Genomic DNA, 72,089 nt, shown 5'->3' with positions numbered 1-72,089 from the left:
GGGAAAAATTAGTGATAGCTTTTCTAATTTGATTTTTTTTTTCAAATGGAAAGTATTTCTTGAGAAATTCTCTCTGAAGATGATCCCAAGTTGAAATGGTTATAGAGTTTAAGGAGTTTAACCAATGCTTGGCTTTGTCCTTAAGTGAGAAAGAAAACAGTTTCAACCTAAGGGCATCATCGGAGAAGTTTTGGATTTTTACTGTGGAACAAATTTCAAGAAATTCATCCAAGTGTTTGTATGGGTCCTTGTTACTAAGTCCATAGAATGATGGAAATATTTGAATAATGCTAGAATTAATCTCATATTGGGTAGCTCTACTGGAGGTGCTTGAATGCTTGGAGAGTAGGTATACAAGGATGGAGTGAAATATTCTCTCAATGGGCATGGAGGATTAGCCTCACCAGGTGCATCCATGTTTCTAACTTGGATAGTCCTAAGAGTCTTTTTTAATTCTTCGTCTAATAGTTGCAAGTCGGATTTTAGTGATCGTCGACCTAACATGCAACTAAAAGGTCTATGTAGGACTATCCTAGTCTATTAAGGATTATTTTTTTTTTTTATTAAGAGGAGAAGAGAAGAGAGAAAAGAGTTCTAAAGAAGAGATCCTAAGAAGTCCTAAAACTAATAGAAGAATTAGTTGTGGTTAGATTTTAATTACAATCAAGTTAGCACGCAGTGGACTCTCTATCCTAAAATTATCCTAGTTCTAGATAGCTCCTAACTGTAGTTAGCCTTCAAGCCCTCCAAGTCGGAGCTTGACCAATCAACTGGCCAGATAAGTGTAAGGTTGGTGGGAGTCCCCCCGTTGCTTTCTTTAGACACCAATTAAATTGGCCAGGTCAGCGAACAGAACCAATTAAAAACCACCTTCCTTCGGGCCCAGTCGTCCTGCAAACCACTTGCCTAGACACCAGCTAGCTGACCAAGTCTAACCTGGTTCAACTCTCAGGGTCACTTATCTTAATGAGCTCGAAATCCTTAGGGGTCAACGTCTAATTAATTTTAGATTAAGGTCTAGGTTATGCAAATGCAAGGGAGTGATTTGTGGGCCAAGGAAGGGTGATCAAATCCTCACCTTATCTTAGTTAATGGGTTGCGCCCTTAAAGTTAATTATGGAGATGCAATGCAAAGAAACAGGGTGTCCAATCAAGTTAGAAATTTTTATATTAGAGGTTATGCTATTTTAGTTAAGTGTTATGAAATGTCAGTGGTTTTTTTTTTTTTAATTCAACTGTGCCAAGATCCTTGGCAACAGTGCCAAAATTTGATGCGTAGTCATTGATAGCACCAAAAATAACTCTACTCACTACGTAGGTAGGATGAGTTGAGATCCTATCCTCAGGGACCTTGGGCTAAGTTGAGATTGCAAAATAAAAGAAAGAAGTATTATTTTAATTTAGAAAATAAATTATCTTAAAATTGATGTAATTAGAAAATAAAGAGCTCGGAAGTTTTGAATTAATTTTGCACTAGTAGAGTTGTATCTCTTTTTTTTTTAATTAAATAGATGCGATTAATCTTAAGAAAAATATCTATCTTTCCTCGGCACACTCCGTACCCGTAGATCACGGTGTGTCTCCAGAAAGTACTAGATAAATAACTCTTCTTTCCTCGGCATGCCCCGTATCCATAGATCACGGTGCTCTCTGAAAAGTAAAAATTGTTCCTAATATTAATCTAATAGGAAAGCATAAATAAAAGCATATGAAAGAGAGCAAATAAAGAACTCATGATGATTTAAATAAAAAGCATAATCTTTATTGCATATAAAAAAATACAAGAAAGTTTAGAACAATAAACCCACTCTGTGTTATTACAAAATTTCTTCTTCACTCCCGAGACTGCTAGCCTAGCTGCTCATGGAGTAGTCCCTTTCTCTTCCTCTATGCAAGGCTCTAGAAGAATTTCTGGGCTCTCCTTCAAATGGGAGTACAAGAGCCTTTTTATAGGTGTTAGGGGGAGGAGTTTTACATGGTTTTCAGATGTGGGACTAAAGAAAATACTAAGGACTAAAAGATGGATGGATGAGATGGAAAGATCACAAGCAGATAAAGAAAATACAAATTCTTCCTCTTGAAGTATTTTCAAGTATATATTTTTTTTCTTTAATTTTTAGATCCATCTGCCCGTCTGTTTGCCACTGTGTCTGCCAACAAAATCTCCCCGCGAACCCGCCATGCCGCACGCTCGATGCCGCGCACCCGCTGCCGCGCGCCCACCCATTAGCTGTTTACGCTCCAAATTATAAAAAAAAACTTTTGTTTATTTACAATGACGTCTATATCCTTTTTGGGTTTCTTGCATAGTATCTTCATTTTCTATAATACCGTATGCGTCCTTCTTTTATTTAAATTTTATTTTAAGTTCAATTTTCTTCAAACTTGAGTCTTTTTGATCTACGAATCAGACTCTTTGTATCGGCGATCACCTTTCCTATAAAATATAAAAAGAAGCATCAAATTCTTTATAAATAAAATAAATTAACTATAATTTTCTACTTTAAATGACTTAAATTAAGTGTTTATCAGCTCACCTAACAGTTATTGACCATACTCCTTAGTTAAAGCTGATCTATTATTTACAAATAAGTGTAAAGCCATTATTGGGACTCTCACCCAATAGTTATTGGGTCTAACCCCATCCTTATCCTGGAGCAACTCTTTGCTAATAGAGTGGTTGCATATTTTCAGTATAATTAAACCACTGTGATCAATCGAGAACAATCAACACTAGTAACACTTTCATACATCTACAACGGTGGAAGACCTATGGACTAAATATTTATGGAGAGATTTAAGGTTTAGGTCTCATCTAATCAGTTATCAAATAACTAATCTAATTGGTATGGGCTAAACCAAACTGCCAAGCAACCATATTAAAGACTCAGTCTTCTAAATTGGTCAGATAAGTAGAGATTGATGGAGGTCCTCCTATTGCTTTTCTTAGATATCAATAAATTGATCAAAATAATGAACAAAATCAATTAAATAATCATCTCTTAATTACTTGCCTTACATACCAATAGGTCAATTGGTCCAAATAGGTTAGCTTAAGCGAATCAGGCTCAAACCATCGAGCCAAATTAGGTCCTTAGATTAATCGATTCTATATATGGGATGAAAGAATAATATCCTACAAGTCAATCGCATATGAGATGTGATAGGATGTTTATTATAATTTATCTTTTAAATTCATATAATTGATATTTATATTATTAATAAAATAGATATTTTTGATTCATTATATGCTGCATCTTATTAATTTTAAGATTATAATGAACCTCATAAGTCCGGATAATGATTTTAGGATCATGATGAGATCATGCCAGTGAGACCTAAATCTTAATAAGGAGAGCGAACATCCTATGTGATCTCATAGGATGGTGATTTTGGAAGTCTTTGGCCAAAGCAGGATGATAATTAGAAATTTTTTTTAATATATCATCAATTGAATCATCATCTTCAGATCGAGATACATAATGATAAGTAATTGGGTTTGACATATTTTTATGCCCACAGCTCATCTGGGATATTATTTGATTGAAGGATTGAATTACATGAGAACTTATCATTGAAGGATATTTTGATAATTTTTTATCAAAATTTTAAATCTTTCAGATAGTCATGACATATTGCTAGACATCAATATTGACTTATAGATTCATCAAAATTAAAAAAATTTAATTCTAAAATTAGTTTGAAAGAGTCTAAGTTAATTGGGACTCTTCGGGTGATCTAATCTCATCGGATTAAGGTTACGTCGAAAGTCTTGATCCACTGCTGGCTAGATTTAGAATCCAATGGATTATACACTTTGAGATTTGATCTTTATCTAATTTAATTAGAGTTTAATATAAATTTTATGAGTTAATTTGATATGCTAGCATATTGTATTAACCCAAGTTTCTAAATTGATTTGGTTCAAAGTGTTTGAGCTAACCTAGACCAGTTGCATTTGATCCAATGGGATTGGGTCAATTGAAATTGGAACCTTATCCAACTTGAATCAGTTTCAAGTGGAGAAAGACTCCTCTATATCCACCAAAAGTCACACAAAAAATAAATGCCACCCCATCTCAAATTAGCATGTGAAATGGAGAGTCCTTAAAGAAGGCTCTTAATTAAACGCATTACCTTAAAAGATAAGCCAGACATCCATTGATTTGTTGCCAATTTAATGTGAAACTTTTATGGCACATAGAGGAGGAAGAGTCCTTCTACTACAAATATTTAATGGACTAAAAATTCTACACAATAAATTTATTCACTGCATGAGAAGATGGAGCGACAATAGTTGGCACCCCTTCATCTCATGTGACGTCCCTTGGTCCCCTATTTATATGGGATGGCCCCCTTGATTTCTAGCTATGATTTTGGGTTGAAACTAGAGAGGAGAGATGTAGAAATCATAGAAAAAAAATTTGAAAAAAAATTAAGGAAAAGGCAAGGGAAAATTGAGTGGCAAAAGTTATAAGAAGGGTGATGAGATTTTTAGCAAGTGTTGCTAGTGTGCCCTAGGCTTTGGTTTTCTCATGTATTGAATCTAAAAATCAAATCCTAGATTGTATGACATCTAAAGATATCTTCTTGATGTCGTTCTGGTGGTAAAATTGAAAACAACTGGGCTTTGGCACGATCGTAACGTAAGTTTAAAGCCAGCAGTGTTCTTGAAAAGACAAGGCTGCGGCAGCGCATCGGTTGGGAAGGACCTTGGTCAACTTTCATGTAGATCACCATTGGAGGACTTCTATCTTGAGGTCTTGTGGAGAATACCAATGTGTTACTTTTTTATTTTGATGAAAGTATAAAATTCTATCTCTTTTGTCTACTTGTTTTTGTTTTATCGATATCGACAAGGTGATTCTTGGGTTTGGATTCTAGCTCGATAGTTTTATTTGATAAAGCTATTGATTTGTATGATTTTAAAATTTTTAAAAATTACTTTCTGCTGAATGGTCGGAACTCAATATGAGATTTAATCAATTTGATCAACAATAATTATATGATTTAATACTTAATTGATCTAATCTTAATCAACACTTGACTTAGTTTGATCAATTACTTAATCGAACTAAACCTATTATGTTCAAACTAAAAATTTTAGATGCAATCTAATTACATAACCTAATTTTTGATTTACCCATGACCAAAAGTCTCATGCACAAATATAAATTTTAGATTCTAAAATTAAATTTTAGATCTAAATTTTTTATATGAAAAATAAATTTTAAATCATAAAACTAATTTTCAGATTTAACATACAATAATATATCTCGTATATGTATGAAAAATTCAGATCTAAATAAAAATTCAGATCATAACATGATATCATATATCTCATATACAAATCATGAATCAAATTAAAACTAATTTTTAGTCCTAAATATACAATCATACATCTCATATATGAATCATAAATCAGATCAAGATAATTTTCAGGTTTATGCATGCATCTATATATTACATATACATGAACCAGAAACTGATCTAGAATAAATTTCAAATCTATGCAGGCCTTCCATATCGAGTATTTGAACTGAAAATTAAATTTATAATAAATTTTAGATTCAAATTAAACATCTATACATCTTATGTGTCAAGTAAAATTAGATTTTAAATTTTTTTTCAAAAATATGTATATCAATTTTATGCATATAAAATCCATGGCTCTAATACCACTGTTGGAATTTCATGTCGGGAGCATACATGTGTGTTTCAAAATTTTTTTCTAAGTAATATAATAAAATTAAAGTTAAAATATTTTTTAATCTGAATCATGCATGCATAAAATAAAGAACACATGGATCTACTTCATATGCTGAAATTGAGCACATACTGAATTTTATGCTGAAATTAAATATGTGATCGAATCATATACCTATTTTATAATTTTTTTCTTCAAATCTAAATCTGAAAGAGAGTAGGTTTTTACATAGCTGTGCAAGTATTTGACCTTTATGAGTATCCACTTAGGATCAATCTAGAACTACCCTTTATGGTCTTGATCTTTCTTCTCTAAGAACGATCACCCCGCGAATCTGACGAAGTCTGGATCACGATCAACTCTTTGATCCTTTTCTTGATCTTTTTCTTCTTTTATTTTTTTACTCTCCTTTTCTTGGTTACGAAGCACCAAGCTCTATAAATCAACCACCAAGAGGGATGCCCAAATACCTTTTGGGCATGGAGATGGAGGATGCCCAACAAGCTTGTGGAACTAGAAGGGAGAAGAGAGGGAGGTGTGGGGAGCTTATAGGAGGCATGGAGACCACTGAAAATCTTATCTAAGACCCTTAGAGAAGGATCCTTTAAATAGGCAAAAGAATTAAATCTTATTCAAAATGAAATAGCTCTTTAATGCAAGTCCTACTCGATTGGGACTCCTTGTAGTCCTAGATCTTTGACCATGCCTAGGAGACCAAAGGAGGCGCCAACCCTTGGCACCCTCTAGGAATCTTTTTTACATACCAACTAGGGCTCAAGGGATGCCCTATCTGATCCTTCATGCCCTCATCTAAGTGGGCATGCCCAAATTTAGCAAATCAAGTGGCGTCCCATGCAAACAATCAAGGAAATACTTCAGGGTTTGAACCCTTAATGCATATGATCTAAGACCCTAGGCAACCAAAAATTGAAGACCAATAAATCTAATTTATTTAGATTATTAGTAGATAATTAATTTAAATTAATCTTATCAAATAAATAATTCGAGTATAAAGAAAAAATTAGATTCAACCATGTGCTAGCAAATTTATCTTGAACCTAATAAGATTTCTCTAAACCCAATTGATGAAGGAAAACCAGCAGTTCAAAGCATGCATTTTTAAAATTTTTTAGTGAAATAGTCTAAATTAAATATTTTAATCTCTTATGTATACTTTAGATCAGATCTAAACTACCTATTAAAGATTTTTGACATGAATTTACATATAATAAATCTGATATAGTGAAGAATCTGCATCGATCACATTGATGCCTTAGATCAGATCTAACCATTAGATCTAATCAGATGAGTTCAAAACTCATTATCTTTGCATGGGTTGCTGATCTCCATAACTGATAGATATAGTATGAGGTTCTTCTTGATGTCGAGCAATCGCACAGCACGTCCGGCCTCCACAGGTTATCCACTCAAAGCCCTGATCGGATCATCCTTCCTTGGGAGTGCTAGCTTGCACGAAAGGCACTAGATGGCTGATATTAGCTCCTTCCTTTGGATCACCTAGACTCTTCTAGATCAGATGATGGAGTTACATGAGGAGGTGGTGGTGTGAGAGATTTAAAACAAGACACTCTTGTTTTTCTTCTCACACAAAAATAGAACCAAAACCCTAGAACCCACACTGGAACTCATGCCCAAAGAGGAAGGACTCTGCCTCTGTTTCTCACACATAGAAGCCCGCCCCCTCTCTATTTCATGCCCCCTTTCTCTCAGAGGAGATTTTTCATGATAAAATTCAAGCATTTTGTTGCACAAAATGAGAAGGGTTTAAGAATGGCATGGAGATGGGATGGGATAAGGATAAGGTGGTTCGAATTAGTTCAAATTCAAACCATTTTGAATTCAAACAAAAACCACTTCATCCTTATCCAAGTGGGGTATCAGAAGGGCTAAGATATGAGATATTTCTCACACCATTCCCTTCTCAAATTGTCATACAAAATTCAGCCTTCCAAAGGTGATAGTGCCAAGGTAAGGATAAGGATAAGTTTTAGTTTGTTTTCAAGTCAAATTCAAACCCTTTGAATTTGAATGATTAATCAAATTTATCCTCATCCAAATGAAACCAAAAAAGGGGTGACAAAACCTTCTAGGTATGAGAAAAAAATTTGTATAAGAATTTTTCTTGCATGAAGAAAAGGTGGGCACAGAGAAGAGGTGGCGTATGGGTTGGTTCAATTCAAATTCAAATTCAAATTTTTATCCAATTAGATTCTTAATTCAACTAAATTAGGTTAGACCTAATTAGATCATTAAACCTAATCTAATTAAGTAATAAATAATCTCGATTAAATTTTAATCAAATCAAAAATTAATCAAGCTCAAGTTTCAATCAAATTAAGAATCGAACACCTTTAATGATTAGGTTATCTCATAACCTAATCGGGTCAAACCAAATTGAATCTAATTCAATTAGATTTTATCCAAACCTCAATGCTCAATCAAATTGAGCTAATTAGCAATCTAATTGCTAATCAATTCTTCTATAATTCACTAACTATTAACAAATTAAATTTATTATAACTTTTACACAAAGTTAATCATCAATCGAATTGATGATATACTGTGGAACGATTTTTATCGTTGATCAGCCATATGATCAATTAGAAATTTTTTTTGAGTGTGACCCCATAGGTTTGAACTTAAACCAGTAGTGCAGGAATAATCTTTCTATACCAATCAAAGTGACCATCTAGTAATGATACCCAATATTCGGATAGATCAAAAGAGAGCAAAGTAACATTCAAGAATCTATTAGCATGTGGTATTAAAAAATATGTCCTAAAATCAATCATTTGATGATTGTGCTAATTATAATTGTATATGAATTGATAAATAATAAAAGTTATTTGATCTTTTTCATCACAAGATTACATCTTCTAACGAATTCCTATGTTGTGATGAAGTCCTTAGGACTACTTTGATTGATAAAGGAGAATTTATCACATAGTCCTTAAATTAGTTCGCAACCAAACGATACGTTATTACTAGGATGATAGCGATATCAAGTGTAGGTCATTGTGTCCCATATACATTGGTTGTCCTCGTAACAAAATGGTATGGAGACACTGGTATGGCATGCAGATGAGATATAAGAGTACACCATCATTGAACGTGACCAACTATGGAGCACTCTACTGTCAAGGATAGCTTGTGAAGGGTATGGGTATAAGTATCCCTCCGACCTAAGATTATCACGGTGACTTACAAGCAACTCATTGTACTTTGATGTTGGACTATCTGTGTTTTTAATTCAGTGACGGATGGTTTTTGAGTGCAATCAAGTACTTGTCAAGTCGATGCATGAGTCAAGATGGGATTGATCCCTCCAAATTAGTAGGAGATATGTATCAGTGTATTTCAATTGAGCAAAATCTGGATCCAAAATCCATATGATGAATTTGAAAGGTTGAAATACAATATGGATGACTTATCTAGAATTAACAGTTAAATCCTAGATCATCCTCGAGCATTAGGGTCAAAAGAATGAATTATACGATAACCATACACCAATAGATTCTTGAATATTGCTTCACCTTCATTCGACTTATGCAGACGTTGGGTCACCATTGCTAGATGGTTACATCGATTGGTTCAAAAATTTATTTCTATGTTACTGACTTAGGTTCGAATCTATAGAGTCACACTCAAAAGAAGTTTCTGATTGATCATGTGGCTGATCAATGATTTAGAATCGTTCAAGGACTTAATTATCAATTCGATTGATGATTAACCTGTGCAAAAGTTACAATAAATTTATTCACCAAGTGTTAGTGAATTAATGAAAGATTAATTAGTAATTAGATTATTGATTAGCTTAATTTGATTAAGAAAAAAAAGATTAAATAAAATTTAATTGAATTAGATTCAATTAGGTTTGATTCGATTAGGTTAGGAGATGATCTAATCGCTAAGGGAGAAATATCTCTGATTTTATCAGGACTTTGATTCAATCAATTTTTAATTTGATTAAAAATTTATAAACCTAATTAAACTAAATTTTATATATTTTATTTAGGCTAAACCAGATGTGATTTAGTTTGGATTCAAATAAGGAAACCTAGAGTCCATATAGGATTGGACTCTTCCTCCCCATGTGCCTTCCACTTTAATGCCAACTTTCTCCATGCTCAAGAGGTTTTTGCATGAGATTTTTCCACTCTAAAGAGGACTTCTCCCTCCCTTTCTAACATCCAAATCTAATTTGGTTTTGATAAAAGAAAGATTTTGAAATTAAATTTCAAAAAATTCCTTATCAAGAGAATCTGTTCTTATCCAAATCACTCCACACGCCAACTTATTTTTTTCTCCTTATGTGTGCAACATTTTGAGGAGATTTTTATGAAAAATTATTTAGAGAATTGATTTACCATGGATAAATATGGAAAGGGATGTCTCATATTATTTTGGGCATGTTTTGATGTGGGATTTGAAAAGGTGCAACAACACATCAAGAGTCCAAGATCTCTTGGACTCTTCCCCCCTACTCCTTACATGCCATAATAAAAGGGTTCTATTTGTGTGTGTGTGTGTGTAAGAAAAAAACCAAAAGAAGAGTTCTACATGTGAAGGTGCTTGGGTCATGAGTTTATGGCATGGAAAAGGGAGAGAAGAGTTCTCTTCTCTTGGGTGAGTGCAAGATCAAAAACCCTAGGGTTTAGTCCTCAGGGTTTGGCAAGAGAGAAAAATAAAAGAGAAAATAGTTTCTTCTCCATTTTTCTTTTACCTCTTCATCTCCTTCAGAAGTCCATCTTCAATCTTTGAAAAGATTTTAAGATTTGAAAAAAAGATTCAGATCAGTCAAGAAAAAGATCTTCACATGAGCTAGCACTCCCGAGAAGATCGATCAGATCAAAGCTTCGAGTGGATTTTTCGTAAAGACCAGATGCATGTGCGATTGTGAGCAACTAGCAAGGATCATCCTTACCATGTCTCTCAGCAGCGACGATCATCGATCCATGCTCAGGTATCAAGTTCTGAACTCAGATTAGAAGTAGATGTGGTCTACTGCTTACATCCATGTATGCAGATTTTATCATGTGATTATTTCAGATTTTATATGCAACATATTATGTCATAGATCCTAGAGTAGGTTGATTTGATGATTAGATCATATGCATATTAGATTAATTTGATTAATCTAATTATTTTTTTATTATAATTTATTCAAAAAATTTTTGAAATATATGCATGAAATCGCCTACGTTCTCCAACATACGGTTACCATATAATTTATCCCTTTGATGCTAATACTCAAGGTGACCAAGAGTTTAACTGTCAATCCTGAAAAGGTCATCCATATTATATTTTAATTTTTTAAATCCATCATATGGATTATCTTAGTCGAGGTTTTACAAATTGAAACACACTGATGCATTAACTCCTAACTTTCAGAGGGATCAATTCCATCTTGACACACATACCAACTTCGCAAGTACTTGACCGTGCCCAAAAATCTTTAATCACTAAATTAGAAATCTAAGTAGTCTGACACTAAAGTACAGTGAGTTACTTGTAAGTCACCGTGGTGATCTTAGGTCAAAGGGATATTTATACCCATATCCTTCACGAGCTACTCTTGACAGCAGAGTGCTCAGTAGTTGATCACATTCAGTGAGATATATCCCTATGTCTCACTAACATGCCATGCCAATATCTCCACACTCCTTAGTTAAGAGGATAACCAATGCACATAGTGCACAATGACTTACACTTGATATAGCTATCATCATAATAATAGAATATCGTTTGGTCGTGAATTAGGTTTAAGGACTAAACGATATATCCTCCTATATCAATTCAAATAGTCCTAAGGACTTCATCACAACATTGGAGTTCAAAGAAGATGTACACAAAGTGATGAAAAAATTAAATAATATTTATTATTTAAATAATTTATATATAATTACAATAATAAACTCAACTGTCAACAAAGTGACGATTGACTTTGTGAAGAAAATATCGGTAGTGCTATGCATACAATTTTAAAATTTTTACGTAGTGGAAGAATAAGATTAAACTATTTAATATAAATTACATGCATAAGATCTAATCTAGACTACCATGCCATAAAGAAAATATGAAATATGATGCACTTTAGATTTGAAAATAAAAATATACATCGATCTCATCAATGCTAAAATTCTAGATCTAACTTTTAGATCTAACTATATGATCAAAATAAATTAATAACAATTACCAAATCAAGTTTATCTTGTTCTCCTCTAGTCCAACACTTGGAGATGATGTTCCTCAGGTCACTCACAGCTACACGAAGTCGTCTGGCCTCGATAAAAAAATCCATGCGAAGACTGACGCAGATCAGGGGCTCGGAGATGCTAGTCTGCGAATAGCTTCGATAGCTGATCTCTTCCTTCTTCTACAAGTACCTTGGATACTCCAAAGTGATAGAAGATTTGGAGGAGAAAGAGAGGAGGGGGAGAAGAGGCTCTGGAAATAAAAAAATTGTAAGAGAACTGATCATGGGATGTCAAGAGAGGGATCCCCTTTTATAGACCAGGAATTGGGACTTTCCAAGAGAGGGTGCCATAAATCAATGCCAAAACCCCTTATGGCATCTCTAAAAATTCCAAAAAAATAATTAAGACATGGAGAAAGAATCAGGAGTCTCACATACCAAAGGATTCCTTAAGAAAATAAGAAAAAAAATAATATAGCTCCAATAATATACCATATATAAAAAATTCCTTTCCTAATCTGTATCTTATTTCTAATTCGAATCGCATTCAAATTAGGTAAGAGATAATATTATGACTCATCAGCTATTGTTGCCCACCCTAATTGGATCCTTTCTTATGATGCCAAAAATTACAATCCAAATCCAATTAGGTATGGAGAAATTGGCATGGATCCAGATGTTATGCAAAAGATAAGGATAGAGTCCTAGTCTGACTTAGACTCTTTATTTCTAATTCAATTCTAATCCAAATCAAATTTGGATTGAAACTACTGATAGAAATAAATCTACTCCAATTAAGAATCTAAATATCTCATCAAATTTTTAATCCAATTAAAAATTAGTCGAGTCCAAACCCTGATCGAATCAGGATCAAATTTTTCTTGTAATCGGGTTTGATCATATCAATCCCAATTTGAGTCGAACTGAATCTAATTCAATTAGACTTGTTTCAAAGCTCTTTACTCAATTAAATTGAGTCAATTAATAATTTAATTACTAATTAATTCTTTATAAATGGTAGAATCTCAGTCTTAGTGGGACTTTCCCATAGAGTCTTAGTCCAAGTAGGAGTCTTCACCAGAGTCACAATCCAATTGGACTCTTCAGCCATCAGATTTGATCAAATCTTCTAATGCATGTGACCCCATAGGTTTGAACCTAAGCTGGTAGCATAGGAATAACTTTCAATACCAATCGATGTAACCATCTAGCAATGATGACTCGACGATGGATGGGTCGAAGTGTTGCAAAGCAACCTTCTAGAACCTACTAGTATATGGTTACCATATAATTCATCTCGTTGACCCAAATGCTCAAGATGACTTAAGATTTAACTGTCAACCCTAATTAAGTTGACCATATCATATTTTAACCTTTCAAATCTATCTTATGAATTACCTTGGCCAAGGTTTTGCTAAATTGAAATGCACTGATGCATATCTCCTACCAATTTAGAGGGATCAATTTCATCTTGACTCACACACCGACTTGATAAGTACTTGACTGCACCTAGTATCCTTCTGTCACTAAGTTAGAAACTCAGATAGTTTGATACTAAAGTATAATGAGTTACTTACAAGTCATCGTGGTGGTCTTAAGTCAGAGGGACACTTATACCCATACCCTTCACAAGTTACTCTTGACAGCAGAGTGCTCAGCACATGGTCACATTTGATGTGAATGTACTCCTACATTCCATCTGTATGCTATAATAGTGTCTTCATACTCTTTGGTTAATAGGACAACCAACTCATATAGCACACAATGACCTACACTTGATATCGCTATCGTCCTAGTAAGAGCATATCATTTGATTGTGAATAATTTTAAAGACTTAACGACAAATTTCCTTTATCGATTAATATATATAATACTAAGAACTTCATTACAACAAAAGAACTCAAAGATGGTTAATTTATAATAAAAATATCAAATAATTTTTATTAATAAAAATTTATATACAGTTTACAAGATGAGCACAATCGTTTAATGATTGACTTTGGGACACATTTCCCAACAACTCCCACTTGGACTAAAGCCAATTGGTACAGTATCGTATCTCCATTTTCGATTTGTGGTCATCAAACTTTTTGATTCTGAGAGCTTTAGTAAATGGGTCAGCCAGGTTCTCCCTTCCATCAATCTTCTGAAGGTCGACGTCACCTCGATCCACAATCTTTCGGATAAGGTGATAACGGTGCAGAATATGTTTGATGTGATGATGGGATCTTGGCTCCTTCGCTTGAGCAATGGCTCCAGTATTATCATAGTATAACAAAATAAGGCCATCAACGGAGGGTGCCACTTCGAGCTCACTGATGAACTTCTGCAACCATACAGCTTCCTTCGTAGTATCGGATATCACGATATACTCTGCTTCGTAAATAGAGTCTGTCACAGTATTCTGCTTGAAATTTTTTCATAGATTGCTCCACCATTTAGGATAAAAATATAACTTGACATACTCTTACTATCATCATGGTCTGATTGAAAGCTAGAGTCGGTGAATCCCACAAGATTCAAGTCAGTTTCACCATACACAAGCCACTGGTTCTTAGTATTTATCAAATACTTAAGAATAGTTTTTATGATCTTCCAGTGGTTTTCTCCTGAATCTGACTAGTATTTAATCACTATCTCTAATGAGTATGCCACGTCTGGTCTCATACATATCATGGCGTACATAATAGAAACCACTATCGAAGCATATAGAATACCTTCTCTCTCTTGAGGAGTTGTCGGACAATCTCCTTTTGAAAGAAAAATTTCTTAGCCTATTGGAAGATAGCCTTTTTTAAAATTTTTCATACTGAACCATTTTAGCATGGTATCTATGTACATGGATTGAAAATGTTGAGCAGCCTCTTAGATCTATCCCTATATATCTTCATCCCTAGGATGTAGGCTGCTTCTCTCAAATTCTTCATAGAGAATTGTGACGACAGCCATACTTTTATTCCCTATAATGCAGGACATCATTTTTGATTAAGAGAATGTCATCCACCTATAATACAAGAAATATAATTATTGAACCATTTACCCACTTATATATGCAGGATTCTTCTCCATTCCTAACGAAGCCATACATTTTGATCACCTTATCAAAATGTATGTTCCAACTCCGAGATGCTTGCTTCAATCCTAAAATAGATCTCTGAAGCTTGCACACCTTGATCTCATCTATGGATATGAACCCTTCAGGTTGTATCATATACACCTCTTCGTTCAGCTCTTTATTTAGGAAAGCTATCTTCACATCCATTTGCCAGACTTCATAGTCCAGATATGCTGCTATCGCAAGCATGATCTGAATAGATTTGAGTATTTGTTGGGAAATAAGTCATAAAGCCTATCATCTAAGTGGTAGATGATTGGAATTAGTATATGAATTATCTAATAATAATAGTTATTTGGCAGGTTCATCATAAAAGTTCTATCTTCCTTAAATAAACTCCTAAATTATGATGAAGTCCTTAGAACCACAATCAATCGATAAAGGAGGATTTATCGAATGGTTCTTAAATTATTCACGATCAAATGATAAGTTATTAACAAGGACGATAACTTATCAAGTGTAGGTCACTGTATGCCATATACGTTGGTTGTCCTCGTAACCAAGTGGTGTGGAGACACTGGTATGGCATCCAAGTGAGATGTAGGAGTACATCTACATTGAACATGACCAATGTAACACTCTACTGTCAAGAGTAGTTAACTAAGATCAATGGGTATAAGTGTCTCTCCGATCTGAGATCACCATGGTGACTTGCAAGCAACTCACTGTGCTTTGGTACCGGACTGTCTGTATTTTTAATATAGGTTCGAAAATTTTTGGGTACAGTCAAGTACTTGTGAAATCGATGTGTGAGTCAAGATGGGATTGACCACTCCTAATTAACTTCAAGAAGAGAATGTCTCGCTGTGTTTCAATTTAGCAAAACCTAGGCCTGGTTAATCCTCGTGAGGAGTCATAAGATTTGCAAAAATTTTGAGATACAATAGAGATGACTTACATGAGTGTTGACAGTATACTCGAAGTCATCTTGAGCATTATTGATCAAAAGGATGAATTATATGGTAACCATAGGTCAGGGTTCTTAGAATGTTGCTTTGCATACATTCGACCTATCTGGATGTCGGAAACCATTGCTAGATGGTTACTTCGACTGGTACAGAATTAGTTCCTATACTACCAGCTTAGGTTTGAACCTATAGGATCATATATATAAGAGGTTGTAACCTAATCAGATGGTTAATTGATGATTGAGAATCATTTTAAGGTTAAATAATCAATGTGATTGATGTTTGACCTAATGCAAGTGTTGCAGAAGGATCATTAGCAATTGGATTGCTAATTGGCTCAGTCTGATTGAACAATTGGGTTGAGATCAAGTCTAATTGAATATGATTCAATTAGAATTGGTTTGGATTTAATTGAATTAAGTTTAATTGGTTTATTAGATAAGCCAGTTGCAAGGGAGAACAAGTCTCAGTTTGACTAGGACTTGTATGCACCTAATTCTTAATTAAATTAAGATTTAAATTAAATATAATTTAATCTAATTAGACTTTTAGTTAGACTAAAATTATCATTAATTAGGTTATAATTAATTTAAATTAGGTTCAAAGTATTTGACCTAATCTAAATAAGAATCCTAGTTAGACTAGGATTCCATCTTCTCTTGCACCACCTAAGAAAATCAAAGCCCACGCCCACTAATTAATTCCAAATAATTTTTCTATAATTTTTACATCTAAGGAAAGTAATCTCACACTACTTATTTTAGATATTTGAATTAGATTTGATCTATTCAATATAAAAATTAATTTGATTCATTGTGGAAAGTGGTTTAGCCTATTTCTCTTTTTGAAAGAGTCCCTCTTCACAAGGACTCTTCCCTCCCTCTCTTGCACCAACTTCCCCCATGTTTATCCTCTTTTTTGTTGCCCCTTTTGTGGTTATTTTTATTCTATCCATGAAATAAATGAGATAGGGGGCGTCCAAGAGTTTGACGCCCCAAGGACTCCTTGTTAGACTAGGTCTTATGACCTAGTCTGCCATATAAAAGGAGGCCGCCCCATATGCCATGATATAGGAGTCAAAAATTTATGAAAAATTAAGAGAATTATCAGAGGAGAATGAGGAAGACTTAGGAGGTTTGAGGCATCAAAATCCATGGAGGAGAGTCCTCTAACAAGAGATCAAAAGTTGATGTCTTGTAGAGAAGAAAGGTAAGAGAGAAGATTGTCTTCTCTTATTGGTTTTCTTTCATATTTTTTTCTCTCTTTATTTTTGTGTTTTTATGTGATAAAAATATGAGATAGAAAGAAGGATTACATGGGTGGTTTGAGGTGCCAAAATCCTTGAGAAAATTCTTCAATCAAGAGATCAAAGGTTGATGTCTTGTAAAGAGAAAGGTAAGAGAGAAGACAATATCTCTTTGTTTTATATTTTTTATATGATAAAAAATCTGAAAGAAAAAGAGGGATGGCATGGTGAATTCATTCTCCAAAGAGTTGGAGCATGGTGATCTTATTTTGGACATGATATGATCATGTTCTGATGGAAGAAGAAGAAGAAAAGAAGGTCTTTTCTTAAGGTTTCTTTTAGACCCCTTCTTCTCCATAAATCATGAGATTTTTCTATAAAAAAAATCAGATATCATAAGATCTAGAAATTAAAAAAATATCAATATAAGAAGGTCTTCTCAAGTCCTAGCATAGAGATATATTCAGGATATCAATTGTTGATGTACTGAAGGAGAAGATCTGTCTTCTCTTAAGATCCTTTTCTATTAAATATTAATTTTGATTTTAGGGAGGTCAAAAAGCTTGACTTCTCCCTTATTCTTCCTCATATTCTTCATCTCTTGGAATATCCAAGAGATCCAAAGAATATTTTTTAGATTAACCATTCGGAAGGATCTGCAAGAAGCTAGCACTTCGAGCGGATCTTCGTTCGACGAATCTTCGATTTTGTTGCAGCCTCGTGTGGATCACCTGTAGAGGTCGGACGCATGTGCGGCTTCAAAGATAATAAAAAAAATCAATCATGGAGTTCTCAACCCGCATGAAGGTAAGAGATCTGATCTCTTCTTTTATCTAGATATGATCTAGGTTTTAGATCTGAAACTGTTTCAGATCTAGGGTATTGATTTGATCAATACCAAATCTTTTATTTTCTAATTTATAAATACAATATGATATGTTATAGGTCTTAATTGTAGGGTTTAGTAATTTGATTACATACATTTGTAGATTAAATTATTTAATTTACATGTTCCTCTGCATTATATTTCAAAAAAGTTTTGAAATTCATGCATGAAATCTTGCACCTTTTCCAACAGCATTACCACAGGAGAAAATATCTCATCATAGTTAATACCATAATGCTGACGATAATTATTGATAACCAAATAGACTTTATAGATCTCCACCTATCCGTCTGCACCTCTCTTTTTCTTGAAGACCCACTTACACCCTATGGGTTTAACCCCTTCGGTGGGTCAACTAATGTCCATACATCATTGACCTTCATGAATTTTATTTTGGATCTCATGGCTTTAAGCCATTTATCATAGTCGGATCTCTACATTGCATCCATATAGGTGATCGGATCCTCATCGTTCTCATCAAGTTCGACAGGATCCCCATCCCGGACCAAAAAATTTAAGTATTTATCTGATTGATGCAGTACTCTACCGGATCATCTTAAGGATGTTTGTCCATTGGGCTCTAGATTTGATCTCATCAAATCTGATTCAGATTCAATCATTGATGTCAGTTCTTCTACCTGTCAAACTTCATCAAGCTCGATTTTAGAGGCACTTAATCTTTCACTAAGAAATTCTTTTTCTAAAAAATATGCCTTACTGCTAACAAACATGTTTTGTTCAGCAGGTAGGTAAAAGTAATATCCTCTCAATTTCTTAGGGTACCCTACAAAATTATACTTATTAGACTTAGGATTGAGCTTATCAGTTTGTAATTGTTTAATATAAGCTGGACACCCCCAGACCCTAAAATAAGAGAGGTTCGGCCTACGTCCTAACCATATCTCATATGGTGTCTTATTAACTGACTTGCTCGAAATATTATTGAGTACAAGACAGGCCGTTTCAAGTGCATATCCCCACAAGGAGATCGATAGAGTTGCAAACCCCATCATGAATCGAACCATGTCCAACAAAGTTTGATTTCTTCTTTTTGAGATGCCATTATGCTGTGGTATCCCTGAAGGGATCCATTGGGAGAGAATCTCATTCTCTTCTAGATATGTCAAAAATTCACTGAAAAGGTATTCACCTCCTCGATCAGATCAAAGAATTTTAATGCTTTTTTCAGTTTGTTTCTCTACTTCATTACAGATCATTTGAATATTTCAAACGATTCAGACTTATATTTTATCAAGTAGATGTACCCATACCTATATAGGTCGTTTGTGAATATGATGAAGTAGCTATACCCTCTTTTGGCACATGTGCTCATGGGTCCACATACATCGGTATGTATCAGATCCAGCATATCACTAGCTCATTCACCTTTTTCAGTAAAAGATGACTTGGTCATCTTTTTAAGTAAACAAGACTCATAGATAGGTAATGATTCATAATCGTGTTTATCAAAATTTTTTTTTCAGCCAACCTATTCATCCTGTTCTTGTTTATATGACCTAGCCTACAATGCTAAAGGTAGGTATCTGTGGCATCATCTATTCTAGGATGTTTATTTGAAATGTACATTATATTAGGCCTAGATACAATATAGATACCATTGTTCAATTATCCACATAAAATTGTAACATCATTCAAAATGATATCACAAAAGTTTTTCTTTATTGATATTTCATAATTTGAATTGGCCAAAAGGCCTACAAAAATAATATTTAAAAAAAAACTAAGACAGTAATGACACTTATCAAGAATAATATATTGAGACTCAAATACAAGCTTGATGATTCCTAAAGCTAGAACTGAAAGTAATCTTCCATCTCCAACATTCAAGAATCTCTCGCCTTCTCCAAATCTCCTGGTGATCTGAAGATCCTGCAATAAATTGCAAATATTAATAGGGCTTCCAGTATCCAATATCCAGGTTATTGTATCTATAAAAAAGAAGTTACAAGGTGTTATCACATAAGTACCTTGTCCAGCAACTGATTGCCTCTACTTCTTTGGCCTGTTTAGATCAAGGGAAGTGATATACTGAGGATAATTTCTCTTTCAGTGACTTTGCTTCTTGCAAAAGAAGCACTCTGCTTGACTTTAATCAACCTTGAACTTGGGTTTCTGGGACTAACTCCCAGCACCAGGCACCTTCTTATTCTTCTTCTTTTTCTCTTTCTTAAAAGGATGATGACTACTCGAAGAAGATTCTCCCACTAGATTCACTGTCTCCTTGTGGAGTTAGTAATCTTTCTCAAAAGTCTATAGCAACTCCAGCAGACCGTGGTAGTTGACTACAAGCTTTATCATTCTGCAATGATTGAGGAATGGTAGGTAAGACTTGGGTAGAGAGTTCAGAATCGCATCCTTCCTCGGCTGTTCATGCAAAGAAAAGCCGAGTTTGCTCAATTTTTTAATCTGCTCGATCATGTACAATACATGATCGGTAATAGATACACCCTCCCTTATCTAAGCATTGAAAATAGTGCAACTGGTCTTATGCCACTCCACATCATCAGGAGTACAAAAAGAATTCCTCAACACTTGAAGCATTTCTTCTGGCTGAGCTTCTTCAAACTTTTAGCTGAACTCGTCATTCATGGAGGCCCGTATGATGCAACGAACTGTGGTGTGATCATTAAGTCACTTCAAATAAGTATTTCAGATCGCTCCTTAGGCATTAAGAGCAGGCTCCTCAGGTTTCAAATCCATTATCACATAAATGATCTGGCTCGTGCTCCAGGATAATCTTTAATTTTCTATACCAATTATCGAAATTTAGTTTGATAAATTTCTCATTGTCCAACAATGATCGGTGTGACAAGTTTGAGGCCATACCTGCACATACAAGGAAGAACACTAAACCTAATTAGTATGTGAATTTATTAATCCTAAAGATTTGAACTTTAGTCTAAAGATCCTTTCATTATTTTTATACGAATTGATAGCCACTACCTCCAATTCGAGAAATTATCTTAATTTCTTAGCGGGTACTAGAATCCACACAAACTACATATAGGCCCATGGATGGCTCGGTCAACCCATATACATCTATGGGCAGATTCTCAACCAATTATTTCTTCAAACAACTTTTAATATTTAATTTAGCCCAGATTTCATTTCAGTAGGTGATGGACCTTCACTGAAAGTTTCGGTTAGGTCAAACCATTAACATGAACCTACTTAGTGATTCTACCTAATGAGTGATCAGATCTGAGGATGGCTCGATCAACCAACCATCATCAAATAGTTCATCAGAGTCATCATATAATAAATGATAATTTCATCATTCAGAGAGAACATCAGACGGATGGTGCCTGCAATATCAATAAAAATAATGGACCCATTATCACTCACCTTAAAGAAAGGCTATGATCTAGTTATCATCATAACCAGCTCATTTTAAGGACCTAATAATTTAAATAATTTAATCGATTTAGAGAAGAGAGAAGAGAAGAAAAAATCAATCAGTAGACCATAATCCTCCCACTGACTTCATCAAGTCACTAAATCGGACTAGGTCATGCTGATTGAACTGGCACCTAGATCAGTCACACTGATCAATCTTAATAGCATGGGCTAAATTGAATAACTTAGAAATCTAATCAAAATCTAGTTCACCAAATTAGTCAGGTAAGTGAGATCGGTGGGAGGGTCTGCTAAGCTTGCCTTAGACACCATCGAAATGGCCAGATAAGCCACTCTCAATTAAAAATCACCGATCAAAATGTCAAACTTATCTTAGACACCAATTAGTTAATTAGTTTCAATTTGACCAACCTAATAATTCAAGTTCAACCACTAAGCCACAATCAAGGTCCATTTGGTCTAATTAAAGACATGGACTTGACCATCTACAACTATTGTACTAGAAAAATCTTGATTAATCTAATTCAATATTTGGTTAAACTTAATCAATTTCTCTACATGATCAATCAATTCTTTGATTCTAACCTTAGATCTAACCCAATTAAAGAGAAGGACCTGATTTGAGCTAACCCATGCCTCATGTTTTATGCAATGTCATTAGATTTAAATCAAAATTCTAGATCCAATCAGCTTGATACTTAATTCTCAATTAAGTTTTGCATCAACATGATTAAGGTTTCGAAAATAATTTTTCATGTAAACTTTTTACATGAAGTCATAAATTTTTTAGATCAAATCTAAATTTTTTATGATTTTAGATCAAAATAATTTTAACTAAACAAGATTAGTTGTAACTATCTTTACAACTTGCATCACATACAACAATACCTAAGGTTTCAAGATCTAGAATTTTGTAAGAAAGTAAGTTTTCTCTTTACACTTTCTTCTTCATGGGATCTTATAGTGGCACCCCTATACGTCATGAAGAGCATCCCATTGAATGGGAAGAGAGGGTCAAAAAATCCTACTTGCTCTTATGAGCGGACGGCCTAGTGATTACCCAATCCGAGTACTTTGCTACTCAAAATATCTAATCTAAATAAATAATAATCAGATCTAAAAATAAACTAATTTAGATCTAATCAAAATTATAAATAATCAGATCTAATAACAAAAAATTAGATCTAAAGTTATATTAATTCATATCAAAACAATCTGGTTCTGATACTAGTTGAAGAAAATATTGGTAGTGCTATGCATATAATTTCAAAATTTTTACGCAGTGAAAGAATAAGATTAAACTATTTAATATAAATCACATGCATAAGATCTAATCTAGACTATCATGCCATGAATAAAATATAAAATATAATGTACTTTAGATCTAAAAATAAAAACATACATCGATCTCATCGATGCTGAAATCCTAGATCTAACTTTTAGATCTAACTATATGATCAAAATAAATTAGTAACAATTACCAAATCAATTTTATCTTATTCTCCTCTACTCCAACACTTAGATATGATGTTCCTCAGATCACTCACAACCACACAAAATCATCTGGCCTCTATAGGAAAATCTACGTGAAGACTGGCACCGATCAGAGGCTCGGAGATGCTAGTTTGCGAATAGCTTCGACAGCTAATCTCTTCTTTCTTCTACAAGCACCTTGGACACCCCAAAGTGATAGAGAATTTGGAGGAGAAAGAGAGGAGGAGGAGAAGAGGCTTTGGAAAAAAAAATTACAAGAGAACTGATCATGGGACATCCAAGAGAGAGATCCCCTTTTATAGACCAGGAATTGGGACTTTCCAGGAAAGGATGCCATAAATCAACACCAAAACCCCCTTTTGGCATCCTCAAAAATTCCAAAAAAATCATTAAGATATGGAGAAAGAATCATGAGTCTCACATACTAAAAGATTCCTCAAGAAAAATAAGAAAAAAAAAATACGACTCCAATAATATACCATATATAATTTTTTTTTTCTAATCTGCATCTTATCTCTAATTCGGATCACATTCGAATTAGGTAAGAGATAATATTATGACTCATCAGCCATTCCCGCCCACCCTTATTGTATCCTTTCTTATGATGCCAAAAATCACAACCCAAATCCAATTAGGCATGGAGAAATTGGCATGAATCCAAATGTTGCGTAAAAGATAAGGATAGTCCTAGTCTGATTTAGACTCTTCATTTCTAATTCAATTCTAATTCAAATCAAATTTGGATTGAAACAACTGATAGAAATGAACCTAATCTAATTAGAAATCTAAATATCTCATTAAATTTCTAACACAATTAAGAATTAGCAAAGTCCAAATTTTAATCGGATCAGGATCAAATTTCTTTTGTAATCGATTTTGATCATATCAATCCCAATCTGAGTCGAACTGAATCTAATTCAATTAAACTTGTTCCAAAGCTCTTTACTCAATTAAATTGAGTCAATTAGTAATCTAATTACTAATTAATTCTCTATAAATGATAGAGTTTCAGTCCCAGTAGGACTCTCCCATAGTCCTAGCCTAAGTAGGACTCTTCACCAGAGTCACAATCCAATTGGACTATTCAGCCATCAGATCTGATCAAATTTTCTAATGAGTATGACCCCATAAGTTTGAACCTAAGCCGGTAGCATAAAAATAACTTTTTATACAAATCAATATAACCATCTAGCAATGATGACCCGATGATCGGATGGGTTGAAGTGTTGCAAAGCAACCTTCTAGAACCTACTGGCGTATGGTTACCGTATATTTCATCTTTTTGACCCAAATGCTCAAAGTGACTTAGAGTTTCACTATCAACCCTAGTTAAGTCGACCACATTGCATTTCAACCTTTCAAATCTATCTCATGGATTATCCTGGTCAAGATTTTGCTAAATTGAAATACACTGATGTATATCTCCTACCAATTCAGAGAGGTCAATTTCATCTTGACTCACACACTGACTTGATAAGTACTTGACTGAACAGTATCCTTCTATCACTAAGTTAGAAACTTGAATAGTCTGGTACTAAAGTATAGTGAGTTACTTACAAGTCACCATGGTGGTCTCAGATCGGAGGGACACTTATAACCATACCCTTCACAAGCTACTTTTGATAGCAGAGTGCTCGATATATGGTCACGTTCGATGTGAATGTACTCCTATATTTCATCTACATGCCATAATAATGTCTCCACACTCGTTGGTTAAGAGGACAACCAACTCATATGGCACACAGTGACCTACACTTGATATCGCTATCGTCCTAGTAATAGCATATCATTTGGTCGTGAATAATTTTAAGGACTTAATGATAAATCCTCCTTTGTCGATTAATATATATAGTCCTAAGAATTTTATTACAACACAGGAGTTCCAAGATGGTCAATTTGTAATAAAAATACCAAATAACTTTAATTAATGAAAATTCATATACAGTTTACAAGATGAGCACAATCATCTCACGATTGATTTTGGGACACATTTTTCAATACTTTAAGATAATTTTCAGTAACTCCTACTTGGACTAAAGTCAATTGGTACAGTATCGTATATCCATCTTCAATTTATAATCTTCAAACTCTTTGACACTAAGGGCTTTAGTAAATGGGTTGGCCAGATTTCTCCTTCCATTGGTCTTCTGAAGCTCGACGTCACCTCGATCCATGATCTCCTAGATCAGATAGTAACAGCACAAAATATGCTTGGTGCGCTAATATGACTTCGATTCCTTTGCTTGAGCAATGGCCCCAGTGCTATCACAGTACAACAAAATAGGGCCATCGAGGAAGGGTGCTACTCCATGCTCACCGATGAACTTTCGTAACCACACAGCTTCCTTCAGAATATCGAATGTCGTGATATATTCCACCTCACAAGTAGAGTCAACCATGGTGTGCTGCTTGAAACTCTTCTAGCAGACTACTCCACCGTTCAGGGTATAAATATATCCTGACACACTCTTGCTATCATCATGATCTGACTAAAAATTAAAATCTGTAAACCCCACAAGCTTTAAGTTAGATTATCCACAGATAAGTCACTGATCCTTAGTATTTCTCAAATACTTGAGGATGGTCTTTACGACCTTCCAGTGGTTCTCACCTGGATCGGATTGGTGTCTGCTTACCACCCCTAGTGAGTATGCTACGTCTGATCTTGTATATGTCATGACGTGCATAATAGATCTCATTGTGAAAGCATATGAAATTCTACTCATACGCATTATCTTTTAAGGAGTTGTTGGATAATCTCTCTTCGAGAGAAAAATTTTATAGCCTATCAAAAGATAGTCTTTCTTGAAATTCTCCATGCTGAACCATTTCAGCACAGTATCAATGTACGTGGACTAAGATAATCCAAGGAACCTCTTAAATCTATCTCTATAGATCTTCATCCTAAGGATGTAGGATGCTTCTTCCAAATTCTTCATGGAGAACTGTGATGACAGCCAAACTTTTATTCCCTGTAATGCAGAAATATTATTTTCGATTAAAAGAACGTCATCCACATACAAAATAAGAAATACTACCATAAAATTATTAACCCACTTGTATATGTAGGGTTCTTCTCCATTTTTAATGAAGCCATACGTTTTGATTACTTTATCAAGATGTATGTTCCAACTCCAAAATGCCTGCTTAAGTCTATAAATGGACCTCTGAAGCTTGCACACCTTAGACTCATCTATGGATATGAAACTTTCAGGCTATATCATATACATCTCTTCTTTCAACTCTCCATTTAGGAAGGCTGTTTTTACTTCTATTTGCTAGATTTCAATGTATAGGTATGCTGCTATTGCAAGTATGATCTGAATGGACTTGAGCATTGCCATAGGAGAAAACATCTTGTCATAGTCAATGCTATAATACTGACGGTAATCTTTGGCAATCAGACAGACTTTATAAGTCTTCACCTTCCCATCTGCACCTCTCTTTCTTTTGAAGATCCACTTACACCCTATTGGTTTTACCCTTTCAGATTGGGTCAACCAATATCCATACATCATTGACTTTCATGGACTCTATTTCAGACTTCATGGCTTCCAACCATTTATCGATGTCAGACCGCTACATTATATCTATGTAGGTGATCGGATCATCATTGTTTTTATTGAGTTCAACAGGATCACTGTTCCAGATCAAAAAATCATAATATCTGTTGGATATAAAATACCCCCCCAGCCGAAGTTCATGACAGGAGTGACCCCCCGGGGATCCAACCAACTTCTGACCTCCGACAACGTCTCTTCAAACCTCCTGGGCGGTCGAGCCTCCGCAACACTCCCAAGTTTTACTGACGGACAGGACCCTGCCAGTGTTGACCGGATTCTTCACGACGTCCGGACTCCTACGGGAGCCGGACCTCGTCCCCGACTCCGGCTGCAGGCAGACTTCGTCCGGACTCCTATGGGAGCCAGACTCCACCCACGACACCAATTGCAGGCAGACTTCGTTCGGACTCCTATGGGAGCCGGACTCCGCCCACGACTCCAATTGCAGACAGACTTCATCCGGACACCTATGGGAGCCGGACTCCGCCCACCACTCCAATTGTAGGTAGACTTCGTCCGGACTCCTATGGGAGCCGGACTCCGCCCACGACTCCAATTGCAGGCAGACTTCGTCCGGACTCCTACGGGAGCCGAACTCCGTCCACGACTCCAATTGTAGGCAGACTTCGTCCGGACTCCAATGGGAGCCGGACTCTGCTCACGACTCCAATTACAGGCAGACTTCGTCCGGACTCCTACGGGAGCTGGACTCCGCCCACGACTCCAATTGCAGGCAGACTTCATCCGGACTCCTACGGGAGCCAGACTCCGCCCACGACTCTAATTGCAGGCAGACTTCGTCCGGACTCCTACGGGAGCCGAACTCCGCTCACGACTCCAATTGCAGGTAGACTTTGTCCGGACTCCTACGGGAGCCGGACTTCACCCACAACTCCAATTGCAGGTAAACTTCGTCCGGACTCCCACGGGAACCGGACTTCACCCACAACTCTAATTGCAGATAGACTTCATCCGGACTCCTACGGGAGCCGGACTTCGCCCCCAACTCTAATTGCAGGAAGACTCAGCCCGGACTCCTATGGGAGCCGGATCTCATCTCCGACTCCGACCGCAAGAAGACTCCGCCCGAACTCCTACGGGAGCCAGATCTCGTCTTCGACTCTGGCTACGGGAAGACTCCGCCCAGACTCCTACGGGAGCCGGGCTTTATCCCCGACTTCGACTGCTGGTAAACTTCGTTCAGACTCCTACGAGAGCCGGACTCCACCCATGACTTCACCTGCAGACTTCGTCCGGACTTCTACGGGAGCCGGGCTCTGCCCACAACTTCACTTACAGGTAAACTTCGTCCGGACTCCTACAGGAGCCAGACTTCACCCACAACTCCAATTGCAGGTGACTTCGTTCGGACTCCTACGGGAGCCGGACTTCGCCCCCAACTCCAATTGCAGGAAGACTCAGCTCGGACTCCTACGGGAGCCGGATCTCATCTCCGACTCCGACCGTAGGAAGACTCCATCCGGACTTCGTCCCCGACCTCAACTGCTGGAAGGCTTTGCCCAGACTCCTACAGGAGCCGGGCTCCATCTCCATCCTCGATCTCCACTGCTGGTAAACTTCGTCCGGACTCCTAAGGGGGTCGGACTTCGCCCCTGACTTTGATTGCAGGTAGACTTCGCCCGGGCTCCTACGGGAGCTAGATCTCATCTCCGACTCCAGCTGCGGAAAGATTCCGTTCGGACTCCCACGAGAGCTGGACCTCATCCCCGACTTCGACTGAAGGAAGATTTCATCTGGACTCCTATGGGAGCCAGACTCCGAGCTCCTCTCAGACGGGTAGCTAACTACCTCTCTTCGCCAGACACTCCAGTCGAACTTCGACCGGCAGGCTTGGACCCCCTGGCGGGCCGTAGCAACGGCCACGACTCTGCTCCACTTCCTGCGACAGATTCTGCACGGCCCCATCACTCCCTGGCGGGCCGCAGTAATGGCCACGACTCTGCTCCACTTCCTGCGATGGATTCCGTGTGGCTCCATCACTCCCTGACAGACCGCAATAATGGCCACGATCCTGCTCCACTTTCTGCGATGGATATCGCATGATTCTTCTATCCTCTGGCAAGTCACGACAACGGACGCCGCTCTACTCCCCACGACAGACTCCACGTGGCATGTCCCGGTGATAGCCACGATTCCACTCCACTACTCTTTGCAACAAACTCCTCCTGACTCTGGGCAGCCCACTGCCAGACGATTACAGACATCGCTATCAGTCTGTTGCTCCCTCCACCTATAAAAGGGGAACCCCAGATACGTTATTCTCTAAGCTCTATTTTCTATCCCAAAACTCTGCTAAAATTTCTGTTCGAGCACTCCATTCTTATTGAGGCAGAGAACTGACTTGAGCATCAGAGGGTCTTGTCGGAGCAACCCCACCTCCGGTTTAGACTTCTTTTGCAGGTCCCGCGGCGACTGCGACTCCCTCGACTCCAGCTTCTCCGGCGCAGGTAGATTTTTGCACCAATAGGATTGGTGCTAGAGGAAGAGGCTGAACCTTCACAGTACCCTTGTTCTTAAAGGAGCGCTCAACGGGATCGCCTCTGGTCATCTTCTCCGACATCCACTCCTCCTTCCCCCACTTGATCTTCGCCCGATGCCTCCCCGCAAAGCATCCACATGGCGATCCACGGCCTCTGCGGCCAGATCTCAGGCTCCGACCTCACCTCCAGTCTCCCAGCCTCTACCCCCTCCTCCGGCAACGGTGGTTGGCACGGAGCAATTCGACCTACTGGTGCAGCAGGTCAGAGGCCTCACTGAAGCTGTGCAGGCCATGCAATAGTAGCAGCAGCTGCAGGCGTCAGTGCGATCAGAAAGAGCGTCGCCAGAACTCCAAAATCCGACGGTGGGACGGGCCACTTGGGCCAGCCGCCCAGTCTTTCTCGGAAAGATGAATCCAAGGATGGAAAGCCCCCAATCAGACCACGATTCCACCCTCGAAAGATCTCTACCTCCATCTTGCCAGAAGACCCTCGAAACCCGTAGTCGAGAGGATTTTCTGGACCGGAGACTTTAGGAGATGAATCGACGGATCGAAAAACTCTGCCACACACCCCCCGCTTATGGTGAGGACATTTGTACTGACCCTCCCTTTTCTCAAATGATCATGCAGGAGCCAATCCCGCCAAACTTCAAGCTCCCTCAATTCGAAAGCTACGACGGGACTTCGGACCCGATTGACCACCTGGAGGCCTTCCGGACAATGATGCTGCTTCATGGCGTGCCCGACGCCATTCTATGCCGAGCCTTCCCATCCACTTTGAAGGAAACGGCGAGAAATTGGTACTCGATGCTGAAGCCAGGTACCATCTTTTCCTTCGATCAGATGAGCCACCAATTTGTGGCTCATTTTGTCAGCAGTCGGTGCCCCCGAAAGGGTTCGGAGTCCCTCATCAACATCAAGCAGAGGAAGGGAGAGTCCATTCGGGCCTACATCAACCGCTTCAATGTCACCGTGCTGGAGGTCCGAAACTTGGACCAGTCGGTAGCAATGGCCGCTCTGAAGGGCAGCTTTCAGAAGAACGACCTTTTGTTCTCCCTGGAGAAGAAGTACCCCAGAGATTTTGCTAACCTGTTGGCTCGGGCCGAAGGGTATACCCGAGCGGAAGAAGCCTTCAAGATGAAGGATGAGGAGACCGCGAGAGAGCGGCAGGCGGGAGACTCGAGTAAGCCCGCAGTCAAAAAAGGGCGAGAGAAGCTCGGCCACATTCTCGAACTCCTCCTGGGCACAAGCACGTCAAGACTCCTCCTCGAGCACGCAGGCAAGGAAGCCCGAAGCGTCGAGCTCGATGGGGCTCTCCCCCAGGAAGGTTCCGCAACTATGCTCCCCTCAACGCATCAAAAACTCAGGTGCTGATGGAAGTCAGAGAGCAGCTCCCAAGGCCAGAGAGGATGCGCACGCACCCCGGGAAGCGTAACCCCAACAAGTTTTGCCTTTACCATCGTGACTACAGCCACGACACAGAGGAATGCATCCAGCTCTGAGACGAAATCGAGGAGCTCATCCGGCGAGGTCGACTCGATAGGTTCATTCGACGCCGGCCTGAGGGTAGAGAAGATCGGCCACGGCCCTGCCGCAGCTTGAGCCGTCGAGGAGGGAAGAGCAGCTCGGAGATCGGCCTCCAATCGGGATCATCAACTCCATCACTAGAGGACCTCAAGGAGGAGCAGACCTTCCACGACCATGGGACTCGAAAAGCCTGTAAATGTATTACTAACGACTTTGCTTTGAATCAAAATTTCTTTCGACTTTGCATGTCTTTCTCTTTCGACATGGGCTTGTTACGACTGGGGATAACCCCTTCAAATAATCAAAATAAAGTCATGTTAGGAACAGGAGGAGAACCTCATCCTAACATAAATAAAATAGAAGTCTGATTATTTTAAGATCGGATTGGGGGAGAGGCCCATATAACGGCCCTTAGGTGCCCCCAAGGTCATGTTAGGAACAGGAGGAGAACTTCATCCTAACATAAATAAAATGAAAGTCCGATTATTTTAAGATCGGATTGGGGGAGAGGCCCATATAACGGCCCTTAGGTGCCCCCAAGGTCATATTAGGAACAGGAGGAGAACCTCATCCTAACATGAATAAAATGGAAGTCCGATTATTTTAAGATCGGATTGGGGGAGAGGCCCATATAACGGCCCTTAGGTACCCCCAAGGTCATGTTAGGAACAGGAGGAGAACCTCATCCTAACATAAATAAAATGAAAGTTTGATTATTTTAAGATCGGATAGGGGGAGAGGCCCTACAACGTCCTAATGTGCCCCCACAGCCATGTTAGGAATAGGAGGAGAACCTCATCCTGACATGAGCAAAGTCAAAGGCCCAGTTCTTTTAGACCGGATGGGGGGAGAGGCCCTACAACACCCTAATGTGCCCCCACAGCCATGTTAGGAATAGGAGGAGAACCTCATCCTAACATGAGCAAAGTCAAAGGCCCGGTTCTTTTAGACCGGATAGGGGGAGAGGCCCTACAACACCCTAATGTGCTCCCATAGCCATGTTAGAAACAGGAGGAGAACCTCATCCTGACATGAGCAAAGTCAAAGGCTCGATTCTTTTAGACCGGATGGGGGGAGAGGCCCTACAACGCCCTAATGTGCCCCCACAATCATGTTAGGAACAGGAGGAGAACCTCATCCTGACATGAGCAAAGTCGAAGGCTTGATTCTTTTAGATCGGATGGGGGGAGAGGCCCTTGCAACGACCCTTATGTGCCCCCACAGCCCCATTGGGAATAGGAGGAGAACCTCGTCCTAACCTAAGCTGAGATCGACTATGTCAAGAACAGAAGGAGAACCTCATCATGATGATGACAAAAACTCGATTGCCCAACAAAATTGGATAAAGAGAAAAGTCTCCTCAATGGCATCTCTACACTTCTACGCGACCCCACAGAAAGCAAGGGGAGGACCCTCACTCGAAAAAGAGGAGGAAAATTAAAAAGAAAAGCGACGAATTACATCGGCAATAGATGAAAAACAAACCACACCAAAGACTTAGGAAACCTCGTCTCAACAAAGATGGGAAGTTCCTACCAAACATCCCCGATCTCTAAGAAGGCTCTCGACACAGGTCAAGAAAATAATGACCCCTTCGAGGTAATGCGAAGTTCGGACCACCGAGCTCGAGTCTACGGCCATGGACGACAAGAAAAGCAAATCAGCGTGGCGACGACTGGGCACCTCCAAACGACGTCGACGTTGAACAAGTCAAAAGACAAAGGAAGTTCGGTGGACGATAATTTAATACAATGCATGGACGAGGTAACACAAAATCTCCTTTTCATTTCATTCACGAAATATACACTACGAAGCCCAGAAGGCTAAAGGAAGAAAAGCAAAACCACAAGAACAAAACAAAACAACAAAAGAGAAAATATATACATGGAAAGACGAAAGGCCAAAAAGAGCCTTAGGGAAGCTCTGCTCCTTCCGACCTTGAATTATCTGCTTCACTCCTTATCAGGGACTGCCTCAGATTTTCAACTTCTTCTTCTAGCTCTCTCTTTTTCAGCAGCATGTCCTGGAACATCCGACGAAGTCGTTGGCTTTCATTCTCCACCTCTCGATGCCTCTTTCTCAGGACCTCGAATTCTACCTCCGCGTCCTTAACTGCCCGCTGCTCGTACACCAGTTGGATCTTCAATTGCTGCAGCTCGGCCTTCCCCTCCCCAAGAGCGACGGATAGTTCTTCTACGGTCCTCCTTAGGGATTGGAGTTCGTCGGAATCCCGAGCGGAAGTAGATTGAGCCCCCTCAGCTAGCTGCCTTCGAAGGCGGGCAACCTTGTCGGTCGCCATCCTGAGCCTCCCCTTGTACTCGTCCACCTGCTTGAGCCAGTCGGCCCGGTACGCATCATAGCTCACCTCGGCATCTTGGAGCTGTTGCTGAAGGTCGGAGACCTTCTTCGACCACTCTCGGTCACTGTCGGCCCGAGTCAAAAGTCGGGATGAACTTCCTTCCAGCTGGCCAATCCTCTCCTGGGCAGCCGACAGCTCCACTCTGGGAGAACTGATCTTGGTAGCCTGAGCCTAAGATTGGTCGCTGGCGCGCTTCTTGTGTTCCTCGAGCTCCTTCTCGAAGTTTGCCTTTCTCCGTCTATACTCCATGATCCCCTTCACATGGAGGTTCCGGAAGCGGGTGGCCTCTGCAGCGGCTTCAGAGTGACTCTCCCTCAACCTGTGAAGCTCGCCTTCCATCTTCTTCGACCTTTTTGTCAAATGAAGAACTTCCTTCTTCAACCGCTGGATCGTGGACTTCAGCGGAATCCCCTGGGACAGGAGAAGCGCTTCGGTAGGACACTGCCATCGGGAGACAAAAGCGTCAAGGCGCGTCTCATTGCAGAAAGAAAAACAAAAAGGAGGAAGGAAGAGAGGAGAAGCCATCCACGATGAGAAATTCAACTTTATTGATTGAATGTTCCTTAAAGACAAAAAGGAAAGGAAAAATTACAGTAAAAGAAAAATATAAGGTCGGAGGTCTCAGACCTCAGAAGCAGGAGTTGGGGAGCTCGGTGTCCCTGGGAGGGGGGCCGCGATAGCAGTAGCAGCAGGAGAGGGACTGGCCTCATCTTCAGATTCCTCGCCCAAGAAGCTGAGATCGAGCTCGGAAAATTTCCTGGCCACCTTCTTCTGGCAGAGCTCGAATCCCTTGATGAATGCTTCTTGGCCGAACCTGACGTTCAGGTCCCTCATCTCCGCAGAGGCCTTGAACTCCTCCACCGCAAGAACCCTGACCTCCGAGACCAAGACCGAAATCTGCTCCGCCAAGTTGGCGACCTCGGCCTCCGCCTTCCTCACCGTCTCCTCCGAGGTCTGCTTCTCTTCCTCCCAGACCTATTTTTCTCTCTCCAGGGCCTCTTGGAGGGTAACAACTTTGGCTGCGAAAATTTTTCTGTACTTCTTTTATTCGAAATTCGAACTCGAAAGTAGGGGGACTGGTGTTGGGTATAAAATACCCCCCCAGCCGAAGTTCGTGACAGGAGTGACCCCCCGGGGATCCAACCAACTTTCGACCTCCGACAACGTCTCTTCAAACGTCTTGGGCGGCCGAGCCTCCGCAACACTCCCAAGTTTTGCCGACGGACAGGACCCCGCCAGTGTCGACCGGATTCTTCACGACGTCCAGACTCCTACGGGAGCCGGACCTCGTCCCTGACTCTGGCTGTAGGCAGACTTTGTCCGGACTCCTACGGGAGCCAGACTCCCCCACGACTCCAATTGCAGGCAGACTTCGTCCGGACTCCTACGGGAGCCGGACTCCGCCCACGACTCCAATTACAGACAAACTTCGTCCGAACTCCTATAGGAGCTGGACTCCGCCCACCACTCCAATTGCAGGTAGACTTCATCCAGACTCCTACGGGAGCCGGACTTCACCCTCGACTCCAATTGCAGGCAGACTTCGTCCGGACTCCTACGGGAGCCGGACTCCGCCCACGACTCCAATTGCAGGTAGACTTCGTCCGGACTCCTACGGGAGCCGGACTCCGTCCACGATGCCAATTGCAGGCAGACTTCGTCGGACTCCTACGGGAACTGGACTCCGCTCACGACTCCAATTGCAGGCAGACTTCATCCGGAGTTCGGGAGTCGGACTCCGCCCATGACTCCAATTGCAGGTAGACTTCGTCCAGACTCCTACGGGAGCCGGACTTCACCCACAACTCCAATTGCAGGTAAACTTCTCCGGACTCCTACAGGAGCCGGACTTCACCCACAACTCCAATTGCAGGTAGACTTCATCCGGACTCCTACGAGAGCCGGACTTCGCCCCCAACTCCAATTGCAGAACACTCAGCCCGGACTCCTACGGGAGCCGGATCTCATCTCCGACTCCGGCCACAGGAAGACTCCGCCCGGACTCCTACGGGAGCCAGATCTCGTCTCCGACTCCGGCTACGGAAAGACTCCGCCTGGACTCCTACGGGAGCCAGGCTTTGTCTCCGACTTCGACCGCTGGTAAACTTCATCCGGACTCCAACGGGAGCGGGCTCCGCCCACGACTTCATTTACAGGTAAACTTCGTCCAGACTCCTACGGGAGTCGGACTTCACCCACAACTCTAATTGCAGGTAGACTTCGTCGGACTCCTACGGGAGCTGGACTTCGCCCCCAACTCCAATTGCAGGAAGACTCATCCCGGACTCCTACGGGAGCCGGATCTCATCTCCGACTCTGGCCGTAGGAAGACTCCATTCGGACTTCATCCCCGACCTCAACTGTTGGAAGGCTTCGCCCGGACTCCTACGGGAGCTGGGCTCCATCCTCGACCTCGACTGCTGGTAAACTTCATCCGGACTCCTAAGGGGGCCAGACTTCGCCCCTGACTTTGATTGCAGGTAGACTTCGCCCGGGCTCCTACGGGAGCCAGATCTCGTCTCTGACTCCAGCTGCGGGAAGACTCCGTCCGGACTCCCACGAGAGCCAGACCTCATCCTCGACTTCGACTGAAGGAAGACTTCATCCGGACTCTTACGGGAGCCGGACTCCGAGCTCCTCTCAGATGGGTAGCTAACTACCTCTCTCCGCCAGACACTCCAGCCAAACTTCGGCCGGCAGGCCTGGACCCCCTGGCGGGCCGTAGCAACGGCCACGACTCTGCTCCACTTCCTGCGATGGATTCTGCGTGGCCCCATCACTCCCTGGCAGGCCGCAGTAACGGCCATGACTCTGCTCCACTTCCTGCGATGGATTTTGCGTGGCTCCATCACTCCCTGGCAGACCGCAATAATGGCTACGATCCTGCTCCACTTCCTGCGATGGATACCGTGCGATTCTTCTATCCTCTGGCAAGTCGCGACAACGGACGCCGCTCCACTCCCCGCGACAGACTCCACGTGGCATGTCCCGATGATAGCCACGATTCCACTCCACTACTCTTCGCAACAAACTCCTCCTGACTCTGGGCAGCCCACTGCTAGACGGTTACAGACATCGCTATCAGTCTGTTGCTCCCTCCGCCTATAAAAGGGGAACCCCAGATACGTTATTCTCTAAGCTCTATTTTCTATCCCAAAACTCTGCTAAAATTTCCGTTCGAGCACTCCATTCTTGTTGAGACAGAAAACTGACTTGAGCGTCGGAGGGTCTTACCGGAGCAACCCCACCTCCGGTTTAGACTTCTTTTACAGGTCCCGATGGCGACCGCGACTCCCTCGACTCCAGCTTCTCCGATGCAGGTGGATTTTTGCACCAACAGTATCTATTCGGTTGGTGCGGTACTTTATTAGATCTCCTCAAAGATGCCTCTACAATAAGTTTTAAATTTGATCTAATCAAATTCGATGCTATGGGTTTACTAGATTGTGTCGGTTCTTCTACCAATCGAACTTCATCAAGTTCAATCTTAGAGGCTTTAGTTCCTTCTCCAAGAAACTTTTTTTCCAAAAAGACTACCCTATTGCTGATGAATAATTTTTGTTCATCAGTAAGGTAGAAGTAATATCCCTTAGTATCTTTTGGGTACCCTACAAATAGATACTTGTTAGACCTAGATCCAAGCTTGTTAGTTTTCAAACATTTGACATAAGTTAAACACCTCTAAACCCTAAGATGAGAGAGTACTGGCTTACGCCCTGTCCACATCTCATGTGGTGTTTTACTTACGAATTTATTGAAACTTTACTTAGAATATAATAAGCTGACTCGAGTGCATATCTCCAAAAGAAGATCGACAAATCTGCAAAGCTCATCGTAGATCGAATCATGTCTAATAAGATACATATTGAAAATTATATCCCAAAGTCAATCGTCAGTCTGTTGACAATTGTGCTCATATTTGTAAGATGTATATGAATTTTTATTAAAAAAAGTTATTTGATTTTTTCATCATATTTTGTCTATCTTTTTTGAACTCCTATGTCATGATGAAGTCATTAGGACTATAATTAGTCGATAAAGGAGGATTTGTCATTTAGTCCTTAAAATATATTCGCGATTAAATGATATACTGTTAATAGGATGATAGCTATATCAAGTATAGGTCGTTGCGTGTCATATAGGTTAGTTGTCTTCTGAACTAAAGAGTGTAGAGACACTGATATGGCATGCAGGTGGAATATAGGAGTACATTCACACCGAACGTGATATTTATCGAGCACTTGGCTGTCAAGAGTAGTTCATGAAAGGTATGGGTATAAATATCCCTCCGACCTGAGATCACCATGGTGATTTATAAGTAACTCACTGTACTTAAGTACCGGACCATCTAAATTATTAATTTAGCAATGAAATGTTACTAGGTGCAGTCAAATACTTATTAAGTCGATGGATGAGTCAAGATAGAATTGACCCCTCTGAATAAGTAGAAGTTATTCATCAGTGTATTTTAATTTAGTAAAATCTTGGTCAGGATAATCCATGTGATGAATTTGAAAGATTAAAATATAATGTGGTCAACTATATTAGAGTTGATAGTCAAATATTAGATCACCTTAAGCATTTGGATCAAAGGGATGAATTGTACAGTAACCATACGCCTGTAGGTTCTAAAATATTACTTTGCAATCTTTTGACCTATCTGGATGTCGGATCCCATTACTAGATGGTTACATCGATTAGTATAGAAAGTTATTCCTATACTACCGACTTAGGTTTGAACCTATAGAGTCACACATATTAGAAGATTCGGTCTGATCGGATGGCTGAAGAGTCTAATTAGATTGTGACTCCAGTGGAGAGTCCCACTGGGATTGGGACTCTGGAGGAGAGTCCCACTGGACTGGTACTCTACTATTAATAGAGAATTTATTAGCAATTAGATTATAAATTGACTCAATTTGATTGAGCAAAGAGCTTTGGATCAATTCTAATTGAATTGGATTCAGTTTGACTTAGATTGTATTTGATTTGATCAAGCATAATTGCAAAAAAAATTTGTTCCTGATTTGATTAGGACTTGAACTTAGTTAATTTCTAATTGGGTTAGGAATATATTGAGATGATTAGGTTTCTAATTAAATTAGGTTCTTACTCTTATTGGGTTCAAATCAGATTTGATTTGGTTTAGCATCAAATAAAAAATGAAGAGTCCAAGCCAGCAGGAACTCTATCTCTTCCCCTTACGCCACCTTGGACCCACCTTCTCTTCTCAATGCCAAAAGGGTTTTGGCATGTGTTTTTTGGGTTGGATGAGAGAGGGCATATATCAAGTGGGCGGCATGCATGATGAGTCATGCCCCTTATCTCCTGCCTAATTTGAATACGATCCAAATTAGAGATAAGGAGATAAGAAGGAAAGAGATTTTTTATATTTGAAAAGAAGGGTGGCGCCAAGAGATTTTTTTTTTTGAATTCTCTGAAGAGTTTTTTGGCATGAGAAAGATCAGATCTCTTCCTCATGCCATAACCCATTTAAAAATTTTTGGGATGCCAAAATTGGTTTTGGCTTGACAACTTTGGCACCCCTCCTCTTGACCCAAAACCCTAGTCCCTTATTATTTAAAGGGGGGCTCCAATAGTGGATGCCCCATATATGTCTCTTGCTGATTTTTATTTTCTACCAGAGCTCTCCTCTCTTCCTCTATAGATTCATCCTCTCTTTTGGAGCATCCAAGAGATCAAGAGAAGAAGTAGTTCAGCGTTTGAAGATCCTTGCGAGCTAGCACTCCTGAGGAGCTTGATCTGCATCGATCTTCATATGGATGATTTGTAGAGGTCGGACTTCTTAGTGTAGCTATGACCAATCTGAAAGAATTCTCTACTATGCAAGATACTTATGGAGATTAGCAACCCACAATCTGGTAACGAGTTTGGAACTTGTTAGACTAGTTTTGATAGATCTAAAGATTAGATATAGTCTGCAGCATCGATTATATCGATGCAGATTTTTATTTTTAAATGTTAAGTTCACATTAAATCATATCATATTTCTTGGTATAGTAGTCTAGATTAGATCTTGTACATGTAAAATAGATTAAAGTGTTTAATCTAAAAGATCTGCTGTAAAAAATTTTAAAATTGCATGCATAATACTGTCCTACTTTTTCTTCAATTGGTATCAAAGCCTTATTCTTTATGATATAATTTTTTATATCTTTAGATCTAATTATATGTTAATTAGATTAGATCTAAATATATTTTATTTTCAGATCTAATTTTTGATCAGTCCTGTACTATTAGATTAGATGATCTGAGTAGTAAAGTACTCGAATTGGATAATCACTAGGCCGTCCGATCATAAAAGCAAGTAGGGTTACATGACCCTCTCCTTTCATTCAATGAGGTGCTTTTATGGCGTGTAGGGGTGCCACTATGAGGTCCATAAAAAAAAAATTTACTTTCTCGCAAAATTTAGATCTTGAAAACCTAGATTTTATTGTATGTGATGCAAGTTGCAAAGAAAAATAATTACATCTAATCTTAATAATCAAAATTATTTTGATTTGAAATTATAAAAATTTAGATGTGATCTAAAAAATTTTATGATTTAATGTAAAAAGTTTACATGAGAAATAGTTTCAAAACTTAACCTAAACCCATGTTGATACTGAAATTTAATTAAGAATTAAGTGTAGAATCGATTAGATCTAGAATTGTGATTTAAGATCTAATGACATTGCATAAAATATGAGGGTATAGGTTAGCTCAAATCAGATCTTTTTAATTAGATTAGATCTAAGGTTAGAATCAAAGAGTTAATGGATCATGTAAAAAAATTGATTAAATCTAATCAAATATTGAATTAGATTAAATCAAAATTTCTCTAGAACCAATATAATAGTTGTAGATGGTCAAGTTCATATCTTTGATTAGACCAAATAGACCTTGATTGTGATTCAATGGTTGAACCTGAATCATTAGGCTGGTCAAATCGAAACTAATTAACCAATTAGTATCTAAGGTAAGTTTGGCATTTCGATCGATGGTTTTTAATTGAGAGTGGTTTAGCTGGCCATTTCGATGGTGTCTAAGGCAAGCTTAGTGTTCTCTCCCACCGATCTCACTTACCTGACCAATTTAGTAGATTATGTCTTGATTAGATCGCTAAATGATTCAAGCTGATCCATGCCATTAAGGTTGATCAGTGTGACTGATTTAGATACCATTGCAACCAGCATGACACTAATCCAATTCAATGACTTGAAGAAGTCAGTGGGAGGATTGTGGTTTATTGGTTGATCTCTTTTCTTCTCTTCTCTTAATTAATAAATAAAATTTTTTAAATTATTAGATCCCTTAAATGAGATAGTTATGGTGATAACTAAATCATAGCCTCTCATTAAGTTGGATGATAATGGGTCCATTAGTATGATGACTAATGGAGGAGGTCCAAGGTCTGGTGCTTATCTATTATTAGAATTATCATTCATAATATAATGACTTAGTCAAGTCTCTCTAGCAAGTGGTCAGAATAGCCTGTCAAAGACAGGCCTGATCATTTAGTAGTTAGATTCCTAAGTATGATCATGTTAATGGGTGGACCTAACCAGAGCTTGCAGAGAAGACCAAAGTTAACTGAAAAGTTATCTGAGGCTAAATCAATTACTAAAAATTATTTGATGAAATAATTGGTTAAAGAACCTACCCATAGATGCATATGGATGAACCGACCAAAGTCGAGCTTGTGTGCAGTCTGTGTGGATTCTAATACTCGCTAAGAAATTAAAGTAATTTCTCGAGTTGGAGGTAGAGGCTATCAATTTGTATACAATGATGGGAGAACCTTTAGACTAAAGTCCATGTCATAGGCTTAATTAATTCATATACTGATTAGGTTTTGATTTTTTTTTATGCAGACATGGCCTCAAACTTGTCACTCCGATCACTGTCGGATAGTAAGAAGTTAACAGAACCCAATTTCGATAGCTGATATCAAAAACTAAAAATCATTCTAGAGCACGAGCAGATCATGTATGTTATTATAGATCCGACACCTGAGAAGCCTGCTCCTAATGCTCGTGGTGCGATTCGAGATACTTATTTGAAGTGGCTCAATTACCAGACCACGGTTCATTGTATAATGCAGGCTTCCATGAATAATGAGTTCAATCAAAAGTTTGAAGAAGCTCAATTAGAAGACATGCTCAAGGTGTTGAGAGAGTCTTTTAGTACTCCTGATGATCTTGAGCAGCACAAGATCAGTTGTGTCATTTTTAATGCTCAGATGAGGGAGGGAGCATCGATCACGGATCATGTATTGTACATGATCGAACAGATCGAGTGACTGAGCAAGCTTGACTTTTTCTTGCATGAATAGTTTGAAAAAAATGTGATCCTAAACTTCCTATCCAAATCTTACCTGCCATTTCTCAGTCATTTTCGAATGACGAAGCCTGTAGTCAACTACCACAGTCTGTTGTGGTTGCTATAGATTTTTGAGAAGGAACACCAACTCCATGAGGAGACGATGAATATAGTGGAAGGATCTTCTTCGAATGGGTGTCTTCCCTTTAAGAAAGGAAAGAAAATAAAGAACAAGAAGGTGCAAAGTGCTGGGAGTCAGACTCAGAAGCCTAAGTTCAAGGCCGACCAAAGTCAAATAGAGTGCTTCTATTATAAGAAGCATGATCACTGAAAGAGGAACTGTCCTCAATATATAGCTTCTCTTGATTTGAATAGGCCAAAGAAGAAGAAGCAATTGGTTGCTAGACAAGGTAATTATATGATAATACCTTGTAACTTCTTAATTTTTGATACAATGATCTGAGTATTAAATACTGGTAGTCCTATTAATATTTGCAATTCATTGTAGAGACTTCAGGTCCATAAAAAAATTGGAGACGGTGAGAGATTTCTGAACATTGGAGATGGAAGATCATTTTAGTTCTAGCTTTAGAAATTACCTAGCTTGTATTCGATTCTCATTTTATTGTTCTTAATGATTGTCATTACTGTCTCAGTTTTCTTTTGAATGTCATTTCTGTAGGCTTTTTGGTCAAAGCAAATTATAAAATTTCAATAAAGAAAAGCTTTTGTGATATCATTTTGAATGGTGTTACTATAATGTGTGGACAATTGAACAATGGTATTTATATTATATCATGGCCTAATGTAATATACACGTATAATAAATATCCTAGAATAGTCGATGTCACGGATGCCTGCCTTTGGTATTGTAGGCTAAGTCATATTAACAAGAACAGGATAAACAGGTTAGCTCAAGAATAAATTTTTGATGATAATAATTATGAATCATTGCCAACCTGTGAGTCTTGTTTACTTGAAAAAATGACCAAATCACTTTTTATTGAAAAAAGTGAACGAGCCAGTGATGTTCTGGGTTTTGTATATACTGATGTATATGGAACCATGAGCACTAGTACCAGAGGATGATACCACTAGTTCATTATATTCGCAGATAAACTATCTAGATATGGGTACGTCTACTTGATGAAACATAAATTTGAATCGTTTGAAATATTCAAATGATTTCGTAATGAGGTAGAGAAACAAATTGGAAAGAATATTAAAACTCTTCGATCAGATTAAGGAGGTGAATATTTTTTTAGTAAATTTTTGACATATCTTGAGGAGAATGGAATTCTCTCTCAATAGACATCTCCTGAAACATCAGAATATAATAGTGTATCGAAAAAGAAAAATCAAAGTCTATTGGATATGGTTCGATCCATGATGGACTTTTCTAGTCTGTCGATATCCTTTTGAAGATATGCGCTCGAGTCGACTTGTTATGTGCTTAATAGAGTTTCTAGTAAATTTGTAAGTAAAACACCATATGAGATATAGACGGGACATAAGCCAGAGCTCTCTTACCTTAGGGTTTGGGGGTGTCCAACTTATGTCGAATATTTAAAAATGGACAAACTTGGAGCCAGATCTGATAAATATATTTTTATATGGTATCCCAAAAAAACTAAGGGATATTATTTTTATCTTGCTGATAAACAAAAAGTGTTTGTCAGTTTTAAGGCAGTCTTTTTGGAAAAAAAATTTCTTGAGAAAGAGATTAATACCTCTAAGGTTGAACTTAAGGAAGTTCAACAGGTAGAACCAACATAATCTAGTAAACCCATACAATTGGATTTGATGATGTCAAATCCAGAACCTGTTGTAGAGGCACCATTATGTTGGGTTCTGATAATACAATGGAATATAATTTTTAAAATTTTTTCATGCATTCAACTATTGAAAACAAGTTTAACAATTGAACATGACAATCAGATCATAAAACCCTAAAAACTCCTTGATGATCATAATCAAATAATTTAAGCATGCATATTAATGAGAGATCAGAAGTCATATACCAAACATGAAAATGAATATCTGAGAATAAAAAGATCTCAACAAGACTCCAAAGTAGAAGCCCTCCAATGGTGATCCACACGGGACAGATTAGGGTCCTTCTCAAATTGATGTAGTACTGCAGCCATCTTCGTAAGTCCACTACCGATCGTCCTTCTCAAGAATGGATTGCATCACTACTTGTATGCCTTCAAAACCTCCATTAGAACTACACTAGAGAACTTTTCTCAAAAAGTCAGATTTAGATGTTCAACACTTGAACAATCTGAATTTTAGGACAAGCAATATTTGCTTTCCATTTCTCTCTTGCCTTTCTTTTTATTTTTTTCTCCCCTTTTTTCTTGTCTTATTCCCAAACTTTTTTTTATCTTTTTCCTCTCATTCTCACACCTAATCTTAATCAAAAAAATGGGACATCCAACCAGAAGTAGCACCCCCTTTAAATAGGAAATAAAGGGATGCTACAAACTTCCAATGGATGCCAACCTTTGGCGTCCCATATTCCTCACACGGTGATTTCAATAAATCACCACAAATAATCAGCATGTGGGGAAGTTAAGGAGTAGAAGGACTCTTCCTTCATATAGTCTCATAATTTTAGGCATGTAAGAATTAAGAGATATGGAAGAAAAAAATAAGTTTGGTGCATTTATATCCCATGCGATGTCCCATAGTTTCCCACAAAGAATTAATTCTTCATATGAAAGTTATTCGATGTGGAAAAGCCTTTATATAGAAGGACTCCTCCACTTCTACGCCAACATATCTCCAAGAGCCATCTGATTGCGCATGGAATAAAGGAATGCATGAAAAATTAGGAAGGAGTTAAGAGGCTTCGTTAAGAAGGACTCTCCTTCTTAATGCTAAACAGTGTGGCACCATATTTATTCTTTGGCATGTAGAATGGAGTGGAGGAATTCTAGATAAGCTAAAACACTTTCAAAACTAATTAGTTAAGCCATCTCATGACTGAAAGATTGAACCTAATCTCATTAGGTCAAGACAACAAGTTTAGGGTTAGCACAAACACCTTTGCACTGAACCCAATTGAGAACTTGGGTTAATTCATGTGCTAGCAATTTAATTAACCTATAAGATTTATAATAAATCCAAATAGATTAGACCAAGATCAAATCTCTATTATGTGTGACCCATTGGGTTCCTTATCTAGCTAGCAGTGGATTCAAACTCATGATCTAATCCGATTAGATCAGTCTAAAGGCATCAATTAATCAAAACACCTTTCAATTAATTTTTGAATTAAATTTTTTTAATTCTTACAAGTCTACAAGTCAAGATTGACGTCTTGTAATATGTCATGACTATTCAGAAGATATGAAATTTGATAGAAATATCAAAATTATCTTTCTGTGGTGAGTTATCATGCAATTCAATCCTTCGATCACACAATATCTCAGACAGGCCATGGGTATGAAATCATGTCAAGCCCAAATACCTATCTATATGTATCTCGATCTGATGAGATGACTCAATTGATGAACCAGTAGAAATCTTTTCTACTGTTCATCCCTACTCTGGTCAAAGACTCTCAGAGTCATCATCTTATGAGATCACATAGAATGTTCTCTCCTCCTACAAAGAGTGATCGATTTCATGTTAACCACTCACAACCTCCATACGTACTTCACCAAACTCAGAATATCCCACACACATCTCAAACTGACATGCTAGAAAATAAACCAAAGTAAAGATCTATATACAAAGGGTACCATGATGATCTCAGGGCAAAAGATCACTTACACCACTCCCATTGAAGAATCATTTGTTGACATGCTGTAAGGCTCCATCAGATGTTCTCCTTATGGATCAGTTCAGTGAACTCATTCTCTAATGAGCACCTACATCCTTGTATTAGTATCACCACATAAATGAATGTGAGATCAACCACCCTCTCCATCGAGCATACATAGGATGTACCAGTCTTACCGACATCATCGATCTCTGACTCGATGATCGAATGACTGAAAATATTTTAGATTGGAGCTATCAAGCTTTTAGGTCTCACCGGTGTGATCTTATCATGGCCCTAAAGTCATTGTCCTAATCTATGGGATTTATCATAATCATAAAAATATGATGCAGCAAATGATAAAACATAATACCTCATATAAATAAAATAATGACTGTCATGCAAATGAATAAAAAGATAATACAAGAAAGTTCCTATCGTATCATCTATGCAATTGACTTGTAGGATACTATTCTTTTAATCTCTTACTTGCACTAAAGCCAATCGCTTCTGTACCTGATGCCCATACAATCAAGATGACGAACACATTACTGCTATATTAAGGCTTAGTGAACTGGTCCATTATGCTGTTCTTTATATGAACTCATTTTATGATCAAATCATGAATGAGATGAAAGTGCCATAGGATGTGCATGGATTCTTAGTGAGACCACACCCAACTCAGTGATGAACGCTTTCATCAGATGACATTCCTTAGTAATCTTTACTAACAGTAATTAACTGAGTGAAACACAGTTTGCTGTATGGAACTCTTCCAATTCACTGCTCCTCTAGTACTTCTCAAGTACTTTGAGAATACTTTTCATAGTTTTTAAAAGATCGTATCATGGATCTATCTGAAATCAATGATTATGCATAAGGCATAAAACACATCAGGCTTGGTACATTGAATATATGGATAAGTAAACACTTTTACATCCATTCATGTTGAACCCCTTCAACATAAAATCCATGTACCTAGACAGAGACAAGTCTAGCATCCACTTAGATCTATCTCTATAAATACCAAATATATTGGATCCTTTACCCAAGTCTTTTTCATGAAAATTTTTATGATAAGCATGTCATTGACTGAGTACAATATCGGGACTATCTTCTTAATATGTTATATGTCATCCACATACATAATCAAGAAGTTAGTGGGACTCCCACTTATCTTCCTGCACACACTTGGTTCATTCATATGTTGATAAAGTCAAATATTTTGACTATCTCATCAAAAATAGAAGTACCAACTCTTCAATGCCTGCTTTAATCCATAAATAGATTTATCCTCCCACTAGAGACAAACTCTCTAGATGGTGTGTGGCTATAGCAAGCAATATCTAGATGGACATTCCTGTTAGCAAACTATTGGGTCATACTCATAGGTGCTTCAACCAAAGTCTATACTTGAGTTGATGTACAGAAAGTCTATTTCAAATTTCATGATTTCAAACCATCTGTCAGAGTCTCTTCTCATGACTGTTTTCAAATAGGTCAAAAAAACATCATTCTCAATTATGTATGGTGTATCATTATTCTCAATGACAAATCTATATCTGAGTGGTATATTATACACTTGAAGACCTTCAGTGAGGAGGTGTGTTTCATAGTTGTGCCTTATCAATAGGCACAACAGGTCGAAGATCAACTTGTGGACACTCCACAGGTTATGATGGGATAGTTCATAGGTTTTGAACTTCTCAAGTTCAATTATCCTCTCATTGTTCTCTTCTTAGATAATTTTTTTTTCTCAAAAAATGACATACCTACTAACTAAACACCTTTTATCCAGTAAGATGGTAGAAATAGTATTACATACTACTCAATTAGGATAACCAACAAACTTATACTAATTTGATCTAGCAAAAAGCTTATGTACGTCAACTCTTTTCACATAAGCTGGGTAACCTGCTTCTTTTCTTTTCCATATCTCATATGGAGTGCTAGTAATAGATTTTGATAGTATCTAATTCAAAACATATGCAGTAATTTCTAGGGTATATCCCTAGAATGAGATAACAAGATCTATGAAGCATATTAAAGAACACACCATATCTTATATGGGATGTCCATCTCTGGGTCGAGATACTATTATCCTTCGAACATCCATATGTACAAGGCCTAATAGCTTGCTCGCCCTTTTTTCATATCCAGTAAATGGGATCATGATCATTTTATCCATGACATAAGATTTACAGATCCTATATGATTCAAAATCATACAGATCAAAGAACTCTTCTTTATATTATTTGTTTATCTTTGACTCACAAAAATGGCTAAGTTAGCAATGTCAGAGATATGTGACCATCACATATTCTTTTCTTGTTCTCTTCAACATGAAGAACAACATCATTAAGTAACAGAAATATGAGACCATTATCATAAATTTATAGCCATAAAATTTATCAGAATAAGAACAACTTTTGCTCTATACATTAATTTCAAAACTATGCTACAAAAGAAGTGAAATAATATTTTTGATAAATTTAGGCATATAATAACAGTCTACTAATTTTTAAACCTTGCTAGAAGGTTACATATATGAGTAGGTTCCTTCAGTCTTAGCTTGGATAGACTATCCATCAGAGACACAAAGACATGAAGTCACCTCTTTTCAGCTTTATAGGCCCAGCAATGCTTTGCATAAGTAAGACCTATATGAGGTATCTCATACCAAAAAATCTAGAGCTGAAGTACTTAATAAAAAAAATTAGTTTGTATCATACACAAAGCATTAGCAGATGCAACTTTTGCATCCTGCTACTGCTTCACACTTGCAAGATAACTCTTGTAATTTTTTTTCAATGCTCGTCATTGCTGTAATAAAAATTGATACCCTTGGTGAAGACATTTTTCACCTTTCTTCTCCTATGATATGCTAAAGAAAGAATTTGGGAGAGTTAGTAGGATCAAATCTTGGATTAACTCACCATCCATGATATTGACTTAATCGCATGATTAAGTTAATTAGGATACACTTGACAGTCATATTGTCACCCCGTTATATCTCATATATGATTTTTCTTCCTTTATAGTATTATCTTCGATCAAATCAGAATTAAGAGAATAGGAGACTATCTCCTATATGAGAACTATTCTCAAGTTTCTCAACCAGTCCATGAAGTTTGATCAATTTAAAAAAAGTATCAAATATACCATGCAGTGATAGTGAAGATGCAGATGAATATATAAGAACATAAAAGGATTACTTATGATGACATGCATAATTTAGATGAGGTCTTTTATCTAATTGTGTCTCTCATTATTTTAACGAATGTCATAGCCCTCAAGTATAAAAAATAAAAAAATCTATCATGAAGTTTTTTAGTGGGGTTGAGATCTCAATTCCTCATAAAAAATCTTGTGGATAGCATAACAAGCTCTTATGAGCTCAAGGATAGATAACTCTTTATCAATTGCATCTCATACAACTCTAAACATAACTTTTGCCTTCAAATACTTATAGCCTTACGGATAGCATAACAAATTATAGTATTTTAGTTAAATTATACCCTTCAATCCTATATGATCATATCTGAATAATACTATTCTTGTGGATAGCACAACAAGACAGTACTACCAAAATATGCCATAAGCATCATTAAGTCAACATTATATCCATTCCTATGGTAAGCCTTGTGGATAGCACAACAAACTCACTACCATTTTCAACATACTCTATTGACTTAGTATGAACTAAATACCATTAGCTTCATTATACACCAAGACAGCATCAAATCAATCCCTATAGCAAGCCTTGTGGATAGCACAACAAGCTTACTATAATTTTTGATATAAAACTGGCTTGGTATGAAGGAAGATATGGGTAGTGTTCTTAACACTTCACCATTATGACTTAATATAATTTAAATAAGAGACTTAGGTCTCATGCACATCCAAAACATATACAAATGCATCATATGTAATTTTATTTTAATTCTAACTACCAGCATGCAAAAGCATTCAAAAAAAATCAAATGGTTATGAACTTTTGAATAATATACATCTGAGTCACAGGATGGTATATGGGTCAAACCCTAGGTGCATCATAGATTGAACCATCTCATGGTCAATCTTAATGTGCCTCTGCTCTCCAAACACTTGGTAGCCTTCATCTCCATGAAGTGTTTTACATATGCTCCACCTTTATCAAAAGATATCTATTTTCAAATAAAAATTTTTTTCTATGATTTTACATCAATATGTAAAAATCTCAATTAACAGTTGGAAACATACAAAAAAAAAGTACAGTCAAAAATATAATGCATCAGAGATACCCAGCCCCTATTATAATTATTGTAGATACATTTATATAATCAGCCAACATGAAAGCATTCATGCATACATCCATCACATAGATGTACCATAGTCTATAACCACTCAACATGCATTTTATAATAATGATAATAAGCTTCTTATATTATTTTAATTATGATATCATTCATAAATATGTCAATGGAGATGTTTAAATATATGGGCATAGGATCCATCTAGAATTTTTGATTCGGATTCAACTATTGACCCAATTTTAAGTCAATCAATTATCATCCTTTTGAGCTGAGTTGATCAATTCTTAGATAGACCCTAATCCAATTAGGTTAGCAAAAGATCTGATCAATCATGATTCAAGCCCTAATCAAATTAGATCAATGATAATTTAATCAAACTTAATTAAGCATAATTTCTAATCAAATTAAAAATATAAATTTAATTTAATCGATAACCATAAATTTTAATCACATTAGATTAATAAATTATAGTTAAAATAAATCCATCGACAAAAAATCTTAATCCATGTCTTGAAACAACCATTTCATAATCAAAATTTTTCGGCTCCATACATACCCTGGGCAATAATCATAATGGAAGATCCATAATGAAGAATACCCAATTACATGGTGGTCAGCCCTTGGATCTTGGGTGAATGCATCATATACAAGAACCCTAAGTCTTGGCAGTGTACATCTAATGTATCATTCCAAGGCTGCGTGCATCACATGCAATGAATTTACTATTCCATATAAAATCAGATCATAGGATCTAACTTAAACTTGTCTCATAAGTCTAAAGACCATGATATCTCATATCCAAATTTGATCATAGACTGATCATATTTATCCTTAACAAAAGATGCATCAAAAATATCAATTAAACATCATTCAGAAAATCTGATTTTGACATAATATAAACTAGATCTAATCCATATCACAATAAAAATATGAGGTTTGATTGAATCAATCAAGGATGTCTCTGATACCACTATTGGATTTTGATAATGTAGTGGAATATAATTTTCAAAATTTTTCATGCATTCAACTATTGAAAATAAGTTTAACAATTAAACATGACAACTAAAATACAAACCCTAGGAACTCCTTGATGATCACAATCAAACAATTTAAGCATGCATATTAATGAGAGGTCAGAAGTCATATACCAAATATGAAGATGAGGATCTGGTAATAAAAGGATCTCCATAAGACTCCAAAATAAAAGTTTTCCAATGGTGATCCACACGAGATAGATCAAGATCCTTCTCAAATCGACGTAGCATTGCAGCCATCTTCACAAGTCCACTGCCGATCGTCCTTCTCAAGAATGAATTGCACTATTACTTATATGCCTTTGAAACCTCCATTAGGGCCACACTAGAGAACTTTTCTCAAAAGATCTCACCATAAAAAAATCAGATTTAGATGTTCAACACTTGAACAATCTAAATTACAGACAAGCAACATTTGCTTTCCATTTTCCTCTTGCCTTCCTTTCTATTTTTTTCTTTCTTTTTTCTTATCTTTTTTTTGAGAATTTTTTTATCTTTTTTCTCTCATTCTCATGCCTAATCTTAGCCAAAAAATGGAACATCCAATCATAAGTAGCACCCCCTTTAAATAGGAAATAAAGGGGCGCTACCAACTTCCAATGGATGCCAATCTTTGGCGTCCCATATTCTTCATGCGGTGATTTCAATAAATCACCATAAATATCAGCATGTGGGGAAGTTAAGGAGTAGAAGGACTCTTCCTTTACATAGTCCCATAATTTTAGGTGTGTAAGAATTAAGAGATATGGGAGAACAAAATAAGTTTGGCACATTTATATCCCACGCGATGTCCCATAGTTTCCCACAAAGAATTAATTCTTCATATGGAAGTTATTCGATGTAAAAGAGCCTTCATGCAGAAGGACTCCTCCACTTCTATGCCAACATATCCTCAAGAGCCATCTGATGGCGCGTGGAATAAGAGAACACGTGAAAAATTAAGAAGGAGTTAAGAGGCTTCATTAAGAAGGACTCTCCTTCTTAAAGCTAAAAATTATGGTGCCATATTTATTCTTTGGCATGTAGAATGGCGTGGAGGAATTTTAGATAAGCAAAAACACTTTCAAAACTAATTAGTTAAGCCATCTCATGACTTAAGGATTGAACCTAATCTCATTAGGTCAAGGCAACAAGTTTAGGGTTAGCACAAACACCTTTGCACTGAACCTAATTGAGAACTTGGGTTAATTCATATGCTAGCAATTAATTAACCCATAGGATTTATGATAAATCCAAATAGACTAGATCAAGATCAAATTTCTTTTGTGTATGACTCATAAGATTCAATATCTAGCCAGCAGTGGACTCAAACTCATGACCTAATTTGATTAGGTCAGCCCAAAGGCATCAATTAATCAGAACATCTTTTAATTAATTTTTGAATTAAACTTTTTTAATTCTTGTAAGTTCACAAGTCAAGATTGACATCTAGAAAAGTATTATAACTATCTAGAAAATATAAAATTTGATAAAAATATCAAAATTATCCTTTCATGGTGAGTTACCGTGCAATTCAATTCTTTGATCACACAACATGCTAGATAGGCCATGAGAATGAAATTATGTTAAGTCCAAATATCCATCCATATGTATCTTGATCTGATGATGATGACTTGATTGAAGAATCAGTAAAAATTTTTTTATTATTTATCCCTGCTCTGGCTAGAGACTCTCAGAGTCATCTTCCTGTTAGATCACATAGGATGTTCTCTCTTCTTATAAGGAGTGATCTATTTCATATTGACCACTCATAACCTCCATGCACACTTCATCAATCTCAAAATATCCCACACACATCTCAAAGTGACATGCTAGGGAATAAATCAAAGTAAAGATCCATATACGTAAGGTACCATAGTGATCTCAGATCAAAGGATCACTTGCACCACTCTTACTAGAGAATCATCTGTCAACATGCTGTAAGGCTCCGTCAGATGTTCTCCTTATGGATCAGTTTAGTGAACTCATTCTCTAATGAGTACCTGCATTCTTGTGTTAGTGTCACCACACAAGTGATTATGAGATCAACCACCCTCTCTATTGAGCATATATAGGATGTACCAATCTTATCGATATCATCGATCTCCAACTCGATAATCCAACGACTAAAAATATTTTAGATTGGGACTATCAAGATTTTAGGTCTCACTGATATGATCTCATCATAGTCCTAAAATTATTACCTTAATTTATGAGATTTATCATAATCATAAAAATATGATGCAGCAAATGATAAAACATAATACCTCATATAAATAAAATAATCACTGTTATGCAAATGAGCAAAAAGATAACACAAAAAAGTTTCTATCACACCCATACGATTGGCTTGTAGGGCACTATTCTTTCATATTAAGGAGATTCGATAGAATATCGCGTCAATAGGACAGATGCTACAGTTTCTTGGTTCGAGACAGGGATCCTGTTGAACTCGATGAGAATAATGAGGATCCGATCATCTATATGGATGCAATACAGAGGTCTGACTCTGATAAATAGTTTGAAGCCATGAAATTCAAAATAGAGTCCATGTAGGTTAATGATGTATAAACATTAGTGGTCCCACCTGAAGGGGTTAAACCTATAGGGTGTAAGTGGGTCTTCAAAAGGAAGAGGGGCGCAGACGGAAAGGTGGAGACTTATAAAGCTCATTTGGTTGTCAAGAATTATCGTCAGTATTATGGTATTGACTATGACGAGATATTTTCTCCTATGATAATACTCAAATCTATTCGGATTATGCTTCCAATAGCAGCACACATGAATTATGAAATCTGACAAATGGATATGAAAATAGCTTTTTTAAATGGAGAGCTAGAAGAAGAGGTGTATATGATATAGTCTGAAGGTTTCACATCCACAAATGAGTCCAAAATATGTAAGCTTCAGAGATCCATCTATGGATTGAAGCAGAAATCTAGGAGTTGAAATATGTGTTTTGATAAGATTATCAGAACATATGGCTTCATTAAGAATGGAGAAGAATTTTACATTTACAAATGAATAAATAACTCTATGATTGTATTTCTCATACTGTATGTGGATGACATTTTCTTAATCAAAAATGACATCCCTGCATTACAAGAAATAAAAGTCTAGTTATCATCTTAGCTCTCTATGAAAGATTTGAGAGAAGCATCCTACATCCTTGAGATGAAGATCTATAGAGTTAAAAGATTGCTTGCATTGTCCCAATCTACGTACATAGATATCGTGCCGTATGAGTAAAGTTTCATATACTTTGGCAGTGGATTCTATAATATATGTCATGACATGTACAAGATCAGACATAGCATACTCACTTGGAGTAGTGAGTAGATACCAGTCTGATCCAGGAGAGAACCACTAGAAGGTCGTAAAGATCATCCTTAAGTATTTGAGAAATACTAAGGACTAGTAGCTTGTTTATTGTGAAACTGATTTGAATCTAATGGAGTTCACTGACTCCAGCATTCAATCAGACCATGATGATAGCAAGAGTATGTCAGGTTATATTTTTATCCTGAACGATGGAACAATCTACTGAAAAAATTCCAAACAACACACTGTGCCTGACTCTGTTTGCAAGGTAAAGTATATCGCGGCATCCGATGTTGCAAAGGAAGCTGTATGGTTGTGAAAGCTTATCGATGAGCTCGGAGTGGCACCCTCCATCGGTAGCCCTATCCTGTTATACTACAACAGCACTGGAGCCAAGGAGCCAAAGTACCATCTTATCCGAAAGATCATGGATCGAGATGACATCGACCTTCAGAAGATCGACGGAAAGGAGAATCTGACTAACCTATTTGCTAAAGCTCTCAAAATCAAAGAGTTCGATGATCACAAGTCAAAGATGGATATACGATAATATACCGATTGATTTTTGTCCAAGCGAGAGTTGTTGAAAATTATGTCTCAAAGCTAATTATCAGTCTGTTGATGATTATGCTCATATTTGTAAGATGCATATAAATTTTTATTAATAAAAATTATTTGACTTTTTCATTATATTTGTCCATCTTATTAAAACTCCTGTATTGTGATGAAGTCCTTAGGACTATAATTAATCAATAAAAGAAAATTTATCGTTTAGTCCTTAAAATATGTTTACGATCAAATGATATGTAGTTAATAGGATGATAGCTATATTAAGTATAGGTCGTTGTGTACCATATAGGTTGGTTGTCCTCTTAATCAAGAAGTGTAGAGATACTGGTATAGCATGTAGGTAGAATGTAGGAGTACATTCGCATCGAACGTGATCATTTGCTAAGCACTCTACTGTCAAAAGTAGCTCATGAAGGGTATGGGTATAAGTATCCCTCCGACCTGAGATCACCACGGTGATATGTAAGCAACTCATTGTACTTAAGTATCAGACCATCTAAATTTTTAATTCAATGATGAAAGATGGATGCGTCAAGTACTTATCAAGTCGGTGGGTGAGTCAAGATAGAATTGACCCCTTTGAATAAGTAAGAGTTATGCATCAGTGTATTTTAATTTAGTAAAATCTTGACCAGGATGATCCATGTGATGGATTTGAAAGGTTGAAATATAATATGGTTGACTATATTAGGGTTAATAGTCAAATCCTAGGTCACCTGAAGTATTTGGATCAAAGAGATGAATTGTACGGTAACCATATGCCAGTAGGTTCTAGAATGTTGCTTTGTAATCTTTCGACCTATCCGGACATCGGGTCTTATTGCTAAATGATTACATTGATTAGTATAAAAAGTTATTCCTATGCTACCGGCTTAGGTTCGAACCTATGGGATCACACACATTAGAGGATTTGATCTGATCTGAAGGCTGAAGAGTCCAATTAGATTATGACTCTGGTGAAGAGTCCCACTGAGATTGAGACTCTGGAGAGTCCCACTGGATTGAAATTCTACTATTAATAGAGAATTTATTAGCAATTAGATTGCTAATTGACTCAATTTAATGGAGCAACGAGCTTTGGATCAAGTTTAATTGAATTGTATTCAGTTTGACTTAGATTGGGTTTGATTTGATCAAGCCAAATTGTAAGGAAAAATTATTCTTGATTTGATCAGGACTTGGACTTAGTTAATTTTTAATTGGGTTAGAAATTTATTGAGATGATTAGATTTTTAATTAGATTAGATTTTTTCCTCTCATTGGATTCAAATCAGATTTGATTTGGTTTAGAATCAAATCGAAAATGAAGAGTCCAAGCTAGCAGGACTCTATCTCTTCCCCTTGCGCCACCTTGGACCCACCTTCTCTTCTCAATGCCAAAAGGGTTTTGGCATGTGTTTTCTGGGAATGAAGAGAGAGGGCACAGATAGGGTGGGCAGCATGCATGATGAGTCATGATCCTTATCTTCTATCTAATTTGAATGCGATCCAAATTAGAGATAAGAAGATAAGAAGGAAAGAGATTTTTTATGGTTGGAAAGAAGGATGGTGCCAAGAGATTTTTTTCTTGAATTCTTTGAAGAGTTTTTTGGCATGAGAAAGATCAGATCTCTTCCTCATGATATAACCCAATTCTAAAATTTTTGGGATGCCAAAATTGATTTTGGCATGGAGACTTTGGTGCCCCTCCTCTTGACCCAAAACCCTAGTCCCTTATTATTTAAAGGGGGGCTCCAATAGTGGATGCCCCATTTGTGTTCCTTGCTGATTTTTATTTTCTACCAGAGCTCTCCTCTCTCCTCTCTTCCTCTATAGATTCTTTCTCTCCTTTGGAGCATCCAAGAGATCAAGAGAAGAAGAAGTAGTTTAGCCTTTAAAGATCCTTACGAGCTAGCACTCCTGAGAAGGTTGATCTGCACCGATCTACGTGTGGATGATTTGTAGAGATTGGACTTCTTAGTATGACTGCGAGCAACCTAAAGGAACTCTCTACTATATGAGATACTTATAGAGATCAGCAACCCACAATCTGGTAATGAGATTTGAACTTGTTAGACTAGTTTTGATAGATCTCAAAGTTAGATCTAGTCTGCAGCATCGATTGGATCATTGCAGATTTTTACTTTCAAATCTTTAGTTCATGTTAAATCATATCATAGTTCTTGGCATGATAGTCTAGATTAGATTTTATGCATGTAAGATAGATTAAAGTGTTTACTCTAATAGATCTCCTGTGAAAAATGTTAAAATTGTATGCATAGTACTGTGCTATTTTTCCTTCAGTTCGATTCCTCCTTTCTGACACACCACTTTACTATGGTATTCCAGGAGAGATTCACTATGAGAGAATTCTATTCTCTTCTAAATATGTCAGAAACTCACTAGAGAGATATTCACCTTCTCGATCGGATTGAAGAGTTTTAATACTTTTTTCAGTTTAATTTTCTACCTCATTACAGAATCATTTGAACATTTCAAATGATTCAAACTTATGTGTCATTAAGTAGACGTGCCCATACCTTGATAGATCGTCTGTAAATATAATGAGATAATAATATCTACCTCTAGCACTCATGTTCATGGATCCATATACATCAGTATGTATTAGACCTAGAACTTCACTGGCTCATTCACCTTTTCCAATAAAAGGTGACTTAGTCATTTTTCTAAGTAAACAAGACTCATAAGTTGGAAGTGATTCACAATCACTGACTTCAAAGATTTTGTCTTATATCTATCTGTTTATTCTGTTCTTGTTAACATGACCCAACTTATAGTGCCAAAAGTAGATATCGAAGACATCATCAATTCTAGGACATTTATTGGATGTGTACATTACACTAATATATTATGATAATACATAAATTCTATTATTCAGTTGTCCATTCATCACATTAACATCATTCATAATGATATTAAAAATATTTTTTTATTGATATCTCATAACCATATATGGCCAAAAGACCTATTGAAATAATATTCAATAAAAATGAAGGACAAAAGTGACATTCATTAAGAACAATTACATTGGATTTGAATACAAACTTAATAATCCTTAATGCTAGAACTAAAACTAGTCTTCCATCTCCAACATTAAAAAATCTTTCATCTTCTTCAAATCTCCTACTAACCTGCAGACCCTACAATGAATTATAAATATTAAAAAGGCTTCTGATATCTAATATCCAGGTAGTAGAATCACAAATAGAGAAATTATAAGGTATTATTATATAATTATCTTATCTACAATAGCTTGCTTTTTTCTCTACCTGTTCGGATCTAGAAAGGTAATGTACTGAGGACAGTTCCTCTTCTAGTACCTCTGCTTCTTGCAGTAGAAGCATTCCATCTAACTCTGATCGGACTTGGATCTTTTGGTTTGACTAGGCTAGGGTGCCCCAGCACTTTGCACCTTCTTCTTATTTTTCTTATTCTTGTTCCCTTTTTTAAAGGGTTGATATCCAAAAGAAGACCCTCCCACCATATTTACTAACTCCTTATGGAGCTAGTGATCCTTCTTAAAGTTCTGCAGCAATCTCAGTAGACCATGGTAGTTGACTACAGGCTTTATCATTTGATAATGAGTAAAAAAAGAGAGATAAGATTTAGGCAGAGAGTTCAAGATTGCATCCTTCCCTAGCTGCTCATACAGGAGAAAATCAAGCTTGCTTAGACACTCAATCATCTCGATCATATACAGTATATGATCAATGACTGATGCCATTTCTCTCATTTGAGCATTAAAAATGACACGACTTATCTTGTGCCTCTCAATATTGTCGGACGTGCCAAAAGACTCGTTCAACATTTGAAGCATATCCTAAGACTGAACTTTTCAAATATGTGGTTAAACTCATCATTCATAGCCACCAGCATTATGCACACACCGTGGTTCTGTCATTGAGCCACTTTGATAAGTATCTTGGACCGTACTATATGCGTTCGGAGCTGGCTCCTCAAATGCCAGATCTGTCAGCACGTACAAGATCCGTTCATGCTTTAAGATGATTTTAAATTTTCGATACCAACTATTGAAATTGGATCCTATTAATTTATCACTATCTAATAGTGATCAAAGTGATAAGGTGGTGGCCATTACTGTAAAAAAAAAAATTAAAACATAATTAGTATATGAATTGATGAAGCTTAAAGATATGAACTTTAGTCTAAAAATTTTCTCACTATTTTATTTGAATTGGTAGGCTCTACCTTCAAGTCAAAAAATTACACTAATTCTTTAGCAGGTACCAGAATCCTCACAGGCTTCACATGGGCTCGAGTGTGGCTCAGTTAATCCCTGTGCACCCATGGATATGTTCTTAACTAATTATTTTATCAAATAATTTTTAGTATTTAATTTTACCCCAGACACCTCTTCAACAAGTGTGTGGCACCTCCATTGAAAGTTCTGATTAGGTCCAACCATTAACATGTCAAAATTTAGTGCATCTAACAAACAAGTGATCAGGCTCAAGTATGGCTCAACCAACCTGACCATCATTAGAAAGATACAACTAAATCAATATATTATAAATAATAATTCTAACAGTCAGATGAGCACCAAGCGTATGGCATCTCCAATGATTATCTAAATTGTTGGATCCATTATCATCCAACTTAATGGGAGGCTATGATTTAATTATCACCATAACTATTTCATTTTTAGGGATCTAATAATTTTAGAAGATTTAATTAGATAAAATAAAATATGAGAAAAGACTTAACCAGCTAATCTTAATCCTCTTACTGACTTCACCAAGTCAGATTAAAGAAGACTAGACATAAGTAGATCAGCCAATTAGTCATAAATCCTCCCACTAACTTCATCAAGTCATGAGAGGACCATAGACAAGTTGAACTAGGGGCACCTAACTCAGTCATACTGATTTTCTAGTTAGCATGGGTCAACCCCAATCATTAAGTAATCTGATTAAAGTATGATTCACCACATTGGTTAAGTAAATGAGATCGGTGGGAGGAATATGCTATTAACTCATCATAGACACGATCTATGAGAGTAGCTCCCAATTAATGACCACCAATCAAGACTGCCATACTTATCTTAGATACTAACTGATTAATCAGTTTTAATTTGATCAACTTATAGACTTGAGTTTGACCATGGAGCTTCGATCAAGGTCCATCTTGGTCTAATCAAAGACATGGACTCTGACCAACTATAACTATTGAGAATTGATCAAGAGAATAATTGATCCAATTAGAATTAATTGTTAATTAGATTTGATCAATTACTAACATGATCCATTATCAATAATTTTTAACCCTAGATTTAACCCAATTAAATAGTCCTGACTCGAGCTAACCCATTGATAAGCTCACAATTTTGTCGTTAGGACACTGTGCTTATCAAATTTAATTCCAACTTCAATAAAAATTAAAAACATGTAGTTAGTAGTGAGTCGGGTTGAATTCACAGAGAAGATAGGATTTTGATTTAAAATCTTTGATTTTATAAAAAAATATAAAATTTTGAAGAAAATAATTTAAGTCAAAAAATAAAAATTAAAAGTATGAAAAATAAATCAGATACTAAGATATACTATTTAGATCTTAGCTTCTACTTGTAATAAAAATAAATAATAAGAATTTAAAGTATATAAAATAAATTGGTATGAAGATCTACTAACTAGATCCTAGCATCTACTTGCAATAAAAATAAAAGATAAAAATTTAAAGTATATAAAATAAATTGGTACTAAGATCTACTAACTAGATCCTAGCATCTACTTGCAATAAAAATAAAAGATAAAAATTTAAAGTATAATAAAATAAATTTTGTATTAATTAAAATTGAAATTTAAGTATAAAAAATTATAAAAAAAATAATAAAATAAAATTATAATAAAGATCTGAAGTTGATCAACACAGCCTCATCGAAAAGATGGTTGATGACCTCACCTTCTTCCTTCGTATTCTGTAGAGCGAATCAACTTCTCTTCTTCTTCCTCTTGGGTTTCCAAACTTTTCTAATTTTTTTTATGTTTCTACTAATTTTTTTTGCTCTCCACTCTTATTCCTGGACCTCCTATTTATAGGTAAATTTTTTATCTTTTTCTGGTAGCAAAAAGAGTCCTAAAACCCATAGAAAATGTATAATACTTGTATGAATTAATTCTAATCGTTAGATCTTCCTTGAACCACCCAGATCGCTTCAAAATTTAGCATTACAGTCCTCTCGATCGGGATCCACCACAACCATTCAATCGTGCGTTTGATTTGATTTCGATCGTTGGATCACACTTAATCTCTCCTATTCATAGTCGAAAATAACCACAGCCGTCGAATCTGAGATCGAATGGATTTCTGGCCGTTGGATCATGCATAAATTTTTTTCTTTTCAATCGACAATAAACAACAGCCATTAAATCAAGTTTAGAATCATTTGAACCATCGGATCATAATAACTTTTTTTTGCCTGCTTGTGAACCGCATCATGCACCATGAAACTGTTCCTGTGGACCGCGCCCCTGAATCCATGGATCAAGCGGTTGGTCCACCGTGCACCAAAGGCTATAAAATTTATTTTAAAAGATATTTTACTTAATTTTTACTCTAATTTTTGCCTAAAGAATTTAAAAAATATATATTAAATTGCTTAATAATTTTCATCATTTTGGTGCTTAAAATTGCTTAATTAACTTGACATCTATTTTTCATAAATATATTCTAATTTATATTTTTTTAAAATTATTTATTTTTATAAAAAAAATAATTTATTTATGAAATTAGATTTTTTAAAGATGTTAGTATCATAAAATATCAAAAATACCTACAATAAATGTAAAAATATACCACTTATCACACCCTCAATTTAAACTTTGTTTATCCTCGAGTAAAGAAAGAATTTAGAATTAAGTATCATTTAACTTAAAGTTTTGAATTTACTAAGTATTTTCAAAAAGGGCCACTGATGTTCAATAGAACGTGAGTGAGATATGTCATTAGGGTATTAATACTAATAAATGTGGGAATTAAACCAAGAATACTAAATCTTTTTTAATTTTTTTTTTAAATTATTTTTATCTTTATCTCTAAATCATTAACCATCATATGGACAAATATATTGTTACTCCATCCTTCATTTATTGATTCAATTTTTTTTTTTAATATTATATCACTATTGAGTGTTTTAACCCCTTAAGCTTTTTATTTGATCCATACAGCGAGCTTTCAGCCAATGACTCCCAAACTAGATGGCTTTAGGGCACTAGATATAAAATATCCCTCGGATCTACTTGCTTGAATCAAACAGGCTACGAGTTAAAACTAGCTTTACAACAAGCTTCTTTGCTCTTCATACCTTTTAATACGAAACTCAATGCTTGCTTAGGCAAAGAGGCCCGATTACTCAGTATGAAGTACTCAAAAAAATTCTTCTTTGATGCTGGTAGAAAAAATTTAAAAATATTTTAAAAAAATTATTTATATTCAAAACTTAACTCTTTATTAAATTTTCTTAATACTTGATCTCTCAATATCTCACAAACTCTCTGATCTGTACATCAATTTTTTTTAAAAATACTTGGTTTAACTGATTCTTTAAGTATAATTAGGTGCTTTGATGCTAAATACTAACTTACTTAAGAACTTAAAAAATTTAAAAATTTTTATTATTCTCCCCCCAACTTAATCGATATTATCCTTAATAAAGTAAGAAAAATGAAGGGTGCATACAAAAAGAAAGAAAAAGAAGAGATGTCACATAATCTGGAAGTCTTTTCAAAATCGATTCTCCCTCCAACTTAGTCGATATTGTCTTCAAATCCCTACAAGAGATGCTAAGCAAGACTCAATTAACCTAAATAAAATTAAAAGATATCAAAAAGCAAAAGTTAAAAATTGAAACTGGATTGCCTCCCAGAAAGTGCTAAGGTTATCATCTTTAGCCAGACCATGTCGATTCTCTCACGTACCCCATGTCAAATATTGGATTAACAAATTTCAATAGCTTTGAATTATCAATCTCAAAAAGATGATCTATAATAAATTTTAATATTTTATTGTCAATCTTTAAAAAGTAGTTTCCATCTCTATTTTTTGTCAGTTTCATCTGTCCAATATTAAGAAGGTAATTCACAAACCCATTTACAGATCCTTGTTTGTTGAAAATTTCTCCTATTTATTCTTCTAAAATGCTCATGAATTGAGTTTTTAGGTTAGAAGTTGAGTTCGATGCAATGGATATCGAAAGGGTGTCATTTGATTCTAAACATGCATTCTCAGATGTGACCAAAGGCAATTTTTGTTTTGAAAGATGTGATGATTCTAGAGTAGAAGAACCAACTTCTAGGACTAAAGATTCTTTATCTTTTTTACTTAGATCAGCATCAGTTTCGGGCTCAGATTCTTCTATTGGGTTAATCTCAGTACTAACATCTTTTTTTAAATTCTCATTTTGGCTAGCATCAGTAGCCTCTCTCGTCTGATCTTGATATGAGTCCTTAAGAATTCTTTCACTTTGAAGCTCAGAGATTTTTTTATCATCTTCAAATTAAAAATTCTTAGGTGGGACATTGGATTGATGACTAGATCCAGGTGGTTGGTGGATGGGTGGGTCATTTTTGAAATTCGATATTGGTTGGCTCGATAATTGACCTAATTCTTCCTCATGGTAGACTCAGCTAATTAATCTATTTGTACTTCTAGCCTATCTAAGGATTGCTGTTGGATTATAATTATTTGTTGGAGTTAGTTGAATCTATCATCAGCTAGATTGGTATGTTGAGGAGGTGGGTATGACGGCTGATTGTAATAGGATGGCTGGATAGGATGACTAGGCTGATCTCTTTTATAGACATAGTTGTGGTTTTGGGGTCTATTTTGAAAATTTTGCACAGAAAGAATTTGGGTTTGGGCCTGAGTCTGTTGGGATCTCCAAGAAAAATTAAGGTGGTTCTTCTAATCTTGATTATATGTGTTTAAGAAATAGAATAAATCTCTTAATAATTGAGAGGTGGTGTGTATTGCATAGGAGATTGTTGACCTAGGGCTAAAAATTTATTTATAAAAAGATCGACTTTGTCTAATTTTTGGGCTATCAGGTTCAAATCAGCCTTAGGACTAGAATCTGAATGTTTGATCCCATAGAATGATGAAAACATCAATGGATTATAGGTGGAAGAAATAAAATATTCTTTCATATGCCTAGGTGGTTCTCAAGATTTGCAGCTATTTGATTATCAATTTTAACATGGATCAGCCATTCAATTTTAGAATTAGGTTCAACTAGATCAGAATAAAAAAATTATACCATGTATGTACCAATGCAAACCTTAATATGTGTAGTTCAAATTTTTTTTTTGTCTTAAAGAAGGAGAAAGAGAAGAGAAGAGAAAGAAAGAGAGAAGTTCTAAAGATCAGATCCTTAAAAAAGCCCTAGACCTAAAGACAAAAGATGAGAAGAATTAGTTGTGGTTAAGTATTAATTGTAATTAAATTAGCAAACAATTAAACCTAGACACCTACAGATTTCTGAGACCTAATAGTTTGATGTAGAGTGGCTTAGTCTAAATGTAAGTTGGGTTTGTTCTCACTTCCTTCAACTAGCCAGATAAGAGGTGGGGTCATGAGGGTCCCCCCGTTGCTTGTCTTAGAACCAATTGGATTGGTTAGATAAGCTAACGAAATTAATTAAATAATCATGAGTCCATTTAGGCTGAGCCTTTGTAACCTCTTGCCTTAGACAATAGTTTCAGAGGTGAGTTCAAACTTACTTTACACTAGACTTCACCATAATACTCAAAGTGAACTCAATTATCCTAGGGACCATTGTCTACTGAATTTTAATTAGGCTTGGGTTAATGCAAGATGCTGGTTGGTTGTTTTTGGGCTAAAGAAAAGTGATAAAATTTCTACCTTATCTTGTTATGGGTGTTGCCCTTAAATTGATTTGAGATGAATATGTATAACCAATTTCAAATAAGGAGTTCTATGCAACTAAAGTAGATGCATGAAATTAATCAAACTTGAAAGCTTACCTTGTCTCCAGCGATCACCAAAAGTAAATCTAAGATGATGAATGCTTCTAAACAATTAAGTTTCTACTCTTGCATGCAATTTTTATTAGATTTATGTGGGTGAATTTTATATTAATTTTAAAAAAAAATAGTAATTAATACTCAAAAAAAATAGTTAGGGTTAGGGTTAGGATTGATCTCACTAAATTGAAAGCTTTCTATCTCTTTTTTTGATAAAAAGATAAAAAAATAAAAAAATAGTAAGCTATATTCATAAAAAAATAAAAAAAATTAAACATTAAAATTGGTGTCTTCTCCGACAACGACATCAAAAATTGATAGGCTCGTGATGTTGTCGTTAGGACACCGTGCTTATCAAATTTAATTCTGACTTCAATAAAAATTAAAAATACATAGACAGTAGTGAGTCGGATCGAATCCACAGAGAAGGTAGAATTTTGATTTGAAATCTTTAATTTTATAGAAAATAAAATTTTGAAGAAAATAATTTAAGTCAGAAAATAAAAATTAAAAATGTGAAAAATAAATTAGGTACTAAGATCTATCATTTAAATCCTAGCTTTTACTTACAATAAAAATAAATAATAAAAATTTAAAGTATATAAAATAAAATGGTACTAAGATCTACTAACTAGATCCTAGCATCTACTTATAATAAAAATAAAAGACAAAAATTTAATATGCAATAAAATAAATTTTACATTAATTGAAATTAAAATTCAAGTATAAAAAATTTAAAAAAATTAATAAAATAAAATAAAATTATAACAAGGATCTAAAGTTGATTAGCACAGCCTCGTCAGGAAGATGGTTGATGACCTCTCATTCTTTCGTACTCTGTAGAGTGAACCGACTTCTCTTCTTCTTCTCCTTGAGTCCCTAAATCTCTCTAATTTTTTTTCTAATTTATTCTTATATTTTTACTAATTTTTTTTGCTCTCCACTCTTATTTTCAAACTTTCTATTTATAGATAATTTTTTATCTTTTTTTGGTAGCAAAAGGAGTCCTAAAACTTTTAGAAAACATATAATACCCATATGAATTAATTTTGACTGTTAGATCTTCCTTGGACCACCTAGATCACTCCAAAATTCAATGTTACAGTCCTCTCAGTCAGGATCCACCACAGCCATCCGATCGCATGTTTGATTTGATTTCAACCGTTGGATCGCACTCAATCTCTCCTATTCATAGTCGAAAATAACCACAACCGTCAAATCTGACATCGGATGGATTTTTGGTTATTGGATGGCACACAAATTTTTTTCTTTTCAACCGGCAATGAACAACAGCCATCGAATCAAGTTCAGAATTGATTTGAACCGTTAGATCGTGAAAACTTTCCTCTGTCCACCTGTGAACCGTGTCGTGCGCCATGAAACTATTCATGGGGACCGCACCTCTGAATCTGTGGACCGAGCGGCCGGTCCACCGTGCACCGAAGGCTATAAAAATTATTTTTTAAGGTATTTTGACTTGATTTTTGCTTCAATTTTTGCCTAAAAAATTAAAAAAAATATATGTATTAAATTGCTCAATAATTTTTCATCATTTTGGTGCTTAAAATTACTCAATTAACTTGACATCTATTTTTCATAAATATATTTTATTTTTATATTTTTTTTAAAATTATCTATTTTTATAAAAAATTAATTTATTTATGAAATTAAATTTTTTAGAAGATGTTAGCATCATAAAATATCAAAAATACCTACAATAAATAAAAAAATATACTACTTATCACTAATAAACCTATAAATTATGAAATTTATGTCTTAGATCTTTGATTCTCAAATATAGGTCACTTAATTCTTAATTAAGTTTTGGGCTGATATGGATTAGGTTTCGGTACTTGAAAACAGTTTCAAATTTTGTAAAATATTTTTATAGATTGTCACACAATCAAATAAACTTTAATTTTAGATCTAACATACAATATATCAGATCTAAAATAAAAAAAAATTAACTCTTTTTCATTGTTCATCTTCATAGGAAAAGATCACGCAGCATCCCTATACGTCATAGGAGAATCCTATCGAATGGGAGGAGAGGGCTATAAAATCTTACTTTCTCCTATAATTAGACGGCTATGAGGACCTATCCAATCTGATTACTACCCCACTCAGATTTAACATTAATTATTTAGATCTAATCTAAATAATTAAAATCATATTAAAATTAGATTATATGCAAAATATTCATGTGATAAGCAATGAAGCTCTGATATCATTTGAAGGGAAACTGGCAATTCAAAACATGTATTTTTAAAATTTTTTAGTAAAATAGGCTAGATTAAATATTTTAATTTCTTATGCATGCTTTCAATCAAATCTAAACTACCTTCTAAGGATCTATGACATAAATTTATGTACAATAAAATCTAATATAGAGAAGAATCTGCATCGATCACGTCAATGCCCTAGATCAGATCTAATCATTAGATCTAATCAGATGAGTTCAAAACTCATTGCCTTTGTGTGGATTACTAATCTCCATAACTGATAGATGTGGTACGAGATTCTTTTTGATATTGAGCAGCCTCACAGCACATTCGGCCTCTATAGGTGTCCACTCAAAGCCCTGATCAGATCATCTTTTCTCAGGAGTGTTAGCTTGTACGAAAGACACTGGATGGCTGATATTAGCTCCTTCCTTTGAATCACCTGGACTCTTTCAGATCAAAGGATGGAGTTACATGAGGAGGTGGTTTTGTGGGATATTTGAAATAAGTCACTCTTATTTTTCTTCTCACACAAAAATAGAGCCGAAACCCTAGAACCCACCCTGGAACTCATGCCCAAAGAGGAAGGACTCTTTCTCTATTTCTCACGCACAGAAACCTACCCTCTCTTTGTTTCATGCCGCTACTCTCTTAGAGGAGATTTTTCTTGATAAAATTCAAGCATTTTGTCACACAAAATGGGAGGGGTTTAAGAATGGTGGGGAGATGGGATGGGATAAAGATAAAGTGGTTTGAATTAGATCGAATTCAAACCATTTTGAATTCAAACCATTTTGAATTCAAACCAAAACTACTTCATCCTTATCCAAGTGAGGCATTAGAAGGGCTGAGGTGTGAGACATTTCTCATGCCATTCTCTTCCCAAATCATCGCACAAAATTCAGCCTTCCAAAGGTGATGGCGCAAAGGTAAGGATAAGGATAAGTTTTAGTTTGTTTTCATGTCAAATTTAAACCCTTTGAATTTGAATGATTAACCAAAGTTATCCTCATCCAAATGAAACTAAAGAAGGAGCGACAAAACCTTCAGGGCATAAGAAAAAATTTGTGTAAGAACTTTTCTTGTGTGAAGAAAAGGTGGGTGCAGAGAAGAGGTGGCACATGGGTTGGTTCAATTCAAATTCGAATTCTAATTCTTATCCAATTACATTCTTAACCCAACTAAATTAGGTTAGATCCAATTAGACCACTAAACCTAATCTAACTAGGTAACAAATAGTTTCAATTAAATTTTAATTAAATTTAAAATTAATCGAGCTCAAGTTTCGATCAAATCAGGAATCGAACACCCTTAGTGATTAGGTCATCTCATAACCTAATCGGATCAAACCAAATTCAATGAGATTTGATCCAAACCTCAATGCTCCATAAAATTGAGCTAATTAGTAATCTAATTACTAATCAATACTCCTATAATTCACTAAATATTAGCAAATTAAATTTATTATAATTTTTGTACAATGTTAATCATCAATCGAATTGATGATTATATCTTGAAATGATTCTCAATCTTCGATCAGCCATATGATCAGTTAGACTTCTTTTGAGTGTGACCCCATAGGTTCAAACCTAAGTTGATAGCATAGGAATAATTTTTCTATACCAATCAAAGTGATCATTTAGCAATGGTACCTAACATCTGGATAGATCGAAAAATTATAAAGTAACATTCAAGAATCTATTGACATATGGTTACTCTATAATTCATCTCTTTGACCCTAATGCTCAAGGTGATCAAGGGTTTAATTATTAACCCTAAAAAGGTCATCCACATTATATTTCAACTTTTTAAATCCATCACATGGATTATCTAGATCGAGATTTTACCGAATTGAAACATACTGATGCATTAACTTCTACTTATTCGGAGAGGTCAATTTCATCTTGACTCACACACTGACTTCGCAAATACTTGACTGTGCCCAAAAATATTTCATCACTGAATTAAAAATTCAGATAGTCCAGCTTCAAAGCATAGTGAATTGCTTGCAAGTCATTGTGGTGATCTTAAGTCGGAGGGATATTTACATCCATATCCTTCGTGAGCTACTCTTGACAATAGAGTGCTCACCAGTTGATCATATTCAGTGAGATATACTCCTATGTCTCACTTAGATGCCATGTCAGTGTTCTATACTCTTTGATTAAGAGGACAACCAACGCACATGGCATACAATGACCTACACTTGATTTAGCTATCACCTAATAATAGTATATCATTTGGCCATGAACTAGGTTTAAAAACTAAATGATATATCTTCCTATATCGTTTCAAATAATCCTAAGGACTTCATCACAACATAGGAGTTCAAAAAAGATGTATACAAAGTGATGAAAAAATTAAATAATATTATATTATTTTAATAATTTATATATAATTACTATAATAAGTTCAACCATCAATAGGCTGACGATTGATTTTAAGATATAATTTTTAATAATTGAGACTTCATAAGTCTAATTATTTATTTCAGATTCAATCCCTTTGTTGTGTGATCCTATAGGTTTAACTCTATCTGATAGTAAAATATATCATGATTTTATCATAGTATCATTGAAACTCTTTTCAATAGATCGAAACCATTTCACTCTAACTTATCAAGGATTGTCGATCCTAAGCAACTTTAGTGAGCCTCACAATCCACCAGTGACACCTAGCAGTATTTAGTGGCAATCCAGTAGAATCAAAATAGAACCTTAAGATATAGTGAACATGTGATTCAATCCCTCTATTGAGAGTCTGGATTAGATAGTGATTATGGATAAATCATCAAATCTTATCATCAATCATATGATAGATTCAATTAGCTCAATTCTAATTATGATCTTCATGAATTTTTTTTTCATTAATCATACTACCATGGTCACAGACTTTCAGATTTAACCTCTCAAATTTCATAGAGCTACTCCTTTCTATCAAGATCGATAGATTCTATTTAGATGTACAGCCTACTCCTATAGTGAATCAATTATCGCCAACATCTACTATAAAGTCTTAATGAGACCATATTTATGTGTCAGTCAAACTTCAGTAGCCTCACTATGAGCAACCATGCCATTGTAGATCAAAAGATCATTTACACAACTACAGCATCGAGATGATCACTGATCATTGAGTGAAGATTCAAGTGATCTCTCGTATGGTTATGCTCAACACTAGCTGTTTTCTAACAACATCCGCACTTATCACTTAGTATCTTTACACTATAGATCAGAGACTCATCTATCTCAAAAATAATGATCTATGTACCGATCTATCAAGATCGATCACCATTCTCATGATGATACTATGATCGAGAGTAATTTAGAAATTAATTATACATGCATCTAATTCTCAATATCTTAAGAATATGTATCAAAAATATTAATTTCATAGATCATTCAAGAATACATCACACTTGAATAAAAATCAAATTTATCTTTTTTATTGATCAAATCAATATTTTAAGTATAAAATTATGCTCTAGAATTATTATAATGCATCAGTCATATTGGCTTCTAATACATACATCCAATATGAAGGTCTCTTCGAGGTCTTCGATATGAGTCTGAGAGATCTTGCTCTTGATAAGTATATTGTCCATATAAGCTGTTAGATGTATACCCTAGAAGCTAAGTTGATCGATACATATAACCTTTCTAGTGGCATAGTTTTGAAATCGAATAAAATAAATTGAATTAATTTTTATTCATATTGAGTCATGTGTCTATGAATCATCTATGAAATTAATAAGATGATTACACATATTCTCAAAAGTTGAGAATTTGAGGCATGTGTCATTGATGATTAATTCTTAAATACTTTCAATCGATAAATCATCACAAGGACGGTGATTGATCCAGTTAGATTGGTGCATGGATCGTTTCTCTGTGGATTGACAAGTCTTAAGTCTACAGTGGAGGGACACTAGAGCAAGAGTGCAAATGATTGTTAGAGAAAATGGTATCGAGCGTGACCAACATGAGTAGTCACATGATTGTCTATCCACTCATCATTGATATACTCGATGCTACAGTGATATAAGTAGTCCTCAGATCTGTAGTGCCTCAACTGCTCATAGTAGGATTGCTGTAGTTTGACTACACATAAACATGATCTCTAGCCAATTGGATCTTTGTAGGGATGTTGGTTGCAGTAAGTTACTATAGGAGTAGGGTGCATACCTAGATGGGATCTATCAATCTTGATAGATAAGGAGTAAACCTATGTTATTCATGAGACTAAGTTTAGAAGATCACAGTCATAGTAGAGTGAATGATGGAAAAAGATTTTTATAGGATTTCACTTATGAACTTGAGTCGATTGAATATTACATATGACAAGCGATGAGATTTGATGAGTTATCCATGACCTCAATCTTTTCAAAACTCATGTTAGAAAGATCAAATCACATGATAACTACAGCTAGAGGTTTAATATTTTATTCTGTTGAATTGCTACTATATACTATTAGGTGTCACTGATGGATCGTGAGACTCATTGAGCGTCATCTTGATGATCGATGATCTTTGATAGGTAGAGTTAGAATCATTCCAATCCATCAAAAAAATTTTGGTGATATTGTGATAGAGATCATAGTATATCTTACTACCAAATAGAGTAGAATCTATGGGGCCATACACAAAGAGATCTTTGTCCGATCAGATGGTTGATCTGTGATTATGAATCACATAGGGAACTAATTGTTAATATGATTGATGATTGATCCAATGCAATTGTTGTATTTGTCAAACTTACTAATTAAGTGTTAGTAAGTTATAAGAGAATTAATTAGTAATTGGATTGCTAATTGGCTCAATTTGATCGAGTAAAGGGGTTGAAATCAAGTCTAATTAAATTAGATTCAATTTAAATTGATTTGGATTTGATTAGATCGAGCCTAATTGAGTTATGAGATAACCCAATGGCAAAAAAAATTAATTCTTAATTAGATTAGGATTTGGGTGCCATCTAATTCTTAATTAAATTAAGATTTAATTTAGAAAGATTTGATTCCTAATTAGATTAGGATTTCAATCTCTTTGGGTCCAATCAAATTCTAATTGGATTAGGATTTGACTTGGTTTAAACTAGGCACAAAAGGAAAGCTCAAGTGGTTTAGGTTTCCTCCTCTCCCTTGCACCATATGAAGCCCCACACCATTAGATTCTTTGTGCCATATGAAGCCATGCTAAAAGGTTTTTTTGCATGAAGGGTTTCATGCTAAAAGGCCATGACCCAAAGTCTTTTACATGCTTAAAAAGTAGGAGAGGCATCCAAGAGTTGGACGCCCCCTAAACTCTTTCAAAAATCCCTAACTAACACCTATTTAAGAGTGGTCTTTGGGCATTGGATAAAAAGGGGGTTTGAACATGAAAGAGTTAAGAGTTTTAATGAGAAATCTAAAATAAAATCAGATCTTCTTGGCATGAGAAAAGGAGAGGAAGAAGGTCTTCCTCATGGGCAAAAGAAAGGAAGAAGAGTCTTCCTTGTGAGCGTGGGTTAGAGAGGAGATTTTGAGCATAAAAAATCAAATGGGATCTGATTTTTACCTTGGAGAATTTAAAGAGGAAGAGTTCCTTTATGAAGGTGTGAAAAATAAGAGAAAGAGTTCTCTTGTGCATGGAAGAAAAGAAAAGAAAGAGTTCTTCTCAAGATCTCTAGTGTAAAGATCTC

At 36.4% G+C, this 72,089-nt stretch overlaps 1 non-coding gene across 1 annotated transcript in view; it reads left to right on the top strand.

Moving 5' to 3' along the window:
- LOC140851851 (small nucleolar RNA R71) overlaps nt 1–30 on the top strand; it is a 106-nt gene extending 76 nt beyond the window's left edge. Inside the window, exon 1 of the small nucleolar RNA XR_012134608.1 lies at nt 1–30. This exon is cut by the window's left edge and continues 76 nt beyond it. This is a non-coding gene — a small nucleolar RNA (small nucleolar RNA R71).
- Nucleotides 31–72,089: the final 72,059 nt, after the last annotated feature.

Source organism: Elaeis guineensis, chromosome 9 (assembly GCF_000442705.2).
Source record: "Elaeis guineensis isolate ETL-2024a chromosome 9, EG11, whole genome shotgun sequence".
Lineage (NCBI taxonomy): Eukaryota > Viridiplantae > Streptophyta > Magnoliopsida > Arecales > Arecaceae > Elaeis > Elaeis guineensis.
Note: the sequence above shows the minus strand (reverse complement) of the source record. Positions and strands in the feature narration are given on the sequence as shown.